General features: G+C 41.7%; 1 long non-coding RNA gene across 1 annotated transcript; it reads right to left on the bottom strand.

The window, feature by feature from the left end:
- Nucleotides 1-36,427: 36,427 nt before the first annotated feature.
- LOC140700858 (uncharacterized) lies at nt 36,428-44,680 on the bottom strand. The gene is made up of 3 exons (XR_012079572.1): nt 44,597-44,680; nt 44,358-44,428; nt 36,428-36,650 (listed from the first exon to the last, which is right to left on the bottom strand). It is a non-coding gene; the product is annotated as an uncharacterized lncRNA (long non-coding RNA).
- Between the last annotated feature and the right edge of the window lie 27,409 nt (nt 44,681-72,089).

Genomic DNA, 72,089 nt, shown 5'->3' with positions numbered 1-72,089 from the left:
ATAATGAAGTTATTTCAATTCCACCTAGAAGCTTTTAGATGTGCATTTTAAATGTCATACTCTCTTCAGTTCACCAGAGTTTTTAAAAAAGCACTGGATCACCATTTGCTTCTCCTTTTGTTCAACTAAATATGGTATCCATCGGAAAAGACCTTGGAAAATTCTAATTTAAGTACTGACATTTATAAGGTATGTATACATTTAGTTATTTACGTAGCAAAATGGAATTACCTGTATTAAGAGAAGTTTCTGGTTTCTCCAATTTATCTTTACAAAAATTGCTTCTAAATGTTATGGGTAACTTACTTAAATATGTCAGTAGATCCATCTCAACACTAAATCTTCAAGTACATACTGAGTGTTTCTTGGACTCTATTAATACAGAGAAATAGAATAATTGTTATATTCCCTGTTCAAGTTTGACGGCCCCTGGAAACACTGAAGATTTTTGCCTTAGCCATTGAAACACTTTAATACATAAACACAAGGACTAAGAAGAAATTTGTAAGGCAAGAGTCTCTGTAACTTAAACTCCTTCCCTTTCCCCAAAAATGGAGACATTAATTCCTTGGTAGTTATGTATTTAAGTTTTGACTCTTCAAGACTTATTCTGAAGGTCCATAAAGTGGTTTTTTATTGTTGTTTTTCTGGTTTTTTGTTTGTTTGTTTGTTCGTTTTGCTCATGTCTACCATAAGGTTGGTATGTTGGAAGAATGACTTAGCTAGTGAGTGAGTCTACCCAACTGCTTTGAATCTTTATCTTAACCTAGCTTTCTTTTCTAGTCACATTGATGTACCCAGTAATAATATGTTTGCTTCCAGTGAAAAATATCCCTTAAAATAAAAGTAACTCATATTGAAAGTGACACAGACTAAAAACTAATAATTATTAGTCATAAAACTGAGCAGTATAACATAGTGTCTTTGGAATTATACTGCTTGGATTCAAATCCCAGATTCATTCATTTTTCTATTCATGTGACTCTGGGAACATTATTATTATTATTATTATTCTAAAGCTCCACTTCTTCATCTGAAAGAAGAGGGTAAAAACAGTAACAATGCTTCCTCCTACAGTTTCTGTAAGAACTAAGTGAGTTTTAGCACTTTCCAGACAGTCTGACTCACGCTAGGGAGTCAGGGACCTACTGACATTATTACTAGCATTACCATCACCCTCACTGTTGTCATCATCATCATCCAGGGGAAAGAGGAGTGGCCCCAGATAAGTCCCACCAATGCAACCCAAGATTTTACAGCCCCCACCCTCTGTGTCAAATAGTTGTTACTCCATCTCCTTTTTTTTAAACTTCCTTTTGATCTTTTTATACTCACTCTCAGATAACCCCTTCCAAGCACAACAACCTGCCCTTCTCAGATGAAACCAAGGGTTTCATGTCTACCTACTAGTCAACAACAGGAATGGGACAAGACTTAGATAAGGATTTTGATATCATACTTACCAAATTGGTCTCTGACACATTGTTAGCAGTAATCACTAACATGCTGGATGACAGAATCAAAATTACAAAGGACCTGATAGATGAAAAGGACAGGTGGAAACTAACAAGGTGGTCAGATCAGATCACATTTGGATTATTGGGTTTAGTTCTGGGCAAGAGCAAACTAAATTGCATCTTAAGAAACAATCAGAATGATAAGAAGACATAAAAACCCTAACAACTGAGGAAAGGCTAAAATATCTATGACCATTTTTCCCAGATGAGGACTGAGGAGTCAAGAGTACAATTTTCTAAATATCTGAAAGGTTATGATTTGGAACAGTGATTGTTCTTATTCTGCATATTTCTATAAAGTTTAACCACAGCCAGTGGATATAAACTGTGGGTGGACTTTGAAGATTTTCCAAACAATTAGAAATTTCCAAAAGAGAGATGATTACCCACATGAAGTATTAAGTTTCCAGTTTTCTCACCCTGATCTCTAGGTTTTATTTTTATTTTTATTGGGCAACACGTATGTGCCTCCCACATGCCTTACCTGCTGACCTCTCTCCTGAACTCTAGATCCAAGCGTTCCCTGGATTTCCCATCAGTGCCTCAAAGCATTTTACGACCTGAACATTCCACATTGCTTCTATCCTGGGCTGCCCAGCTCCCTTCTTAGTCACCTGAAACAGAAACTTGAAAGGTCTAATTTCCCCCCATTCTTCTTGATGGTGGTGGTGGGGACGATGATGACAGTGATGGCAGCCACTGTCCATTGAGTTTGCACCATCTGAAGTCGATGTGCTCAGCTTTATGTACCTTACTTTATATAATCTTTACAGTGTTCTTTTAATGTGTATTATTATTAATCTCATTTTATGAGGGACGCTGAGGCTGAACAGGGCAAGCAGCAGAGCCTGGATTGTAGTCAAGGGTACCTGACTCTGAAGTCTGTGTGATCGTCCGCTCTCCTCTACACCTTTCCAATCATTTATTTTTTCTCCCTTAGAATGTTTCTTCCTGCAGGCCTTTTCACTTTCCCCCTCTGCAAGCGAGGGAACTCTGGCTTTTCACATGGCTGTGTGTTTCTCTCAGCCTTCATGTGACAAATTATACATGTCATCCTCACTGAGAAGACCCCTTGCCCTTACTCTCACGGTACCCTGACCATAGTGCTCATCAATAGGTTTTCCTTTGTGTTTACTTACTGGTTTCTTGCCCAGTGCTCTTAAACAAATTGAGATTCCATTGGGAGAACATGCTAGCTTGGCCTTCTCTGGATCTCCAGCACCGAGCTGGCGCACAGTCAGTGTTTGCTGATGGATCGGTTGATGGGATACAGATTTTACCCCATCCCCTCATGTGTAGTCTTTCCACAATCTGATATGGTTCAAGTTTTTATTGTCTCACTTGGGCAAGGATAGTAGCCATCTTGTCTCCGGTCTCTTCTAACTTGAAAACAGATACAGAAAGAATCGTGTCCCCTGCTCAAAACCCTTCAATGGCTAATCTCTGACTGCAGGACAAGATAGGGCTCCTTAACATGACGTTGAAGATTTGATACAAACACTACATCTCTTGCCTTCTAGATTCCAGCTATACCTCACTACCAGTGTTGTCTGAGCAAGTTGTGTAATTTCATGTCCTCGTGTCTCTTTAATCTTGCTTTGTCCCAGAAATCCTTTTTTCTGAAAATAAAATTCACTCCTTAGAAATTACGTCTTCTACAAAGATTTGTCTGGTTCTATCCTCCAGAGAAAACTTAAACATTTCCCTCACCTGCATATATTTCCATTGCACTCTATGAAATTAGATTACAATTATACACTTTTCTTAAATTAAATCAACTAGATTTAATATTACAGAAGTAGCGTATAATAGTTGCTTAATAAACAACTAAATTTTAAATAAAGGAGGAAGTTGAACTAGATGATATCTCACATCCTTTCATATTTAATATTTTATATACCTTTAATGATCCTATTATTTTTAAAATGGACATAGTAGCCCATGTCAAATTATTTTAATTTTGATCCATGCCTACTTATTAAAAGCAGTTAACATTAAAATATATATATATATATAGTGCCAAAAGCACGGAGGGGATCCAGATAAAGAAATTCTTAATTTCTTTAGTGTTGACACCCATTCAACAGCTACTTTTTTCATTTAGATGAAAAATCTCCTCATACATTTCTGGTGGAAATTTCAACAGACAAATCTATTTGGAGGACAAGCTCGCGCCATGTATAAAGAGTTGCATAATTCTTTACGGTCTTTGACCCAGCTTTTGACATTGAGGAAATAATAAACTAGGAAGAATGAAGATAGAGTTGTACCGTTGAAGACTCAATTGTATCATCAGTTTGTTACTGCATTATGTATTATTTTTATATTAAACAGCCAAGTAAAATCGGAATTAAAAGTTCAGTAACAACAAGATGAAGAATATTTAAATAGAGTATCTTCATACAGTTAGAATACAGTTTTGAATAATCAGTGACACAAAAAACTAGTCATAACAATGTGAAAAGGTAGCAAAAAGCATTAACCATATAATCTCAAATATATGCATGTATGTCCACACATACACACATACACATACACAAATGTTTGCAGGCGTGTGTGTCTGTGTGAGAGAGAGAGGGAAGGTGGACATTAATGTGCGTCTCCAGGTGATGAGACTATGCACACTTATGATTTTCTTTTTTATTATTTTTAATTTATTTTTCTTCTCTCTATACTTTCCAACCCAACAAAAATGAATATATATCCCTTACACATCCGATTTTAAATATTGTTTTTAAAACTTTTACACCCACTGTGATTGACATCAGGACAATCTAAACTACCTTTAACTACCTAGACTCCTCCCTTTATTGACGCCTAGTAGGATGTTAGCAACCACACACTATAAACTCTGTTTAAAACAAAATCACCCTTCACACAAAACAGCTTCCGTCCTGCCTAAGTTATGTCTTATGAAATGTCTTATGAAAAATTAACACGTTTTAACCAAAGAGCACAGTATAAAGTGGTGTAAAGAAGAGGGTAATCCAAGAAAGAGAGAGCATACATAATTTTCGGATAAAGTTGATATGTGACAGTGATGAACAGTTCACATAATGTGCCAAGGAGAGAGATGTGTGTGGGAGACATACCCTGATATAACATGTGTACATATTCATATCTAAGTAGAACATGCAAAATATGTCCCATCTGTTTTCAGTCTCTTTTTCTCCTCTTCAGTTCCTCAAACAGCTGGTTACACAGCAGTGTACTTTCTTGGCGATCTCTCGTTAGAGGAGGAGAATGGCTGCCATTATCACCTTGATAAACCAGAGTTGGCTGAGGGGCCAGCCCAAGATTAAGCACGTATTTCCTGACATAATGAGTGGTCCTGGGTTGTTAATTTGGTCTTTAGTTTATTGCTCCTACCAGGCACATTTTATCTACCTTTAGTTATAAAATATTAAAGTGTCAGGACACTTGCAACAAATTCTTGTCTCAAATAAAGTGGTAGAAGGCAAGAGACTTGCACAGATTAATCTCATTGCCATTATAACGTCAAACACGCTGTGTGAGTCACTTGATGCTATTAAGTACCATCACCCAAAGTATCTGCAAGATTGAACCATAACAGCAAATAGAACTTTCTGAATATTTCTATTTCTTTCATATAAATAACATGTTCTTTCTGACTCGAGTCCCACGGCCATCATCCCAGCACTCCCAGGACGCCCCTGGGTAACGACTTTACGCTTGTGGGGAGGCGGGATATCTCTCCCACAGCAACATTCAAAGGTAATGTGTAGCGATGAGAAGAACATGGTAGGAACATTAATATCTGTATTTGGGGTTTGCCTCGACTTCTTATCAATAGCATGATCTAGGATAGGTCATTAAGTCTACTCACTTCCAAATTTAGTATCTGCAAGAACTATAAAGGGATGGAACCCTGGAAGTCTACACTCCCACCTCAGAGGTTCTTAACCAGGCATGATTTTGTGGCCCCATCCGTCCACCCAAAGGACATTTGGCAATCTTGGAAGAACTTTTTGGTTGTCACAACTTGGATGAAAGAGCTACTGGCATCTACCGAAGCTGGGGATGCTGCTAAACACCTACAAGGCCTAGGGCAGCTCCCACAGCAAGGAATTATCTGGCCCCAAATGGCAACAGCACAACATTGAGAAATCCTGCCCTTACTCTCTAGTTGCTTGCACCACATCATAGAAGAGAAATTTCAAATGACTGACAGATGAGATCTTTAGAAAACTTCCTTTTTCAGTTTATTGGAGTTTGAACACTTATAGTTGGGTTCTAGACTTGTTTAGGTGATGGTTGATGAATTTCATCTTCTAAAAAAATGGAAAAAATTTAGAAAAGCCAGAAACATCACCATTTATTTAAACTGTCACAATTGCTTAATTTAATGTATTTATGTAAAATTAGTCTTCTACACCTTAAGCACCAGCGGCATTTTCTCTTATCTCAGTAAGGGCAGTTAAAAAAATCTGTTTTCATGTCACCAAAATTCTTAGCATTATAAATGTGACACAATTTGGAAATCAATGTGGGCTTATCCATCAGTTTATTTAAATAATTGACCATTTACTGGGCTATTTTCCCTAAGCCTGAGCTTGCTTATTTCTTGGCTATTTTTTCTAATACTAAGCTTGTAAATGACCTCAGTAATATAAGGATTAGATGATAACGTATTCTTTGTGGAATTTCATTCCTAAAAGGGACAGAGAATCCTAGTATAAATGATCATTAATTAAATGTGAAGATTAGGAAAAGTCCACAGTTAAGAGTTCTCTTTAAAAATTATTTTAAAAGCCAGAGTTTTATGAGATTTAAAAAGTCATATATAAAAATCACATTTGTTAATTTGTTTTCCTTTCTTTAACAGATCAGTGAAAAGTCTGTTAGTTACACTAACATAGACTTTAGCTCGACGTGTTCTTTGAAAAAGAGATGGAGTTAAAAAATCTGCCTTGCTTTTTTCTTAATTGTAACAGTTTTGAGATAATTCTGTCACCATGGATTCTCAAGAAGTATAGATTCGTAATGGAAGTTTCTACCACTTGCCTTGAAGGTTTCAGCAGAGGTGCTGTCAGCTTCAATGGTCCTGTTGTCCATTGGTCTCTGACGTTGCCACATCCTGTCAGTATTGTGAAAGGAGGGAAAACGTGCCTCAGATGAGAAAGTTCCAAGACAGAGTTGCAAATACACATCTCAACAAGAGGCTTAGCTAAATAGGCTCTTCAATAAACACAAAATGAGTTTTTCTCATTGATCAAGTTAGGCCCATATGAGTCCCTGAGTGTGAGAACCATAGAAAGTTACAGAAAAACCAGATGAACTTGTGTATTGTAGGAATCAGAGAATTGTTGGACAAACATATAGGTATCTGACCACCCTACCATTCAATCTTTATGCCATAGACTTTCCTTTGAAATTCTGCAGATACTTCCATTTCTCTCACTTATAGTTTATGCAATTTTAGCAAGCTCTAAAAGCTTTGTGCTAACAGTCAATCAACCCTTAAAGTGCCTCGTCATTCTTGTCAAATCAGCCTTAATGTTTCTTGGCAGAAAATCCAATTGTTTCTGTAATGGTGGACTTAAAGAAACCCCAAGTTAAGGCTGAGGAGAATTCTCCATTTTCTAAAAGAAAAACTGGGACAAATGCTTTAACTTGATTTGAGTGCTCAACCTTTAGAGGTTGACAGTATAAATTTTCCTATGCCAGTCTGACATCAGAGACAGAGTACTAGACTGGAGGATCAGAAGATCTTCCTTAGAATCACAGCTCCACCAGTTAAAGGTGGTGGGTCTCTGGGTGTATAACTGTATGTAGATCACTGAGTTTCAGTTACCATTATGGGAAAATAACACCTAACTTACAGGGTTACGGTTGGCATTAAATGAGAAAATACTTTTCTATTCTTTCATACTTTCCATCAAGTGAAAATACTGTGAATATTGCAAATCACTATACAGCTGTTAGTTATATTATAATTTCTGCTTTTACACTGAGTAAACTGATCCAAGGGTAGATGTGACAGAATACACACCATCATGACCCTGTGTATTGACAGCATAACAGCACAGCCTTTCCTGGATTACAAACAACCCATTTCATAAACTGTGGAAGAAGAACCAGCTCATAATTTCCTAGAAGGTTAATGTCCTTTTTCCCCTTAGTATAAAATGTGTAGCAAGAGGATGACCTCAGGAGCTTCTATTTTTATGCAAATGTAGAAGGGAAAAGAGTTGAAAAGCTAAGGCTTCACAGTAAGAAGGGACACTTGCCAGGAGAGATATCACTGCTGAGGAAAGTGGTTCCCAGTATCCAGAAGTGGGGCTTAGATACATATTTTTGTAGAAATAATGTTCGATGTAATAGATGTAGTCGAAATAAGACTTGCCATCACTGTTATACTACTGGTGTCCAATAACCAGCAGGCATGTGAGGCCTTTCTGCACTGCCTCTGAACCCAGCCATCACGTGTGTCATTCTTTCTACAGGAAAACGTGTATGACATACAAACAAATAAGTTCAAATAAACACTTAGGGTTCAACCTTGCTCACAGCTAGGAATTGCTTGTATAATCAATCAAATATAAATTGTATATTCAAATTCTATCAGGATTAGATTTCCTGAGGATGGAATCAAGGACTTACCTGCTGGTGAATTCATAATGGCAAACCACTGCCCCAAGGTGATCTACTGAGAATCCTGGGAGTGGAATTCATGGAAATGGTCCCAGTCTGCTTGGTACAGACTATCCTTATTTGACTGTTTTCCTATTAGCTTATATTGTGCTTGTCTGGCAAGCTGGTGTTTCAGCACAACAGTCCACTTGCCTGAACAGGAGGAAGAGGTCAATGAAACTGACATTGTTCCTCGTCAGTTGCCAGGGACTCCACTGTTAAACCTCGGTGTTCTTCATAAGCTGATGTGAATATGACCAAACAAATCGCTTTCAGAATTACTAATAAATTAACGACCATAGTCCCAATAATCCTATCATCTCAGCTGTTTCTATCATTGCCAATTAATAGCTGTGACTGAATCAGTGGTATGGGGATGTAAAATGACCATATGGGTACAAATATTATTGTGCCATATTAGAGTCTGCTTATTTTAGTGCTATAAACCCAATCTAATTCTGTTTTTCTGGAAAATAAATCATAAATGCTGGCATTAATTTTAGCATATATCTAGCAATTTCCTAAATATGCAGAGTAATTTGCTAACCATGCCACTGTGCCTTTGCACATTCTGTTCCCTCTGCCCGGGACCCTTCCCTCCCTGCCTGTCAGCGGAACTTCCCCTCTTGCTCTCAGAGTTTGTTCAAACACAAGCTAATCTACACGGTCTTCCCTACTCCCTCCACTCCTCTCCCAGCCCAAACACAATCTCACTTGCTCCACGTCCTGCTATCTCCCAGCACTTTGCACTTACCTCCACTAGCACTGACATTACCACCTTCTACATACTTGTTGACACACTGTTTGCTGAAGGAAGGGAGTATGTTATTCATCTATTGAAACTACAGAACCAAGTGAATCAAGTAAAGAGATACTGAATCATTCTTTTCTGACTGTGTAAGTGATCCTGAGAGTCAAGCATCATGCTCAGGACGTTTCAGCTTCCTGACAGTTTCACGAGTCTCACAGAGTTTTCATTACTCTGATCCACTTCTTCATTCAGTGAATCATGTGAGAGGCAGTTGTGCTTTCTGTGTACCCACTGCGTGGACAGGAGACTAGGGACCCTGCAGTATCCATACCCGCCTATCTTATTTGGAACAGTGATGTCTTGAGTCTCTCACAGGAATCCTCAGGCCATTGATTCTACTCTGCTGGCTCCCAATAATAGGTCAGCAGCAGACATAAGGAGATTGGTTGGACTCTCGGCAACTCTAGTCACTATCTGTGTAAATATAAGGAAGTTACTTAACCTCTCAAGACCTGGTCTCACATCTGTAAAACAAGGATGATACCTATTTCACAGAATTGTTGTGACTGGGACAACATGTAAGATCCTAGAGGATGGCTGATGGCAGGAACCACTAAACGTTCGTTCTATCTGCCTGCTTTCCCGTGCCATTCCTGCCCTCCATCCACAGCTAAGTGTGAACCGTGCTGGAGATAACCCTCCTAATGGCCACTATAATTCTACCAAGGGAGAAAATAAAAAAACAAAGGTGGAAATTTCTAAAAACACTGATTAAGTCACTTAATTCAAAAAGGATCTGTAATTCCAAATACCTCATTTGTTCATTCATTAATTCACTTACTCATTCAAGAGTATGTACTGAATGTCTAACATGTGCCAGGAGTTTTATAGCTTTGGGTACATGGTAATTAATAGGACAGACAATATTCCTTACCCTCATAGGGCATTCAGTCCAGTGGCCTTCAAACTATGAAAAAAACAAATGCTTGAGATTTTGTAGAAAGCTGGGGAACAGTTTATATTGTCTAATTACGAAAGGTTTTATCGTTTCTTAACTGAGATAAAATGTTCATATTGGATTGTTTCCCAATAATGTATTTTTAAGGTTATCACAAAGTCTTGCACATAGTGGCTGCTCAAAAAGCATTGAATTAATGAAGTATTAGAAAGTTTTTATTTATTTTAGCTTTAAAATGCCTATGAAGATGTAACAAGTCCAAGAAGACCTTAGAAATAGTCACTGGATGCTGACTGAGGAGCAAAGAATGTGAATTTCGAGCATCATGCCAGCTCTCTTGCCTCCACTGGGAAAAACAGACAGGTTGGCTATTCAAATAAATAAAATTTTCTCACAGCTGGTGATTTTGGGTATTTAATTATGAGAAGGAACTGCTTTTCTTACCAGAGAGGAACATGATTTGGTCTTACCCACTGGAATGATTTAAAAAGCATATTATACAGAGACTAAGTTACACAAGAGAAAAAGGCGCAACATCCACCCACTGGTACATGAGCAAACCAAACACTCATTCCACTGAGCTTACTGTCAACTTCCTTCTTTCGCTTCTGTGAAGAGACTTTGGGAGCCCTCCTGTTCTGTTCTGTCGTAGCTAGGGTGGCTAACGGTGCTTCATGGAGTCTCTCTGCACCTGGGACATGTCTGTATTTCTGCAGGGAGAGGAGGCTCTCGCTGCATCCGATGGTGAAGAGTCCCCTCGTTCTAGTACCCACATGGCCTTGTGCAGTGCTCGGTGAGGCCACAACGACTTCATGCTCTGCACTGGAACAATGGCAAAATTGGGGAGCTGTACGTGTACTTAGGATTTCTTAGTTGTTTGATCACATCGATGAAGGGATATGCAATCAATCTCCCCCTAAGACAGTGAGTGGTATTGGCCATAACTCATTACTCCGTCAAGGATTTGGCATTTCAATCGATGGGAAATGATGTGTGATCATTCTAATTTATTATACATCATTTCCCATCAATCGACGAGCTGAAGCCTTGACATAATAAGTACTTACAGACACTGTCAATCATTCTTGGTCCACATACCTCCCAGTGCTGCCTTTTGGGATATCCTCAAACAGTCATGAAGATGGAATGTGCCCCCAACATCTCAGATGCAAGGATTTCATTCAGCAGAAGACTTTGAGATGACCTCTTGCTGGGTGGGATTCCATCAGTAAATACTTAAACGCTGGACCATCCACCAAGTTAAAGAGGATGAAATTGATGAATATTTTGATTAGCCATGATTTTCCTCCCAACCAGTCCAAGTGAGACTCAAAGTATGGTGGTGCTGCCAGAATCACAGGGGTAGGCATCTGTCTTTGAAAAATGTCAATCTTCTCCACCTACTTCATCTCAAAAAAAAAAATTTACTATTTCCTGGGTGCTTTTTGGAATAACGTCAGAGCGTGTTGACTTCCCTGCCTTTTGTCACTGTGGGGGATGACACCACAAGAGAGCAGATCACCGAATAGTATCAAGGCTCAAGAACATCCAGTCCTTTTAACACTGCAGTGGATGAGAACCGCCTGATTTGATTAGTTCTATTTGTTTGAAGTTGGATTCTCATGAAAATAAAATAAAATAAAATAAAATAAAGTAATTCTAAGGTACAGGGACTAAAGCAACAATGTCCAAAGTCATAATTGTGGACATTGCATGTTGCATATGGTTTTCATGGTGACTCCAGCAATCGCCTGCTGCTTCACATGAGCGTTATTGATAATTTTGAAAATATGTCATGACATTTTCAATCTACTTTGCGATGTTTTTCAGGAACAAAAACATATTCCCATGAGAATTTGCATGTATAGTAGGAAGAGAGTTTTTATTTTCACCAGAAGCAAAAGCAACATTTTCTGAAAGGAAGGCGATGTACTCTCTGTAACTGACACACAGAGCAACGCCTTTGTGAGGACAGAAGAGAAAGGAAAACACTGCATTTGAGCAGGACAAAGTTGCTTTGCCTATGAATATCTCCTTTTAAATATCGCAGAAAAAAGTCATGCTGCAGAGGACTTTTTATTCTTAATAAACTTTTTTAAAAGGGGAAAGGAAAGAAATAAACTCTACATGCATTTTTTTTTCCACCAGCAACATTTGTGGTTATCAGCTTTTTTTTTTTTTTTTTTTGTAAAGAATCCAGCTGTGGAAGTCCGATCGTTTCGGAGGAAGCCTAGCACAGTGCTTGGCATGTGCTGTGTGAGTGTGACCCGGAAGTCGGTTCAGAGAATCTAAATCTTCGCCAAGAGAGTTTGCTCCCATCCTGTTCCCCAAGAGATTAGAAATGACAAAGTGATACAATGGATTTTAATAGAATCTTTCTCAATTGATTTCAGAGCGTGCATTAGCTCATTCAACCCTCACAATCTGCTTCAGCCAATGACTTTCTCATCTTGGGGGGGATGTGCCCTCCACACTCTTCCCAGCACCAGCATTTCCTCTTTGCTTCCTTGTCAGCAATCAGTGAGTCTTGGCAGAGCCGGGCTTACTGGGGAGCCAGCTGGCTCCTTTAGCTCTTCATATGCTCTGGGGCACATCCAGGCTAATGGAGTCTCACAGTTCATTATGCACCTTCCTCCTCTACCCCCTGTGAGGAAGCGCCAGTGTATGTACCAGGTCTGGGGCAGGAGGCATCACTGCCACTGAAGCTGCCAAAAGGAGCTGCCAGTGTCCTATGGAGGAGTCAAGGCATAGCAATATTTGTAAGAAAATGTGCCCTGACCCCAGAAGAATGTTAGAAGAGAATCCACAGATGCAGCAGTAGTCTCAGCTACTCATTCTACCTTGCTCTGTGTTACACGGCACCAGCCACCAACCAGCTCTCAAGCTCTCGTTATGTGCTGAACACTGTGTCCAGCCCTTTGCACACATTAGCTTATTTGGAGCTTAAAACTCTAAGAAATTGGTACTATTATCGCCCTTGTCTCTTCACTGAAGAAACTGAAACAAGGGATTATACAGGCAAAATGACTTGCCTGGAATCCTGTGCCGTGTCTCAGAGCTGGTATCCCCACCTGGGTTTCATCTTACCTGCTGCATAGTGCAGGTGCCAAGGAAGGGGCTTTGCCAGTCAATTCAAAGACAAAGAAGAAAGCAAGTCAAGGAGGCTTTCTGATGCGAGGAAAGGGGAACAGGGTACAACAGAGGACAGAAAATAGCAACCATCCAAATGATCGGGATAAGTTTCCAAATACGGTACAGGCGAATAAAAGTGTAAACTAAAAATCATAAAGATGTCCTTATGATAATTAGGACATCTCTTTTCTTATAAATATTTATCTCTGGAGAAGAAAAGGGATAAGCATGCAAAAGCTCATTTTCAGAGAAAGAAATGATTACAAAAAAGAAAAACTTAAAAAAAAAAAATCAGATGCAGAATCACTCACGGTCCACGCCACCCCGTAAGAAATGAGGCCCCAGCTTCGGAACCTTCACTAACAAAAGAAGCAATGCCCAGAGTGAGTGTTCATGTGTGAGGTTTGAGTTTGATGCGATTTGAAAAGCTTGAGTAATAAACTCCTGAAAAATGGGGTTTGGTAATGAGCAAGCCTTTAACTATATAGACATGTTGCCAGGTACCACTTTAATAAACTGGTACGAATGATAGATGCAAAGGTGTTTCCAACAGCTGTTTATGCAATGTGGCTGGAAGAATTCTTCCATAAAGAAGCTGTTAGTGGGAAAATTGGCTAAGCACGGTTGTGATGTCAAGTCTATACATAACAAACTTTTTCCTGTCAATCAACAATTTTGCCATAAATTAATCCATTTATAACAAGGCTTTTTTTGAATTGACAGCTTCGATGCGAATAATAAAAAGGACTCTTTAAGGAAAGTGAACTCGGAAGGGCTTTTTGCAACTCTTTAACACATAGGGAGAAGTGGCAAGGACTTGTGACTTTTAACTTATATTGAAAAATTTTGGCAGCAGCTCCAAATACCAAGGTAGCCTTCCAAAGACAGCTGAATACGACAGAGCCAGGGTGACCTCTTGGGTCTGGCTCACAGAGGTTAAGCGGGATCTGCTCATATCCAGTGACGGAAACAAATGCCGGAGCATTTCCCTTGACTGCCCCGGACACAAAGATCAAATGCAGATGAGGCTGTTACGTAAACACGCTCTTGTTTGCATTCTGTCCAACTGTGTGTCGTCTTCCACCCCCTCCCCGCCCCACCAAGCCTCACGCAGCAGAGTGTGCCTCTGTGGTTACTAGCATCACGTCAGGTGCATCAGGCTGACCATTCAGCCCTACTTTTGGGTTCTGTTGTCCTGACTTTTGACTTTCACTCATGTTGTTTCTCAAAAAAGTTCAATTGACAAAAAGCACAGAATTGTAAAGAATGCCTACGTGACATCAAATGTGTGCTTCTGTGTCCCGGGTGAAACAGTACCCAAGGCAGGAGCCATCCTTACAGTCAGCTCGAGACGCGGTGCCATAATCCCTTCCGGGATGCCCAGTCCAACGCTTCTAACTGTTGATTTGTTTGGTACACATTTGTTTAGTCATATAGTACAATGGCCCCTCCTAGCATCACTAGAGGCAAAGAGAATTTGGCTGTTTTCACGTCTAAATTCAGCATCTTCTTCTGCCTAGATAACATGTATTTCTGGAGCCAGGGGTTTCTTCCTCCCAAACTCTTTCAGCATATGTAACATTCCTGCCCTCTTCAATCCTCTCTTCTTCCCTCTGCTTAGTCAATCTGATCAGAAGGTAGATATGAATAAATTACACTAAGCAGGCATGAAAGGCAAAACTTATTTAACATGCCAGTAAGTTTCTTGCAATGTATTAGGAGTTTGTTTGCTTTATATTTTGTTTTCCTGCACTGACTGAGAACCACTGCTCTAAATGACACAGAATTTATTCAGTTACGTTTGCCCTTGAAGAGGGAAGTCCCATCCGAGACCCTAGCCAATACATTCCTCTTCACAGATGTTCTGCTGCTCTATGTTAAAGACGGTCACGCTGGGATTCCTCTGTTCTTGCTCTGCCCATCAGCGTGCTTGCTGAATTGCCCCTTGGCCTGGTGGGTCCTTCCAGCCGCCTTCACACAGACACAGACAACCAGTGCCTAGGTCTCTCTATTTGTTTCCCAGGTGCCCAGTTTTTTCCCACTGATTTTCAGTGTCTTAACTTCCCCCCATGTCTCCATTTTGCCAAGGGTACATGGAATTCTACGTCTATTCTCTGAATGCAGACCCTCCACTAGGCCACACACGCACGTTCTCGCTTCCACCACCACAGTCCCTGAGGAAATGACTAAGTCTGATTGCAGCATGACCTCTAATAGACTGGATGGGCTCTGAGATGAGGCACAAAACACTGAATTTTGAAAGACAGTGAAAATCATTCTAAACACATTCTTCTCCCTTCAGTCTATCACAGTGTGTTTTATAGCGTGTATTTGCTCGTGTTTGTTCATGAGTGAATGAACGGACAAATAAATGAATAACTGGCCCAACAGAAACAGCCTCTCAGGGGCAGGGAGCCTGCATTTCCAACCCCACTCAGTGTAGATTTAAGTTTCAATTTACTCAGATTAAGTTTCAGTATAGTGTGGATAAATATTTCCATTTAAGTATCTCTACCTAGTGGGAATGCAGTTTGGTGCAGCCACTGTGGAAAACAGGATGGAGATTCCTCAAAAGACTAGGAACAGGCTTACCATGTGATCCAGGAATCCCGCTCCTGGGCATAGATCCAGAAGGAACCCTAATTCAAAAAGACACCTGCACCCCAATGTTCATAGCAGCACTATTTACAATAGCCAAGACATGGAAACAGCCTAAATGTCCATCGACAGATGACTGGATAAAGAAGAAGTGGTATATTTATACAATGGAATACTATTCAGCCATAAAACCCGACAACATAACACCATTTGCAGCAACATGGATGTTCCTGGAGAATGTCATTCTAAGAGAAGTAAGCCAGAAAGAGAAAGAAAAATACCGTATGAGATCGCTTATATGTGGGATCTAAAAAAAAGAAGAAGAAGAAGACAAATTAATTTAAATATAAAACAGAAACAAACTCATAGACAGAATACAAACTTGTGGTTGCCAAGGGGGTGGGATGGGTAGGGACAGACTGGGAGTTCGAGATTTGTAGATACTGACAGGTATATACAGGACAGATAAACAAGTGTTATATACAGGACAGATAAACAAGTTTATACTGTACAGCACAGGGAAATCATACAAGATCTTGTAGCAACTCACAGGGAAAAAGAATATGAAAATGAATATATATTCATGTATGACTGAAAAATTGTGCTGTAAGCCAGAAATTGACACAGCATTGTAAACCCACTATAACGCAAAAAATAAATTATTTAATAAAATAAAATAAAATAATAAAGGGGATCTTAGAGTTCATGTTAAATAAATAAATAATAAACAAACAAATAAATATCTATCTCTACCTACCCTTAGAAATTCTGTAAGGACCTTCTTCAATACGCTCAGCTGCTAACACAGCTACACCTAGCCCCGCGGTGCTATCACAGGCCAAAATGCTAGCATATTCAAAGAGACAGTTACAGCCCTACCATTCAAAGTTGACAAAGCAAAGCTGTACTTACTTTTAAGAAACGCGTTTGTCCAAAATGTGGGGAATGCTTTCCATATGAATGTTGAAGACGTAGTACCATGCCCATCCTCAGGATCTCAGTTATTTTTCTGCGGTGACTGCCCAAACCAGTAGGCTGGTGTCAACCTTCCTCTCCTTCCTCCTTCGTTCCCTTCATAATCACTGAGCTCTTGTCATGCACAGACACAAGGAGACCCTGTGGTCCTGCTCGCAGCCAGATGCTCCTAGCTACAGCGCTCCAGCCAGACCCCGGGGGCAGGACAAAGGTGACATAGCAGGTTACCAGCAAGATTTCTTTGGCATTTCTTCACAAACATTTATTGAGGACCAGGCATTGTGCTCAGTGTCAGGGTTGCATCAGGGTAAACGTGTAAAAACAGACAAAAGTCCCTACCATCATGGGGGCAAATCCCTCCAACTTCATTTCTACCTTTTATTTTACTGATTCTGAATTGATTCAAGTCATGGAAAAGGTGGCGAAAAGGACAAGGAAGCATGACCAAAAGAGAAATGGGGGACCTGGAGTCAGGGAGATGGCGTGAGTTTGGTTAAGATCAGCCGTTTCTGCAGAGCCTCCGACTTGCTGTCTTCTCTGCCGTCTTTTATTTGGGACGCTTTGTTGCCACCCAGCCACGAGCAGCTTCTCTGCAGGGAACCTAAGCATCTGAAACAGGCTAAGTTTACCACTTGTAGATATCTCAGACTTCCCTCCAAATCCCCGAAAAGATGGAGGGCTTGTTACCTAGATGGATAGATCAGTTGTTATCCTTAAAAATCCACGTGTAATGAGGAGTAACAACTGTAGCCCTGTGTGATTACATGGCCCCACTGTTCTCAGGTTCACCAGAGCTCTTCGATGGGGATGCTGGAAAAGAAAAAAGTTTCCTCTACCCTCGCAGGTTCTTCTGGCTGGCCTAATAATTAAATTTGAAATGAGACAGAGTAACAGGAGAAAAACCAAATTTAACTGCATGTGTATGGGGAATCAGAACATGAGAGATTCCAAAGAGAGTCCTCTAAAACAAGGCGCACATGTCACCCTGGACTAAGGGGACAGAGGTAGGGGTCTGGGACTTTAAAGGGAAGGAAGGCCATTCACTGGAAGATGCAAAAGAGCAACTGTTTGGTAAACAAGTATTTGCTGGACCAGGCAGAGACAATGGGCCACTGAGAGATTTTGGTCTCCAGGCCCCGCCGAGGCCTCTGCACCACAACTCGCCCAGATTCTCTGTAGATACCTCAGAGGGTAGTGGTCTTCCTGGACCAGGCCCTTTATCTAAATTCCTGCATGTATTTAAGGGGCAGTAGAAAGAAGGAATTCCTGCGTTCTCTGCTTCTTTAAAATAATCCTCATACCAAAAAGACATAGTTGGGGGTGGCAGATTTCGTTCCCCTACAAGCGCGAGGGTCTCCTTTCCTGTCTGCCTCGTTCCTTATTTCACCTCCCCAATTCAATTAAACAAGGATCGGTGCGCAGAATCTGACACCAAATTTCCTGAACTTATTATTTGAGAACAATGCTTTTCCCAAAAAAGACATTTAGAGAGAACTGATAAGAGCCACAAGCTTAGGTGAACATTTTCGCTTGGGCTCTATAGTTTTAAATTAGGAGCACTGCAAATGGAGATCTTAGGATAAAGTTACTGTAAATAAGACCTTTGTCTCTAAATGAGACTAGTTCCTCAAAACTCCTTTTTCTTTTTGACTTGAACGGTTCAGCCCCACTTTCAGTGAAATTCAATCACATTCATTAGCATTTCTAAAGATGTGAGCTACTCAAAACAGCTGCATTGTCTTTCCTTTTCAACTCAAATGCAGCTTTTCCTTCTAAAGGGAGAACTCTCCCTTTGGTTACCCGATTCCTTTCTGCTTGGCACCCATCATTTTCAATGGTGGAGCCAAGCCCCACGAAACAGGAAGTGCAGTCCCATTTGATCTCAGTTGAAAGAAATGGTAAATCCTTGGTAAAGACGGAAACAGTGGCTCAAAGAAAAATACAGAAAAATAACTGTGGAAGCAAAAAAAAAAAAAAGCAAGTGAGACAAAGTAATGATCATTTAAATGAACTAACTCTTTGTCCCTGGAACTGACATTCTCATTATCAAGGGTGTTTAATATATTCCCTATGGGAAGCAGGCTGCTGTTTGTCAGTCTTCCTTCTCTTTCATTGGCTATTCAGCAAGAGAGAAGGAAACACTTCATCTTTTTAATCTCTGAGGTCTATATAAATAACAATCCATATGCTTCAAATCGTGAAATTACCTGCTTTTTTCAAAGGTGAGTATGGATGGAAACATCGCAGGAGGGAGCCAAGGGTTTACAAGTTAATCTTTCTTCACTGACTTAGAAAACCATCTTTGTGATGCCCAGTTAAACGTGCTGCCTGTAATTCAGCTGCAAATCCAACTGTGTGCAGTTGAGCCTAGAGAATATGCTGTTATGCACACAGGAAGACGGCGCACTCGCCCGTCTTGAGAAGGGCAGGCCCTGGAGTGTTTCAGAGAGGTCTGCCCTGATCTATACAGACGTCCGGCTGTCCGCCTCGTGGCAGGGCCATCAGGCGAGGTTAGAGTGGCTTTGTGTGGCCATGGGCTGGAAGACCCCCTGTTCCAAGTCCTAACCCAGTGAGCCAGGCAGGTAGAGCTCATGAGGAAGGTGACGGCAACGCTGGAGATACGCTAAGAAGCCATTTATAATCACGTCTGAGCAAAACAAAAGACAATGCAAAATTGAATCAATCTTGTGTTTCCAGTAGATATCAAGTTGAATTAAAACACTCTAACGTATAAACAGCTGACCATGAGAACTTCTGAAAATGAAGCAGCTCATCAGTGGAACCTACTGACAGCAGCTGGGCCTGGTGCTACCGAGGGCAGGAGAGGAGACCGCCAGGGTTCTTGCTACAAATAGATGTTTAAAAAAAAAAAGTGTTTCACATGTGATTTGCTCAAATTACTGCACTTGTGAAATGAGTAAATCCCTAAACAGGTGTGTCAGAGCCACTGTCTGTGTTTAAACCTGGCAAACCAGTTCCCGTCATAGGAGCTGATGCCGACCGGGGCTGACCGAGTCTCTAACAAGAAAGAAAATCTGAATCTGAGGCCACAAACGATAATCAGACCTATTCTAAAACCTTGTGAAATGTAAATCCTTCCTCAAGGAACTTCCAGACCCACAGTGACGGGGCACAGCAAGCCAGAAACGCCGAACTCCAAGTGCAAGTCCTTGCAGAAGGGCTTCTTCAGAGACCGTCGTCCCCGCAAAGACAGGGCCGTTAACTTGCCAGCGTTCTTGGGAACTGTGGGTAGTTATTGCATGTTACAGGGAACTGACTGGACAATACCTGTAAAAGGAAGCACAAAGGACCCATGAGAGGGGCCGCCGCGAATGCACGTGCGGTCCCGTCAGGGCCTCTCCCGGCTGGGGAAGGACAGCGTTCCCCTGTGCTGTCAGCCCAAGGGGAACAAACGTCTGACACTGCATTTCTGGGAGGAACGTTTGGACTCCTGGTAGAAGCTTGCTCCAGCCATCTCTCCTGAGTTCTGGTCACAGTGGATGCAGAGAGCCAAGCAGAAAATGTGTGGTTCTAGAAGATTCCATCCCTTCTGTAGCAAACTTTGCCAGGTAAATCCTCCTCTTCAAGACTCTCTCATTTCAATCCTGTTCTCCTAACATGTCTGCCTACTAGGCGTGATTCCCTTACGCACTGTTGGTATAACAAAAAAAAAAGGCACTAGAGTTCAAGAGCATGATTGAAGTGGAAGGACATGTGTGCAGGTAGGTGCCTTCCTCCTGAAGATGCATTCACATAACAACAGCAATAATAGTACCAGCTGTTGTTTACTGAGCTCACACTTTGTGCCAGGGACGATACTAAGTACTTTAAATGCATCCGTGTCTAATTTCTACAACAACCCTATAAGAAAGGTATTACCATTAACCCATTTTACAGTTAAGAAAATTGAGTTGCAGAGAGACAGAATGGATGGAACCCTTGCTCTTGACATACAGCTGTCAAATGGCATAGTAGGGCTAATTTCCAAAGCTCTCCATCACCAATCCCATTCATGTAACTGGGACCTTACTCTTCCCTGCTGCAGTAATGGCTAAAATATCTCCATGTCCTAGCTGAGCGATTGCTCTGTGTGTCTTCATAAGACTGTAGTGAGGATCATCCAATCATTTGATCAATTTCTGCATGACTTTACAACTTACATGGCTCCGGCACCAGCAACTGCACTTACATTTAAACTCTGCAGAGCAGCACTAGTCCACAGAACTTCCAGCAATGTGAGAAGTGCTCTAGAAAGCTGCACTGCCCAGTGTGATAGCCGCCACTCACATGTGGCTACTGAGCATTTGACATAAAGCCAGTGCAAGAATGAAGAACTGAATTTGTAATTCAATTTTGTTTGAATTAATTCAAATTTAAATAATCACATATGGTTCTTCTTGAGAACGAGGGAAGGGAATAACAACCAGAGACCAGTGAGGTGACTGGTCCTGGCTGAAGGAAGGGCCACTTCCCCAGATGGGAGAAGGAGAGAGAAGCTGGTGTAAGTGAGGGGAATCCTGCACATTCGTCCACTTTATCCAGGTGAGGCAGCTGCCCTGGAGTCTACCTCAGCCCGGAGCTGTATTCAAAAAAGTCAGTCTAGTATTCAAACATAATTGAAAAGCAATTAAAAAAATTTTTTTGCAGTCTTTGGAGAAATCTCCAAATTAATAACACACAATTTAAAAAAAAAAAACTTCCTAAAACTTCTTCACTTTTCTCTCTGTCTCCTTTTCTCTCCAGCTCCCACACCTATCTCTTCCCATCATTCCAAAATCTCAAGAAAATCTCTTACTAAAAGCATAAATGGAGTGAGATGAAATGATGTCTAGTGCTAGCTCTAAAATTTTATGACTCTATAAATGATAGAACCTGATATTTCAAACTCCACCTTTTCATTTGTGAGAGGCTGGACAAGCTTGGAGGAGCTCTGAAGGTTATTAAACGTTTGTTTGTTTGTTTTAATAAAGTCACTAAGACGCCACATCATGCAGTATATAAAAATCTAACGTGGAAAATTCCAAAACTGCAAGGGAAGCAGTATCTTAAGGAAGAGAGGTTTTGGAGAAGGCTGGAGGAAGTGGAGGAGGAAGATGGGGAGGCGGAGGACCACAGAGAAGTCAGAGAATCTTGGCCAGTATTGCCAAGCCCTGAGGAGAAATTAGAGATGTGGATGGAGGCATAGCATCTGCTCTGCTGTTCCAAGCAGCTTTTGTTTCCAAATCCACCTCCTCTCCTTTCCTTCCCTAGCCAGGGCCTATCTCCCTTTTCTTTGAAATAATATAAATAGCGAAAAACTCACCAAACAGTGAAACCTCTCTTAGCTCACATCCCACATAAGATGGGTGCACCTGAGCACACAGGATGCATCATACAACCAGGGATTTCTAACTTTTTTTTTCCCCTTTAATCCAAGGGGATGCAAAGGGAGGAGGTAAAGTAACTTACCTCTTAAGCTGTTTGTTTGAAAATAATATGCAGAAAGGGGAAAGCAATCCTCAGCTAACAACTGCCTTCCTTGCCATCTGCTGAATCTAAACATTAGCATATCACGTATCTGGGTGAACTCAAACCGCGCTGGAGACGGAGTGTTCTGTTCTACTTTTTCAGACCCTTAATGGGAGAGTCAAGTGAGAATTCTCCATGGGATTTTATGGGCTTTATGGGCTTCCAACACATGCATTTGGGGCCACATTTTCAGTCCAGCCTTAACTCATCATGCTATGACTGGAGGCAAAATTGTGCCTGGCTTAATTAGCACAAGTACTAATCAAGTACTAATGAAATTTGCCCACAAGCAGTTCCTCAGACGAGGGCACGCGCAGTGCACACAATTTCCGTATGTATCACTTAGCACGTCAGCACAAAAGGAGGGAAGAAATGAACGATTCTTTCCTAAAATTCGCTTCCGGCCAACCACAGGCAAATGTCATCTCTCTCCCAAAGTAACACATTAGTTTCATCAACGTGAACTCCGTAAATCCTAAATCCACAAACTGCATCCCAATTTGCCGTATTAGGTTGCAAATTTATAAAAATATAGAGAATGTTATCAATGAAGACACTTCGTTCTCACAGATTTATGAGCTAGTTAAGGCCTGATTTTGGAAATGAGTGTGATCTGTAATCTACCTTAAAATATATAGGTGGTCTTTTGAGCTAAAACATGAGCTCTTAAGAGGTGGCAATAATGTTGGGAAACAGACCTATTTATTTAAACTCAAAATAATGCCAAAGAGGCCCGGTTTTCTCTCTTCCATCAGTGCTACATCCTTGGTCTTCTTACTGCGCTCTAAATCTGCTGTTAAGATCTGTCCAAGCACAAGAGCTTATTTACAACACAAATATTAATTACACTAAGGAAGACGCCTTCAATCCATCAGTTAAATCACACTAATCGGAGATGCAGCAAGCACTTTGAAGTCAGTATCTACATAATCAAGCTTCACACACAGGACACATTTTTGCTCTGGGTATCTCATGGTACCTCGCCAAAAATAAAATTCTGGGTCATCCCATTTTGGGGGACACGAGAGAAACAGTGATTAATTCTCAGGGCAAGGTCACGTTAAAAAGCCAGGCGGAAAATTAAGAGAAGACTCTAGGAAAACGGGAGACTGCCATCTCTTCTGCCCTGTGAACTACATTCGTTCCTCCAAGGGCTGTTCCGTCTCTCGGGGGAAAAGGTCTCACCTTTAAGAAGCTGAAACTTACCCACCTGAACAGGTGCAAGGGCCAGATAGCGGCTGTTCTCTTTATGGACTATCGACAAAGATCACTTTTAAAAAATCCTGATCGTTGGTGAGTAGTGAAAACCAGCCAATTCACACAGTGCTTTCATAGAATGAAATTCAGGAGAGTGGGAAGAAAACAGGCCAGAACTGGGGTAGCGCAGACACAGCCTGTCCCCTGCGGTCCCACGCAGCGAAAGCCTCCCTCGCAGCCTCCCTCACAGCCTCCGGTGTGAAGGCCGACAGGGTGATTTTGACACTGACTCTTGCCCTTTCAGAGATGCTGTGGTCTAGGTTTTGTGAGTCATGCTCCTTTTTCCATGTATAAGGAGATCTAACTTATCTCTACAGAGCAGCGGAAGGAGTGGGGAGGAATTTCTTGCCATTAGTGAGTTTTGTTTTCTGGATTAAATAAACGTTTGTGAACTCTAGAGAGTGTGCAAATCTAACGTGCTTTGTAAAAACAAGCACAAATCATGTGGGCCGCAGACACTGACGAAATCCAAGCCTGACATTGTTCACAGGAACCAAGGGCCCCATCTGCTGATGTTTAAATGTACTACAGTAGCAAACAGATTGAAAGGAGCCTAGGAAAAAAGAATTGCTTGAACTAAAATACAACTGGAGAGGCTGAAGCCGCATGTTGCTGAGAGCAGAGGGCACTTTAGAAGCCGATGTGTGGCCCTCTCCCCTCCTCCGTGTCGGGGCAGAACTGGAGGGAACTCATCCTGAGCAGAGAAGTCGTTGCTTTTGGTTTTGATTATCATGATGATGATTACTTTAGTCCTCAGGAAAGGAGCTCCAAGCACACAGCCTTCACTAGCCACCACTTCTCGACGGAGAGACCTCTGGGTGGAGTGAAGGCTCTCGTACCTCTAACTGGGCATTCTTGGTCTTGTCTTTGAACAATCTGGATCTTAATGGGCTTTGAAGCCGCCCCTTTTGATGATAAAGATGACGTTCCAGTCACTTCTCAGCCTTGTCTCCAACACGAGATCATTCCGGGCCTTTACTCTCAAGTTTACTTTGTTTATGACCATTGCAGCCACTAAGTGAGTAGGTAAAGCCTGCGAGAAAAACCCTAGACAGGTTAGAATTATGCAGTTTGGGAGTCTAGTCACAGGTGCGTCAAAGACTCACTGCTGGACCGTTCTCTACGTAATTTTACTCACCTTAGAAGTGAGGTGTCAGACGGTGTGAGTTCTAAATGCCTTACCTCCTAGCTCTAAGATCCATGGTGTTACCCAGAAGGGTAGAGAGAGTGTCATACAAATCTTTATATCAACATAGCACGTTGTTCCATAAAAATGTGTCAGGTAGACACATTTTCTGTCAAAAACTGTTTGTCCTGCCTTCTTTACCCAGCTCTGCCATTCTCAGTTTGCTTTCCCCCTTCTACATTTGGAACGTCGTAATACCTGTAGTGGACAATTATTTGGGGTAACCCAGACCCCTTGCCCCCTTTGTTTAGAAAACCGTGCTCTTGGGACCAGTTACCTGCCCTGCACTGTGAACGGTCCCGGCGGGGGCACCGTCGGGCTTTCTGCGCAGTCTTGGCTGAGCCGCGAGCTCGGGACCCAAGCCCAGCCGACTGTCTCTACCACGACTTCTGAGTGAACCGAGAAGATAAAAGCAAAGAGGGTGGTGGCTCATTCTGGAAGCATGCCCTGAAACAACACAACCGCTCCCTGTTACCTTGGCCCCCAGGCTCCAGGAGCTGACCTGGTTTCTGTCCTATTGCTGGGGTGGATCCGCCAGCCTTTCCTTCCGGAAGCTGAAACATCAGGCCGAGCTACTCACCAGGCTTCCCGGAACGCTTATTTTCTGCGTAGGCTGTGTGGTGGGCACGTGCTGGCCGCACGTCCCACACGCACTCCCGCTGCTTTCTGACTGACACGGCCCTGAACGTCCCAGCCACGCAGCTGGTGTGGGGTCGGCTCCATCTCGCTCTCCAGGGCTGGATCCTGATTGGCTCGAGCTAATTATCACATCCCCTCCCTTGGCCACAGCAAATCGTTCAAAAATGGACACTTACACTGAATTTGGGCCAACCAAAGACAAGACATGTTTATTGGGGACCCGGGGGAAGAGGTTACCTCTATTTTCTGTGGAAGTTATTTTAAAACTTGCTCTTTATCACTGGATGTGAAACATGGAAACTTAGTTACAATAGCATCAGTATCTACCTTATTATCACAAGAGGGAGGAACCAGCCTCAAAACGAGGCCAAACTTTGAAAACTACCATGAAAAGAAAGAACGAAACTACATCCTTGGAGATGATGGGAAAGACCTGAAACCTGAGCTTCTTAGTTATATGAGGCCGTATATTCCCTTTATCAAGCCATTTTGATTTGGATATTCGATTACTTATAACTGAAATCATCCTAAATAAGACCCAGTCTGTTTCTCTCGGTAAGAACCAAAGAACCTGAGCAGACACAGTCTTCGTTTAGGAGCCTAACTTCCTGGGAAGATGAGTCATTCTTGCCCTCATACTCTCTTTTTCCACGCAGATATTTCAATATGATGCTTGATGTGATATTTCAATACCATGCTTGCTTTTTCTTACATTGCAGAATCCTATTCAGTCTGAAGTCCACTGTGACCCATCTTTTTCTGCCATTCTCATCTAAAGCAAAGCAGTCATTTATCTTAGTCTACTGGTATTTTGTCTTTTTCTTTCTTTGTTTACTTACCTCAGTATTTCCCACTTACCTTGTTTTCCTCAGTAATTCTCAGGTGTATCAAAGTCACTTGCGGGCAGTAAGCAAATGTTGCCTTCTAAATTATTTAGCAGACTATTCCACACAGTAGGTATTTGTTTGAAGGATGAATAAAGTGTTTATGTCCCAAATTACCTTTCCTTGTTAGTTTAATGAGTACCCTCCTACTCCATCATTAGGGTCAAAAGAAATGAGTTTTACTGAAGGTCCATCCTGGTCTCAGCTCGGGAGCATGTGGTTCCCGGGACACCAGATGGTGTGGTCATTGATGATGGGGAGACAATCTGAAACCCCTTCTCAGATGAACCCGTGATGTTCCTCTTTTGCATTTGCCCCACTTATTCAACTTCCAGTTGTACCTTCTCGCAGAAATATGGAGAAAAGCTGGGTGGACCCCCCTCACTGATTAAAATGCCAGTTCTCTCTTTTCATCTGAGTCGTTTACTTATTTCGCATCTCGTTCCCAGGTACCTCCAACGTAACAGCTCCTTCTGTTTCAACTCTCTCCCAACACGCCTCCCCCAGAATTACTCTCTTTCATTTCTTACCCATCTCAACTGTGGCACCACCATCCACCAACGTGGTCAGATTGAAACACCAGCTTTTCCCCCTCCCTCATCCGCCACATCTTAGTGACTTAACAAGTAGAGTTGATTCTATTCAAGTAATGTTTTTTTTAAACATAGTACGTCCTCTCCATGCCTATCTGCATTTTCCAGTTGGGATTCTTTTAATCTCTTACCTGAACAATCCTTCTATTTAGCGTCTCTGCCTCCAGTCCTGCCATGTTCATGTACATCCTCCATCTGTCCCCAGGATGATGGACCTAAAACATAAATGTGACCTTGTCGTTCCCCTGCATAAGACAAGGGTTTCCCACCACCTTCACTCTGCGTTCTCACCTGGGTCCTGCCTGCTCTGTTCTCACCTCCCACCACTTCGGACTTGACTATTAAAGGTCTGGGAAGATTCAACCGCATGTGGTTGAGTCTCTGAAATACATTCCTCCCCACTCCTATTCCTTATTCACACTGTTTTCTCCGCCTAATATAGCTTCCCACCACTTCTTCCCTTGCTAACTTTGACTAAACCTACTTGGGGGTCACCTTTCCTATGGGGTGCACAATGACTACCCCCTAGACTTGGCCAAGTGACTCAATGCTATGAGCCTAGAGATTTCTGTGCCCCATCACATTCTAGCATTTTCAGGCCAAATTTGATGTAGACACATCAACACAGCGCCTATGCTATGCCTCTTTCTATACACTTTGATGAACTTTTAGACTTGATTTTACCACGTGACCTTATCCTCTTGTCACAGCTGATTGAATCAGGGCAGGTACAGGGTGTCAGAGGGCAGCCATGGTTGCTTTGAAAAACATCGGCTGGTACACCAGAAATTGACACAGCATTGTAAACTGACTATACTTCAATAAATAAATATATACATACACAAAAAAAACGATCTGGAACAATTCTATCGTGACCTAAGGAATGCAGAGGAAAAGTTCGAAGCAGGGGCAAATTCTGAAAACCCATCATGTAGAGAAAACTCACGACTGACCCCTCACAAGGAAAAGCTTTAAGTGAGCAGCCACCGCATGTGAGCAGAAGGCATGTGGTGGCGAAGTAAAGAGAGCCTGGCGAGGACTCAGGAGCCCTCCTCTGAAGCCCCCAGGGCCCCCTGCACCCGGAACGACCCTTCCAGAGTCGAGACTCAGCTTCCCCCGGTTGCTGCGTGATTATCTTCTTACAGTGATCTCTCTAACACATGAGGAGGTAGGAGCTGGGTCTTAGCTCTGTAAGTAAAGGGCTCTAATCAAAACAGCACTGACTTTCCCTCGGTCCTCTTTGGTCTTTACCACTAGATTGTAAGCTTCCTAAGGGCAAAGAGCAGACATAAATATCTGGAGCATAGTAAATACTAAATAGAACAGACACTGAAATCCACGCACGAGGAACAAACTAGAACGTTAAGTACAACGACATTTACATAAAACACGAAGAGCGTATACTTGTCTTATCAATTACTTAAAGATACTTTATTTTTAACTAATAATTATGCAAGGGACATTTTTCCACACTCCTCTCTATCTTGTAAAATATGGTACTCAAAAATTTTGATGCGATGTACAATTTTATAGGTTAATTAAAGAAGGACTTAATGATCCCCTACTATGGGCTGAGCACATTGCTACATGCTATGACAGATACAAAAATATATAAATATAAATTTCCTGTTCTTGAGAACCTCATTTTCAGCATCTGTTCTTTATGAAGCTTCATTTTTACCCTGTTCCCTGGTCTTCACCAAATATTTTGAAACTCATTTAATTATCCTATACTTTGCTCATAAAAGCTCTCTAAAAATGGAGTATTTTTTAAATGCCACATGTTCTAGCTTCCTGCCCCAGTTAATCTAGTAAAGGCACAGTGAAATATTATCAACAGTAGACTTCATTTTTTTGACTGCTTCAGCCACAATAAAGAGATTATGAAAATTCTAAATGCCTTGCAACTTAAAGCATATAAACTCTATTTTTCAAACTGTATGAATAGCTGGATGAAGCAGCTAAGAGTAAAGGCAAGCAGGGAATTGTAGAATAAAACTTTCATAAAGTCTCTGAGATGTCTAGTGAGGAAGTCTCAGGGCTGACTGTTAGGATGATTTAAAATCTTAAACACCATTTTGTTGACACATAATTCTTTTATATATTTTCAGTATATAAATTGTGAGCTCCTCTAAAGGAAACACAGTTCTTCACAGCAAAAACAAAGAAAAGAGCCTCTAACCCCTATTACGCTTTAAGCGCTAGGTAACTTTGTGAGTGAGTAACCGAGTTTAGGCAATCATGTAAGTCAGCACTCTGTGCGTCAGTGGCAGGAAGCGGACTTCCTATTGACACATTTGTGTCATATTAAATGTGACCGTTCTCACATCTAATATTTTTCCTTATGGTCGTCAACGTGCCTCAAAATATGCAAATGTGAAAAACCAATAGACTCTGTGGCTACGAATCCGAAAGTAACTAATGCAGACAGGGCTTGTTTTATTGTTGTTGTTGTTTTCTTTGGGGACCTTGAAAAGTTCTGAACAGTAAACAGTCAATGGGCTTTTCCTCCTTTGAGGGAAGTTTGTCTTCTTCAAGACACTATTTTTACTAAATACAATATCAGGATAGAGGTGGGGTGTTTTCCATTATTATATTGGGTGGAAAAAGTGTGTTCAACGTACATGTATTGAATGTTCACTGAATAAATAGATGAAAAATGAAGGAAGAAGTAGGGGATGGATAAGCATGTGTGATGGGAATTAAGTCTGAAAGCATTTTTTTTTCCCCTAAAATTTCAAGCCCCACCAGGGTTGGCTAGCATCATGGTATTTTATACCATGGAAAAAGAACAGTCTTTCCTAAGATCGGATAAGGTTGTTTTGAGAAATCAGGTGACCACGACCACCCATTAGTCCATTCACTCATTTATTCACCAGGTGTTCGTGGGGCTCCTACCACGTCCCGAGCACAGTTCTAGGTGCTGGCGACACAGCTGTGAAGGAAACACAGTTGCTGCCCTCAGGGGGCTTACACTTCAGTGAGGGAACAAGCAACAAACAAAGGAACAAAGATCTCCATGCCTTAATGCCTGTTACTCATAAATGCTATGAAGGAAAATGAAGCAGGAGAGGGGGACAGACAGTCATGAGAGCTGTAATTTTAGATAGAGTGAGCAGGAGACCAGAGATCAGAACGAAGTGAAAGAAGCAGCCATCAGGGCGACAAGTAGGAACAGCAAGTGCAACTCTGGCAGGGAGCAGGTGCAGTGTGCTCCAGGAGCAGCGACGGGGGAGGGCGGAAGCCAGAATACGCAGGGCCTGGAGGCTATGGGAATGCCTATGGATTCAGTGCTAAGTGTGGTGGGAAGCCATTGTAACAGATAATCAGACTTGTCCTTTTGTAGCTGGAATTTAAAAACTTGAGTATAAATAGTCCAGGTTCAAATGCATAAAACCTCAGGCTCACAACAATTTTTGATCAATTTTTCAAATGCAATTCCAAACCCTGTCGGGGGAAGACAGACATTTTTCTTTAACCATAGTAATCAATCGAAGGTTTATCAATGAGGAACCTTAAAAAAAACCTGACAGCTTCCCATCAATAATAAATGTTTTCAAGATCCAATTAAGAGTGAGCATCAGGAATATGCCACCAACCATCCAAGTTCATGGAAGTCCAAGAGCGGGCGAGGCTCTGCTGGGACTCGTCCTGCGCCAGCTCAACTCAGACTCAGAGGACTCGTGTAGACAGAACGTCTAACTTGGAATAATTTTCAGACCTAGTACAAGAAAGCACAAATCTGATGATAAATCGTTTTTTTTTGAAAATAGTATTTTATTGCTTTTGAATACATAATCCCAACATGAAATAAAGTATTTCCAAGTGAAAGTACTTCTTTAATGACTCATTAATAATGAAGAGCATTCATGTGTTTACCAACCATTGAAATTTGCTAAAAAGCCCTCAAAATAAGATGCTGGCACCTTTGAAATGATGATCAGTTCTCGTATTAGCCAAGGTAGGCTAACAGCTGTTTTTAAAAAATCCCAAATCTCAGAGGCCTAACACAGTACAATGTTGCATCTTGCCCTCATCACAGTCCAGGTTGGCGGTGAGGACTTTGGCTTCACGCCGTCATCCAGGGACCAGGCTCCTCACACCTCATTACTCTGCCCTCCTCTGGGTCCTTGGAGTCCTCTGCATCCAACCAGTGAGTGGGAAGGTGAAAACGTGTGTGCGATTTTCACTCCATTTGCATGTCAACGCCCCACCTCTTTGAGGTTCCTCCAACATGCCTGGTCATTCCTTCTTGGACTCTTTTGCTGATTTTTCTTCTTATTACTAATTTCTTAGTGTCAAGGGATGAGGGGAGAAGGAAGTTAGAAATCAGTCTGGGGGCTTCCTCTTTTCTCCATCTAGAGATGTCTGTCAGTAACACAGCCCTGTACCATGGCTGTAATGACACGTCAGTGCTGAAGCTCCCAGGTACACGTCCCTACTGGGACATCTCCCTCCCATCTCCAGATTTACACATCTCCTCGCCTGTGCAGCATCTCCTCTCAGACGTCTGATAGGTGTGTTAAGTTCAGCATGTCCAAACCTAACTCATGAGCTTCTCCCCAAATCTGCTCCACTTGCAGCCTTGGCTGCATCAGCCCATAACTCCTTCCTTCCAGTTGCTCAGGCATGCTTGCGGTCATCTTTGGTCCTCTGTTTAGCTAACACTCCTGCCGGCTCTACCTTCAAAAGACATCCAGAATCCTGTGATGTCTTGTCCCCTCCACTGCCACCACCTGGTCCTGGCCACCACCCTTGGCTGTGTTACTAAGTGGTCTTCAGCAGCTTTCTTTGATTCCAGCCTTGACTCTCTTCAGTCTTTCTTAACGCTTAACCAGAGTGATCCTTTGAAAAGTAGAATTTGCAGGTATGGGGAGGATATATCTCAGTGGTAGAGTATGTGCCTAGCATGCATGAGGTCCTGGGTTCAATCCCCAGTACCTCCATCAAATAAATAAGTAAATAAACCTAATTATCTGCCACCCAACCAAAACAATAAAACTTTTTGTAGCTTTTGGAAAGTCCCCAAGGATGGGCTTTTTTTTTTTTAATTTCACGGGGCTTGCATCAGATAACTACTAGCTACTGTCAGCTGCTGCTTTTAAATGGGTGTTCTTGTATATGCTGACCTGGTGGCCCACCCACAGTGCTCCTACCTCTTAGCACCGGCCCCCACAGTCTGCACCTGCCTCAAATTGTCACGCAGTGGACTAGGTCCAAGGATATTCAAGAACAGTTTGGTTTTCTAAGTATATTCCATGTATGTAAATAATAATAAATAATATAGTTTATGTTGAATTTAATTGAACTATTGAATTATGGGTAAAAATAAATTGTCAAATATTGTCGATTTTATATAGTTCAGCCCAATGTTCTCAGTTTGTTGGGAACACTCTTTCTCAATGTGGCCGGGCAGGTGTTAGCTGAGCCTAGTTCTTGCTGCAAGTTGAGACAGAGATAAAACTGGAGTCATGGAGAAATATCCCAGGACCTCAGACAATATGGAACATTCTGTCATTCCTTTCTGGGGCTTGAATTCTGACCTGTTTTCAAGATGTTTGTGCCCCCTTTTATCTTTTCCAAGTCCCCCCAATTTCTCCATAAGTACCTGGACTCCCCACTATGTTAGCCAGGGTTCTCCAGAGAAGCAGGACCAATGGAGATGTGTCTCTGTCTCCTCAGCTGTAAATATCTATATTCATATCTGTGTCTCTATTGAGAGACAGAGAGAAAGAATTTAATAAAATTGGCTCACACAATTGTGGGGCCTGACAAGCCTGAAACGCACCAGGCAAGACGCCAGTCTGGAAATTCAGGTAAGGGTTGGTGTTTCAGTCTTGGATCTGAATTCCACAGGGGAGGCCAGACAGGCTGGAAACTCAAGAAGGGTTTCCATGCTGCCGTCTTGATAGCAAACTGCTATGGGTTCAATTTTGCCCCCTAAGAACTGATACGAAGTCCTAAAACCTAGGAACTTTCAATGTGAACGTGTTTGGAAATAGTTACTGCAGATGTAATTAGCTAAGACGAGGTCACGGCGGAGTAGAGTGGGGCCCTACGTCAATGACGGGGGTCTTTATAAAACAAAGGATGTCATGTGAAAAGGAAGGCACGCACTCGAGGAGAACACCACGTGAAAACTGGAATTACACTGTCACAAGCCAGGTAAGGACCAGAAGCTGGGAGAGAGACCTGGAGAAGACCCTTCCTTCCCTAGAGCCTTCAGGGAGGCGTGGACACCACCCAACCTCGGGCTTCCGGCCTCCAGACTGTGAGAAAATGAGCTTCGATCACTGAAGTCTCTCAGTTTGTAGTACTTGGTTCCTGTGGCCCTTACAAAACAATGCACCCACCAACCCAGCACTGTCTTGGATTCCTCCCTCTCCTTCTCTTCTGTAATGAGCCACCATACCCTGTCTGCCCTAACATTCAAACATCTCCCATTTCTGGTCTCTTTCCTCCCTTTATTTTAGGTCCTAATCATCTCTCACGCTTACAGTGTAGCATCCTCCTGAGTGGGTCTCCCTGGTTTCAGCCTCTCCCTTCTCCAGCCCATTCTCCACACTGCTTCCAAAGACTCCACGGGAAATTCTTAAAATATAAACCTAACTGTGTCCCACATCTATCTGGAAACCTCCACTGACTCACCTTCACCAGATGCCAGTGCTTGATCCCTTAGCCTGGCACTCAGGTCTTTGTAATCTGGACATCTTTCTTTCCATCTCTGTCTGTCCACTTTGCTCCTTTATTCTGTAATTTGTAACCATGCCGAAGTCCTCATTTTAAAAAACTAGACTAGTATCTTTCACGCCGTTGACTGTGCTGACGGACCTCTTCACTCTGATAGAGCCCAGTTTCCCTCTCCTTTGATTTAATACCTTTTCCAAATGGCTGCACGGCCAGTGCCCAACACCATGCTTCTCTTCCCACCCCAAATTCCTATCAGCCTGGCTGCCAGGGACAGAGGAGAGGTTTAGTGTTATTGCATAATTCTAAAAATTAGGTGCATGGAGAGAGAAGGAGGTTTGGGGTCAGAGGAGGGTGGAAGGAAGCAAGTTTAAAAATAGAACTAGAGCTGGTGGAACAGAGCCGGCAGGAGCTCAAGGTCGATCTATCTTGTAGATCCAGCTTCCCAGGTTCTTAAGTCAACTCTGTTTTCCATCTAGTTTGGAATTTTGTGGCGATTGTACTTCAAGACCCCTTTGTACCGTTTGTGTTCAGGAAACCTGGAGAGGCTGCCATTTCACGTTGTGCATAAGGCTCAATTCCAACAGCCAGGATGCGCTGGCTTGTCTAAGTACAATAAGTACCTGAGGAAGGCAGTGCTATATGGAATAAGAGCTGTGGCAACGCAGTCTTTAGCTTCGCTGAGACTACGTGCTTGCCAAATTCTACTACCAGACGCTTAGGAAGAGAAAAAATTATAATTCCAACTGGTCAGTGGTCAGAGGTAATATTCAAAACATCCTACCACATGGATAAACAAGAAAATAATTAGAAATCAAATGTTAGAGAATTCTGCAGTGAGCATGAATGTAATCCACAGGATAAACAACACTTGGTTGACATTTGACTGAATAAATTAAAACCCAAAGTAATTTAAATAAAAATTCAAGACATGTATCAGAGAAGTTCAGGACAGGAGACAAAAGACGGTACTTGCTCTTGCCATTTGAGCTTTGCTGGAATTTATAGGCGGGCCTGGAAAAGAAGGTCAAAGGCCTTTTTCCCCTTGTAGTGCTAGCCTACGGCACTTCACCGCAGCAAAGCCACAACTTGACTCTCAAGAAATCCATTAAACTGAAATGCGTGCATTCAAGATAGTGTGTGGCTGAAATTACCACACTCACAGCAAATAAAAAGTCAGTCCAAACCATCACCCTTGTCTCATGTTTCCCTGAAAGAAGAGTAACAATAACAAATCAGAGACATTCTACTAGGTTTTCATTACTCTCCGTAAAAGAGCAACAATAACCAGCTACCCAGCTGAGGTGCCGGATGTCTGCCTGTCACATGTGTTGGCGGGCAGGCGCACGCGCATGAACACACACACACTACACACACTCACACACCCAGAGGACTTTTTTTTCAGAAAATAAGCATGTCATGAGGTATACAGAATTGGCTGTTTAGTGTATTTTATTATCCTACAGTGAATACTTTCTTCAATAGAAATGGTTCCATGAAATTTTCAGAGTTTGAACTGTAATTTAAGTTTACAGAAAAACGCTCATAGTCATCTGCAAATCTGCCTCTTCACATTGAAAATATGCTGTCTCTCTCTCTCTCTCTCTCACACACACACACACACACATGGATTTTTGCTTATCAGAGACTTAAAAAAATACCTGAATTGATGGTTATGTCACTACAGTGACCACAAGACCATGGGCTTCAGCTTTCCTGACTCGCCTCACTTCAGGCAGGCTGAAACCCTGAGCCTTGCGTCCCCTTAGTGATATACCAGGTGCTTCACTTGGCACTGAGAGGGAAAAAAACACAGACACTCAGAGTCCTGATTGGAGAGAAAACAGGATAAAAGGTTTGTTCTGGTGACCAGTGGGGGCGCAGCAACCCAATGGCTGTACGGAGTGAGCAAGGCCATTGCCTAATATACCAAATCCATCAAGAAAAATAATGACATCCATATCAATGATTGGTCTATTAGAAATAAAGGCCCAGTGGAAGGACACCATCCAAAGGTGACTGTCTAGTGCTTTAAAAATAAATGTCTTATCTCTGCCTTGGCATTTTCTGTGCCATCAAAAGGCCATTATCCCATGACAGTTCCATTCCACAGACATTAACATTAGATACCAATTCTTTCTAAAGGCTCTTTACAATGCTTTGTCTCATTTGGTGGGTTTGCCAAATGTTCCTCACATTTCATTAATAAATTGACCCACACCAGTCCCTTAGGACTCCAGGGGAAATTAAGTTTCATTCTTTTTTTTCTCTTCTACTCTAATTAATACTATTAAGAATGAGAAGATGCCATCAATAGATCAATCAAGTATAGTAAGTTAGGCAGCATGGTTTAAATGAAATAACGTTAAATGGAAAACTACATTAATAAATATAACTATATATAACAATTGTAAGCCCCCAGTTATGCTAAGCGCTCTACATGTGTTTTATTTATACACACAATAATCCGACAAGACAGGTGCTGTTTGTCCAGGTTACAGCTGAGGAAACTAAGGCCAGGGGAGTTACTAAGAGCTCAAGTCAGAATCCAGGTCCACTTGAATCCAGAGCCTGGGCTTGTACCTATTCTGTCTCGTGGCCCTTTTAGGCGGTATATTATAGGACTGTCTGAAACACTGACCTCCGGCAAATCATACAGGCACTCTGTGCCTCAGTTTCCTACCGGCGAAAGTGAGAGCAGAACTGATACAGCTCACAGTGCCCCCTCTGGATGACCTCAGCCTCCTGGCTGGCTGGCACAACTCAGGCTGTGATCACACGTGGTGGCAAAATACAAAATTATGACATAAGAAGGAAAAGTAATATTGCTAAACTTTTACTAGATTATGGTATTTCCAGCTTCTATCTTCTCAGTTGCTCCAGGTGAATGTCAACTTATCACTTATCACTTAAAAATACAGTACAGACCCTGATCCTCTATAAAGAGGCCTCGGGAGGTCTGGTCCAACAAAGCACGAGAGCTTGGCATGGAAACGACACTGCAAGCCTTCGTTCCCAAGTTCATCAAACATTCTTCTTGTTCATAACTTGATCCTCCACTTGATTTTCCTTTTTTCATAGGAAAATGCTGTTTAATCCCCTAGTGTTAACAGGCCTGCGATAACCAGCCCACTGTCTATGATAACCTCTGGACTGTTCAGATGAGAAAACATTCTAAGTAAGTAATTATGAATCCCAGAGGGCCTCCACGTAGGAACTGTTGTCAGTAGATCCCAGACAACAAGAAAATCAGCTGCTGGTTCATCTCTTCCCAGATCCAGGACCAGCTTTCCACAAGCACCATCAAGAGTCTGGGGATAAAGGAAAAATGGCCAGGAAGTTACCCTGGGTGGCAGAAAAACCTTTCCTTAAGACTTTACAGACCAATACAAGTCAGTTTCCCCAGTTTACAGATAGTAAAGACAGACTCAGCAGCACTTAGAGCTGGAAGGAACCATGAGGACCTATTCGGCCCAACTCACTGCCTTCTGGCAAGTGAGTGTCAAAACCTTCCAAGGCAAACGAGGGAATCTGATCTTTTAAAAATGTAATATTTTACAGAGTTGTTGTCCAACCATTAGGAAAGGGAAGAAAGAGAGAAAGCTTTACTGAGAAGCTCAGCGGCAGTCCAAGTTCCCTTTCTCCCTTCCCTGCTCCCCTCCAGGTAACAGCCAGAAACAGCAAAATGGACCTCCGCGGGCTGAGGCAGATGACCTCCGTGCCAACCTCCCATCTCCCACCGTGCTCCACCACCGCCCGCCTCACAGTCATAACCATAGCCTCGCGGGATGTTCAGTTCAGATATTTCAGCAATTTAGTTTAAATAAAGTCTAAAATATTATTCATTTTTTTCTTTTAAAATTTATATTAATTTTATTATTTTTAAATTTACTATTTTGGGCCCCAAATATATTTTTGCTGAAATACTTTGAATATATACTTTCCATCATGATGTCAACAGGAAATAATCTCTTGATCCCAAAGAACTGATTTGCAGGTGGCTCTAGGAATTCATTTGTTGCACAGTTTGGAAGAATCATACACAGCCCGTACACACAGGGTTTTGAATACAGTGGAATGATGGAACACAGGAGACAGGGAGTCATATTTAAACAAGATCACAAATGAGCCTCATTTCCCTCAGTGTGAATAGTTAATCCCAAATAAAAGCGAGTGATAAAAGCCTTAGACTGAATTATAAATCCTTCCATGGATAGGGGAAAAAGTAAAACGAAAAGAGAGAGGAAGTAAGGTGGGGAGAGAAGAAGGAGTAATTTATTTGATTACACTTTACTTCCAAGGGCCTTGTTCTAGTTACTTCTCCAGGTGAAGTTTTGTATGAACTATTTTTGGCACATGTCCATAAAACTTAAGTCAAAGAAAACTAAACTGTCAAATTGCATTAAAGCTCTGATCTGAGAGTTTAAGACAAAGATATTCAGAGTGAAGGTTACTTCTCAATCCTTTAATCATCTGTTGTGTCCTGACATTCTAGGGGTCTCAGAAGAGTGCATGACAAATAATGTTCCATATGTGCAGTTAAAACTATCCACAACAAGGGCAAGTGACAACTGAAGCGCCCTGGCTGTAAGTGATTAATATCAACACACTGGAGCCACCTCTTCAGTGACCTACGTGTGGGATAAAGTCACACGCAAAAAATCCACAAGCTGGTTTACTTCTGTGATCCAAAGATGCTGCACTGATCTCCCTCCTGGGGGACATGCTGGCAGTTCACTCACTACACAAGTCTATCTGGAGGTTTGTGCCCACAATTGTTAATTATGTGCCTGTGAATTTTCCAAACTGGAATCCAGCACACTTCGCTTCCCTCCCTCCCCTTCCTTACCAGGGTGCAATTACTGAACTAACATAAATTAACTATCATTTTTTTAAAAAAATTGAAGAGAAAAGTGAACTTCCCAAGGCACCTTACAGTATAGCTCCAAATCAGATACAAATGAGTTTTCTGTGGTTTTGGAATATCCGTGCCCTTCCGAAGAAGATGCTTCCGAGAGACACCTGGGAAGGGGTGCCGCACATGCACTTTGGCGTGGCTGTTGTTTTACGCCTGGTTTCCCGCACACGAGCTCTCAGATAAACATCGGTTCTATCAAGCCTGCTCCCACACATACAGCTGAGTGGTTAGGCAGGGTAACACACTGCGTGAGCCCTATGAACATTTTCGTATAAACAATAAAAGAAAAGTTGGAAGTTACCCATCACCGTACATGAAAATAAATGGACTTCAGTGCTTGTGAATGGATTTATATGCTCATAATCAGAGTAATTTATGGATGCTTTTGTGGTTAAAAACACCAACACTTTGCTCTGGCTGAAGACCTATAAGCATAATGTATACACAGTGTGCCTGTTCTGTTGAGTTTTGTTTTAAATATCAGGTCGTGAAAGGGTAAATTCTTTCCTAGATTCATACTGGGAATTTATGGGTGTACATGTCCTGCTGGAATTTCTACAATATTCTGAAGTGACATGATAAAAAATTTTAAGATTTAAATGCATCCCCAATCAGTAGAAGAAACTATTCCAAACAAGTTAAAATATATTCAAGTCCTTACGGGAGAAAAGAAAGTTGTGCTTTATTTAATGAGAGCAATGTTTTGCTACAAAGGGAGTCATTTTTATGCCTCAACAACCAAGTATTTTCTGTTACATGCACGTGTGATGTGAATGTACCATTTGGGGCAGTTATCCAGAGTCAAGTTCCTAATTCCCAGCATTGCTCTGTATCCTATCGCACTGCACCCTTTCCTAATCACACTATATGTAGTTGCTCATATAAATTCTGTAGCTGAAAAAGGGATGGAGGAAATCTAACAGAAAATTTTTTGCCAGATGGAGAAAATTGAAACATTCCCCTTGTTTCTTTGCCAGCACACATCCATTCTGACAAGCTGGAAATGATTTATGGGGGGAAAAAAACGTATTTACACTGGCAGAGATGTTATTAATTGCCACACAATGTTCACATTTTTGCATTGTTTTGTATATGATTACTTACAAGGCTAAATATACAGTCAAATATGCGGCTTTTTCTCTCACATACTGATTAGTATATGACAGATAAACTTACAATACACGATGTATGCTGTAAATTCCACTTAAACCTTCCCAGACAGACAACACTGCTGCAAAGACATGACAAAATAACAAACCCAGGAACAGCACTCAGAGAACACAGGTCATTATGTGTGTGCATTCACACACAGGCAGGCACACATGGATGCAAATGACTGAAAGGGTTAGGTACCGTACGGGGGAGCTGATGAATAACCTAACACTCTCAACGCATGAAAATATTACTTTTATGGCTTCTCGGGGTAACTGTTGCTACATGAAACTACTGCTAAAAAAATGGCCCCAAAATGTTTGAAAATGAAAATATTAAAGCCGTATATAATTTCTAAGCTAGACGATTTTGCAGTGCAAAAGACTACTAGATGTGCTAACGTCCATCACGGGAGTTTGGAAGAGTATTTTTTAGACGTTTTACTTCAAATGGTTTAAAAATAATATCTTTGGAGGAGAATTTTTCCTCATATACATATGTGGTTATAAGAAAAAGAAGAATTAGACTATTTAGTGAGAATAAAAATGTCTGCAACAACAATGCTCTGCACTTTCAGTGCTGACCATCAGCTGTCTACCTGTTTATTGCTCTTACAACACTGTCACTTTTTTGCACTAATATAGATGGATATATTTATTTCTACTTGCAATTCCAGATTTTAATCTCATATTAGAAAGATGGTCTCATATAACAGCTACTTTGTCCAGGAATCATTTACAATGTATCTGCGTCCACTGAGGACATTTTAAGATAGCCTTATTTCTAGTTGTGGAAATTAATTTTGAAGGTCTCAACTTCACGCAGTCATGTCAGCATTGTCTTAAGCATCCATACGTAGCTGTCCCTTAGGTTTCATGTTTTAGCAGCACAGTCTCTCTGCAATTAGTTTTATGCTCCTTAAATGTAAATCAGATGTAAGTCTCTATAAACACTCATTCTCTACAGTGTTTTGCAGACCGTTCCCATAGTCTTAGGTTACTCTAGGAGGCAAATAATTCTAAATATGAAACAAAACAGTGTGCATGTGCCAGAACTATAATTTAGCTGTTTATGATTTACCCGACTCCATTTTTGCTTGGGAAAATGGATTCAATATGTCTATTTGAAATTAGTTCATAAATACGAGCTTACTGTGAATGATTAATGAGTGTGGTCCTGCTTATATAAGATTAATTCTGTCCAAGGTCACTCTGTCCCACGGGGAACTTGGGCATTTGCCCAGTGACCCTTTGTGGGTGGTCTTCACTTTTCCAAATTGGGACACCCAACAGGAGGCAGAATCATCCAGCTGCCGAGCGTCACATTCAGGCTCCTTCTTTCATTTCATCCTGCCTGGCAACTCTTGTAAGTTTCAATCCCAAAGGCACTGAGAGGCCTGGCTTCCTAGGATTTATTAGCAGCATGCTTCTGCATATGCAGTCACTGGCTCAGAAAAGCTTTTACTGAGCATCTACTTTATATTCAGAACTCTGCTAAGCATCATGGGGTGGCAGGAATCATAATGCAGAACATCGCTGTTGTTGTTCTAATGAGGCCAACTGCTGATGGTAGAGCAAACTGGCATCTTCGTTTGGAGCATATATCAATTCAAAATTATAGATCTAAAATATAATTTTTAAATATGTGTTCTGGTTAGTAGATGAGTTAGGAAACAAGGAAATGAGGCTGAAAGGCTGACAGTGTTGGTTTTCTTTTTTCCACCATCAGAAAGAACAATTTTCAGATGGATGTCTTTAGAGGGACAGACAATGAAGCATCACAATTAGGATGGAGAGTGCTAGAGCCTGAAACTTAGCTCCACCACCTACTGGTGTGCGAGTTATTTAACACATTCCTTAATCTCTCCATGCTTCAGCTCTCCCATCTGTAAAATGGGGATAATGGTGATTACAACATCTCAAAAGGGTGTTGCAATGATTGTCAGTAAATAAATGCAAAGCATTTAGAACACTGTCTGACATAGAGCACTACTCACTAACATGATGCTACTTTTACCCAGGACACATTTGCTTCATGACAGAGTCCTTTTAACCAAGAGGGACTGGAGAGACAATAACAATGCTAAGTAAAGCTAAGTATATGCTTGTTTTCATAACTCAGCTGTGAGGTCCCTGACATTAGGACTTGCACTGATCCCTCTCTATCTCCCCAGTTACTAACAAAGTGCTGGCACTTGTAGGTGGTCTATAATTATTTGTTGAACTTAATTGAATTGGTTTAACTTTTGAAGCTGAGAGTAATCACTCAAATGTTCTCTTTCCAATCCCTGAGCCAAATGAGTCTTAAAACCTAACCATCTTAGGTTGATTGAATAAATGTATAATTCTCAAGAAGGAGAAACTTTCTTTCATTATAAAATGGCTTCTATAGCAGCATTAAGCGCAGTGGAACACACACAGGGCCTGGAGATGGGGTAGGGACACCGGCATGGTTATGTGAAGAGGGATGCTAAGGTAGAACAGCTATAGTCATTGAGAGGTAGGACATCTCAGCACCGGGGACCTTAGAAAGAGACTGGTACACGCATTCCAGGAGCGCACGGTCACGTGATGGGGAGACTGAAGTAGACGTTCGTCAAGTACATGCATTGGCCCACCCACCATGCAAAACCTTCCCATTTGACAGCAATTCCAAAAGAGGTGGGGATCAGGATAAAGGGAGACAAGTAATTTCTTCCCTCTTCTCCCAGACTCTGGGCTGTAGGTATGTGACCCAGGCTTGAGATGGAGATGGAGGGGCCAAGAGTGTTTATTGGTTGTGGTTGTGGGTGGATGGTCCAGAAATCTAGGGACAAGTAGCCACTGGCAGCAGCTTTAATGTAGCTTCCTAAGTTGACTTTTCTGTGGCATTTTCCATGGAATTTACAGTCAAGTATCCTTTGGCTCCTGCCTAATTTTTGAGCCTGGTTCTTAAGAACTTCCTGGTTATTCTAAGAAATCCCTGATATCCTTCCAACACATTCCTTTTCTGCTTCAGTTAGGGTTGGTTCCTCTTGTTTGCAATGAAGAACCCTGATTAGTACAAGAACAAGGTCAAATGCCTACGTGATTGTTACCCCAAATCCTGACTGTCCCAAGTCTGGCATCCTGTGACACCTACTGGCTCCATGACCTTGGGCATGCTGCCACTTATTCCCAGATCCCAGGACGAGGGACAGTGAATGTATTAGAAGGTTATAACAAGATTAAATCAGATAATGACTGTGAAGTACTTAGAAAAGTGTGCAGTGCTCAACATGGGCTGCCTATCTCATTGGCTGTTCCTAATGAGGCGAGGGTGACAAACGAGACCCAGAAACCTTGTGGCAGTAATGTTATCCTGCTTGAGAGAGGTGTCTCACTGCTGCATCTCTTCATCAATGGAAATTATTCAATCATATTTTAATAGCTTCTTTATAATTGTCTGATGTACCACATATAAAGGAAAGATTTTTAAGGAATACTTTTATAAACACATGCATCATTTTCCCCATGTTTGATGCCACACAACTTCACAGAAATGGAAATGGAAGTTGACTTTTGTTATCTGTCCTCTCGGGCTCTTATGTCTCTCATAATTAGATGGCAGACTTGAACGAGAGGAGAAACTAGTCTTATATCTCCTTTGTATCCTCACAATGTCGAGCACATAATAGGTGCTAAATATACACTCATTGATTGATAGCCCTGCATTTAATTTCATTACTAGAGCCATCTGGGCCACTAAGTGGTGTAGTTTGCACCCAACCATCTGGAACTCCCTCTGACCTCAGTCTGGTCCTGTTAGCTAGGACCAGGGACACAGAGCACAAAGTCACCCAGAGATGAAGTTGTGGCTCGTGTGTTGTGACCGGCCTGACTCGGGCGCAGAGGTCCGATTCTGCTTTCTCCTTTACGCCCCGCCCCTTCTGCTACCTTACACTATTAAATGAACCAGAACAAAACTGACTTGTCCAGGATGGAGCGAGCCAGGGCTCATCACGGCTTTTCGCAAGCAGGTTCCAGTCCAGCATCCCACTTCCCCAAATCACAGGCAGCGGGAGATTTGCTCTCATGAGTCACCTCAAGGAACACTGGAATGATGAGTTTCAGTATCATTTTTTCTCCTTCGGGAGAACACTGTCACTGATTCCTCTCAGCATACACTTTATTATCGTCCAAGTTTCCAAAGGCACTTGAGAATATGTGATTAAAGGAATTCCCTACTGTCACATATACAATAAATCTAACTGGCTTTATTATCTAGCAAGGTTTTTTTTTCCTCCTTCAACCTAATGTTTCCTGGCTGGAGAGAAAGCCACTCACCAACATCCCTCCCTGCCCAGACCTCACTTCTCTGATGTTGAATTGAGGGTATGCAGGTCAAGTGCCAAACTGCCAGCTCATTTCCTACATCCCACGATGCCCTAAAAATTCAAGGAGAGTCTTACATAGAGTCATTTGAAGATGGGCTTTCTTGTCCCAAATCTTCACTTCCCAAGTGCGATGGCTTTGGAGCAGTCATAACCTTTCTGAATTAGGGAAGCACCCCGCTCTGCCTGGTACAGTCCCAGCTTGGTGCCCCTTTCACTCCGAGGGCATCCCAGTTTGGACAAAAAAATTACATGGTCCCTCTATCTCTGAGTCTCAGCTCTTTATACATGAGAAGTAATGGTAAACAGGATTAATAACAGGGTTGTTTCCAGAACTAAAGAACACAACACAGCAGTCAATAAAAACACGATTACGACAAAAGCAAGGCATTACTTATGAATAGTACTGATATAGATAGATATCTTCGGGAAGAATGAGAGTTTGGAAGGTCAATTAAAACTCAATGACCCCCAAAAAGTTTTCCTCTCACCTGCCATAATTATAATAGTAACTACAGCTGTACGTTGAGCATTGAGCGCCTACTAGGTTCCAGGCACAAAAGCAAGCAGGTTAGCTGTAATGCCCCCTCCACTCACCCAGTGATGAACGTATATGAATGCCACTCACAGCAACCAGTTCAGTTCCTCTCCCAACTGGTTTCTGGCTTCTGCACAAAAAAAAAAAAAAAAAAAATCAAGAAATGTGGTTAGATATTTGTTTCAAAGCTACAAAAGATCATGTCGTGGCTAAGAAATGCCCCAACTGCTTTGGGGACAGTTAGAAAACAGGTGTATCTGGATGTCACATCACCAGAACAGGAAATTTTCTCACTCACCTCAGAAAAGATGCTCTCACAGACATTACCTCCTTCACCCACAGATCCTTGCATTGTCCCTGTTTTGCCGTTGAGGAAATGTGAGGCCTCGAAGAGTTACACGGCTTGCCCGAAGTCATGAAGTGACCAAACCGGAGAGCCAACACGAGACCTAACTCCAAAAAACTCAGACAACTCAAAGCTCTGCTCCTAAGTTCTCTTCTAAAGCCCCACCTTAAATTACTTTACTGAGAGATGACAAATGCGGTGACACTACAAAAAATTATTTTAAAATACCATTTTAAACCCGTTATCAGGGTCAGTAGATCAGACTGAAAGCTAACACAGTAGAGAGGGTTCAAGGTATAAGTCAGTAAATTTTAGAATGCTGGGGGAGGGTCAGGGAGACCAACAGACAGAGTATTTGGGTGGCGAGAACCAAGTGGAGGAAGAGGAGGGGGGTGTACAGAGCTGAGGCCGAGGCTGGAAAACAGTGGGCTAGGGTGGGAATCACATGGACACGAGGCCAAGAAAAGGAGGCCCAGGGCATGGGACCTCTCAAGTGGCCACCAGTTTAGAATAAGGTCTAAATATGAAAGGGAGGAGAGCCTCAAAAGTTGAATTTTTTCTTATGCTGACAGGGGCCAGCCCAGCTTCTCCATTTGCATCTGAAAAAGCTGTGTCTTAGGTCTCATCTATAAGCAGAAACACTAATGTCCCCCATTATGCATTGATGGGTACTTTATACTTGTTTTACTGTTGCTTAATAAATAAATTAGAACATAGCTGAACTTGCTCAGCAGCCAGTCATTAGGGCAGTTAGATCTACTGTCCAGAAAACTGAAGGGCTATTGACTCTGCTGAGTTTAATGAAGGAAAATGAGTCACAGGAGATCTGGGCAGGAATGAGTCACGGCTCCGGCAGCAGCCTTCTCTCCATTGTGAACGACTTTCCATCATTCGTAGTCAGCAAGAGGCTAAAAGAATGTTGATGTTTTCTTGAATGGCTCACTTCCTGAGTTCAGACAGACTGAAAGTGTGGACGACAAGACGTCAACGTTTCGACAGTAAGGGACGGATTGTATAAAAAGCTAGCAGGCAGGCAGATTTCTCGTTAGATTCTCAGAAATGAAGTGTGGTTACTGTCCTGAGAGGCGTTAGGAAACCATCCCACAGGAGAACTGCCTGATCACAAAGACACCTCTGGTCCAGAAAGGATCAGAAGGGAGGGTCCTCTCACAGCACCCAATGTGCACTGAATTGTTCTCTAGTGTACGTGACTACGAAGCTGTCAAGTAAGTTCTTGGCTTGTCGTGAGAGCAGTTCCTGTTTTCCGTGCCTCAGTCCTGGAGGAGATGTGCTGGTGACACACTTCTATATGTCATTAAAGTGGGACAATGAGAACATGTGTCTCTCTTCAGACAGAGAGGCAATGATCAGTTGTAGACATTGATGGGTGACCAGTGGTAGGAGTCTGCAAGCTAAAGCCACGGGAGGAGGTAGATTCTTATAAAGGATGGTGGCCACCAGAGGACAGGGTGATCTATAAATTATACACAATTCTTAGCTTAAGGAAACAAAAAACAAGTACGCTTGGAAAGACTCAGAGCCCAGATGGTTCTCAGAGTGTAGACATTCACAGGCTTGGGTGCGGAATGCAGGTAAGGCTCCTTGGGCAGCACCACATCCCTGTCACTCTTGCCTTCCCTCGACTTCAGTGTTACAGAGACCATCTTGAAAAATGTTTGGAACTCAGATTAGAATTTCATGTTCAAAGAATGATACACAACCAAATTGTAGATAAATGCAGAGAAACTATCTCAACTTTTTCGGAAGATTGAAGTTCCTCTCACATACCTTAAGCTTCAGAACTGTGGAGCTGCTGCGATGACGAGGAAACAGAGATGGCCCTTGTGCTCAGATGTGCAGGTGCAGCGGGTTCCCGGCAAGCAGACAGGGATTTATCATGCACTATGGTGACAATTATGATGGAAGCTGCACAAGACGCTGGGGGAAGAGCCCTTAACCCAGGCTTTAAGAGTCAGGTGAAGCTTCCAGCCTAAGTCAGGGCTCTTCAGAGAGCTGGAACCAACAAGATGTGTGTATATAACCTGAGTCTGTCGGGGCAGGGGTTGCTCTGGGAGAGAGAGGGGCAGACAGGGAGACAGAAGTTTTAAATAAATTGGCTAATGTAACTGCAGAGGCTTGGTGAACACAAAATCTGATGGGGAAGGCCGACAGACTGGAGACAGGCTTCTCCCTCAGGGTAGACCAGTCTTTGTTCTATCAAGGCCTTCAGTGACTGAATGAGAGTCATCCACACCATGGAGAGCAATTTACTTAAAGTTCACTAATTCAGATGTTAATTTCATTCACGAAAACAGCTTCAGATCAACATCCAGAATTATGTTTGACCAAATATCTGGACGTATGGCCCAGCCAGGTTGACACTAACATTATTTATACAACAGTCTGATTAGTAGCTATTAATACTCGTCTCTCTCCTAGATCCATTCAGCAGTCACTCCCCCGGCCCCTCCCCACAGCCCGTGGCAACCGCTCATCTGCTTTCTACCTCTAGATAGATACTTGTTCTGGATGTCTGTTCTGGATATTTCATATAAACGTAATCATACAAGACGTGACCTTCTATGCCTGGCTTCTTGCACTTAGCGCATTTTCAAGTTTATCTATGCTGAAGCCAGCATTAGTACTTCATTACTTTTCTGAATATTATTCCACTGGATGGATGTACCACATTTTGTCTGGCCATCCATCAGGCGATGGGCATTTGGATGGTCCCCCCCCCCTTTTAGCTGTTGTGAATAAGTCCTTATATTGACAGGTATGTGTGCAGGTATCATGAACAGGTACTTGAGAACTCATTTTCAACTCTTTTTGGTCCATATCTAAGAGTGGAATTGCTGGGTAATGTGGTAATTTTGTGTTTAACCTTTTGAGGACCCACCAAACAGCTGTACCATTTTACATCCTACCAGCACTGTATGAGCATTTCACTTCTTCCACATCCTCATCAACACATGTTATTTTCCATTTTAAAAAATTACAGCCATCCTAGTGGTTATGAAGTGTTCTCTCACTGGGTTTTGAGTTGCATTTCCCTAATGGCTAATGGAGCTGAGCATCCTTTCCGATGCTTGCTGGCCATTTTTACATCTTCTTTGGAGAAATGTCTATTCAATTATTTGGCTCATTTCTTAATTGGGTTGTTTGTCTTTTTGTTGTTGAGTTGTACCTGTTCTTTATATATTCTGAATGTTAGATCCTTATCAGATATGTGGTTGCAAACATTTTCTCCTATTCTGTCACATCTGGTTTTGCCCACAGTTCTATCTCCAGGACCCAGCACAATGCCTGGCAATAAATATGTGTTGAATAAATGAAGAGGACAGCCTGGAGATGCAGAGTCTGTAGAAGGTTTAATATAACAAACTCAAAGTTATTATCAAGTTCTTATCACAGCCTGACACTATTTATCTGAAAGTTACAATATAGGAACTGGGCTTAACAGACCACACAGAGGTCTAGTTTGTAAAAGTACTTTGTTTGACTTTAAGTGTTTTTATTAATAACCTTTTGATAATGAAGAATTGTAAATAGTGAGCTCTGAATGTTATTAAGAATGGAGCTTCAGGTAGAGTTGATAAGGACCAGCATGCCATAACAGTGCTTTTTTTTTTTGCTGGCATAACAGCAACGACATCACCTTGTGATTGCTCAAAGAAGGCTTTTTAACCTTCAAAGTGCTTCTCAATCACGAATTAATACTCATAATGCTATTCTTAGATCTCTTATTGCAGCCCTGCTCACACCCGCACAGAGTGGTTAAGGCAGGAACCACACACACACACACACACGGAATAGCTTCTTCTCCTTCTTCTCTGTAGCACTGGGATCCAAGAACATCTGATTTTATCACTAGTTAATATCTGTTTTTAACCTTTTCATTTCCTAAGAGCTGTTCCCTCTGGACTCATACTATTGAGGTCAATGAGGGAAATTGCAGAGGAACGTGAGAATGGGGCAGAGAACCAAGTGTTCTTCTCTGTGTTCTCTCTTTATCCAGATCCTGTTTTTGGAAGACACGTGCATTTAGGAGAAAGTCTTTAATAATATGAAGGGGGAAAGGCAATAAAGATCAGTATTTAAGGGGAAAGGAGCAACTTGAGAGATGAATCTACAAGAGAAAAAGACCTGTTTAAGACTCTAAGAGATACCCTTGTCTTCCTAGACATAAAGTCCCCACTTTTGTGGACTGAACTGCATTCCCTCAAATTCACATGTTGAAGTCCTAAGCCCCGTACCTCAGAATGTCTCCTCTTTGGAGACAGGGCCTTTGAAAAGGCAGCTAAGGTGAAGTGAGGGCATATGGGTGGGCCCTGATCCAATATGACTGATGCCCTTATCAGAAGAGGCGGCGGTCAGGACGCCAGCGCAGCAGGAAGACCGTGTGACGACACAGAGAAGACAGCCATCTACAAAGCAAGGAGGGAGGCCCTCAGAGCAAGCCAACCGTGCTGACAGCTTGGCTGTGGACTTTAGCCTCCAGAGCTGTGAGAAAACAGATTCCCGTTGTTGAAGTCCGCGGGGCTGTGCCGTGGCGGCCCTAGCACGCTGACACGCTCTCACACAGCGCCAGGCCTGCTGCACTGTCACGGAGCTCCTTCCTGGGGGCCGCCTAGCCATGTCTGTAGCAGGTCCTCTAAGTAAAAGCTCTTTCCAGGTTGGCTGATGTGATCAATCACTGAGTTATTTTTCTAAGTATAGTGAATCCTCAAATTCGATCCAAGCTAGGGTTTTCATTAAAAGAATAAATCAAGAATAGAATTCTTTTAAGCCCATTGGATTTTCAGGAATAATTTTAATACTCAAGTGTCTTAAAATAGTAAGTGTTTTTACCTTTCTTTGTTCCCATATATGAGAGGCCCCCGTCTACGTGAAGCAGAGGGTCACGGCCGTCTGCGGTGGGCATTTCTGCCCATTGTGTGCAAGGTGGACACTGTCTTACAGCTTATGAAGCGCTGATAATCCACTACCCTATTTGGTCTTCACAACAACACTGAGCTAAATCAAGGCAGATGGTACATCCTTTTTTCGCTTTTAACTGATGAGAAAACAAAAGCTAAGAGAGGACAAGTCAGCTCCCCGCAGCCACACGGCTGGTAGGATCACTGCAGAAGAGCCTCTGCTATGAGCTGAACAAGCCAATTCGTTTCACCTTCTAGGCCAGGAGTTGGCAAACTGCAGCTCACCAGCCAAATCCAGCCTGCAGCCGGTTTGGGTAAATACATCTTTATTGGAAAACGGCCACACCTATTCGTTTACATATCGTTAGCAACTGTTTTGTCCTACAATGGCAGGCTTGAGGAGTTGAAACAGAGCCGATAAGGCCCACAAGCCTGAAATGTTTCTCATCTGGCCTTTGTGGGGGCAAGTGTGCCGTCCCTGCCCTGCACACACAGCTAAGCTATGTTTCCCTAAAACGCCTCTCACATTCCGGGAGTCCTCTCTTCCCCCGGCTGGGGCTGAATGCAGAGGGTGTAACGGGGGGCTCCAGGGCATCAGGGAAAGGCAGAGCCACGACGGAAAAGAGGGCAGAGTGGCAGAGAGCACGTCCACACTGTGGTCCACCACGACCCAGGACCTGCGTGAGACGTGAGACGTGAGACACGTTTGTTTCTCACTTTTTGTACTAAGCCATTAAAGTTTGGAGGGTTTTACAGCAGTTAAGTTATCATGGCTAAGAGAAAAGAGGAACTTGGATTCACCCTAAACCCAGAACTGTTCCCCTTCTTGGACCAGCAGGGTGGCCAGAAATGAGAAGCACCAACAAGTGAGGAACGAGGTCCAGAGCCAGGGCGGCGTCACCCGGACTCCCGCGCACACTTGCCCTTCAGCACAGGTGGCCGATGGGTTTCATCCCGTGTGGGTAGTGGCTTACTGACAACAGCTCTGAGGCCACCTCCAGGCTCCAAAGAAGCAGCCGCATGCCAGTTAGCGATGCCTCTCGTGGACTCAGGAGTGGGAAGGGCCAAGACAGTCAGGGATTTTGCCGGGTGCCACTCTGACAGACACCTGAATGATGAGAAAGCATTTTCCACCTTTAAGGACATTAATGAGGGGTAGCTTTCAGGCTGAGCCACACAGTGAAATACGCTGCTACAAATTAACACAAGAAGAAGCACATCCCAAACACCAGTTTCAAATGACTTGCTATGGGGGCAGGAGGAGGGCAAGGGAGCTGCTCAGCTCAGAGAATTGGAAGACGAAAATGTACAAAGTAAGACCACGAAAACGGAATTTCACCACTTCAGGTATATAGGCTTCAGAACAGAAGTTTGACTGCATCTTTCTTTCATGAAAAATAGCAAAGTACATTTCAAGCCACACAGCTCATCCAAGCCACTTATTTGCTATGTAGGCGGAGACTGTCCTCAACCATCTTCCCTCATAAGCAGGAGGGACGATGATTATTATTCTTTTTATTTACCTTCCTAAGCTATTCAGCATTTAGGTGGCAGAGTCTTGGAAGGGAGGTTCTCATGAGGAAAAAAAAATCCATTTGCTCTGGAACAAGATACAATTAAGAAAAAGAAAAACAAATTATCTTTATGTCTCCTGCAACTTGAAGTCATTGCTCAAACAAACCAGGGATCTCAAAACTCTGCTTGCATCTTCTGTGGTTTCTCTAGCTTTGTCCCCCAAAGAATGCAAAAATCCTCAGAAATAGGGTCTGCTCTGAAGTTTCATTATGTATCCTTCATGAGTGTTTACTTTCAAGGCAATTATAGTAAATAGAAATGAGGCAGTGAAGGGCTCTTTCCACCCGACCCTCTTTTCCCTTATTTGACCACTGCAGGTCATTCTCCCCTTGCTGAAAAATTTCCCATCCTGTTTTTCAGCTTATCATTTGTATGTATTTCCAGGTTGCTCACAGGCACTGCGGCACCAGTGAGAGGTTTGTGAACCATTCGGTAAGTGGTTCCTGCTCGAATGAATTACCTAGCTTTCATGAACAGCCATGCGGAAGCAAAGCAGGTAGAAAAATAACGAATACATTTGTACCATGGCACGCTCCCCAGCCAAGAGCTTTGCACAACCGTACAATTTCCCCATGAGGAAAGACAAGGCTGCACTGTCATTAGAATAGGTAATCATTAGATTTATCTTTTATATAATTTGTAGCATCTTAAACTATTCTATGTAGCCTCATTACTGCCAGGAGTCCTCTTTAGCTGAGATGATAAGTAAATAAAGCAGAAATTACACACCAACAAGAGCCTGGAATATGTTGTTTTAGTGTATGTCTGAGAGCTCCCTTCAGCAAGCCTCATCTGCACAGCAGTTACCATTATTTCTACCTCAATGAGCATCTCCTAATTGCTGTGTTATTGCTTGTGAAGAAAATATATTATTAAAGTCCACAACTCATGACTTGTTGCATATCTACCCATGAAAAGACTTAAACTGCACCAGCTTTTCATCAGTTTCAAATGGGATGATAGGCAGAAGGGGTATTTTTTTCCCTTCTCGTGGATGTCTGTTCATCACCATTTCCTAATGTCCAGGCACCCTTTTAACAGTCAAGATGCATTCATAATTTATTCAGAGACCTGAAGATTGTATTAAACTAAATCTATTTAATTCTCCATGAATTGGCTCAAGATGATTTTGGTGGCTTTTGTAATGATCAACAATTAAAAGACTCAGAACCCCCTTTTAGTTGTTAATGTTTTATGCTCTGCTGTTGGTCTGCTGCCAGATAATGGTCCACAGAGCATTCAAATTTTGTATGACTCTCGTCTTTACAAATGCAGTATTGCTCACTGGAGGACAGGGTTTCCACAGGCTTCCTTCTGTGTGTGTTAGGCGGTTGTTGGAAATTTTAGGGGATCATTGAAGCTGACACATTGGGCTCTGGGTTAGGCAGTTAAGATCCCTGTTCTTCATTCCCTATTGGATACTCTAGAATAGGTCAGTCACACCAGCTGGCTTCAGTCAAGGTGAAATCAAAATAGCCTTATGGTCTCTGAATGAATTTGAGCAGAGTAATAAATTATAAAAAATAGACTGAATTTCATTATTCAATAACCAATTACATATTCTTTAATGATTCAAAACAATATGGATCAACGGCCACCTGTATCAGCAGTACGGGCAATAATGCATATTCCTGCAGGAGTGCAAGGGTAGTATTTCCTTGTTCACTTGAGGCAGGAATTGGGAAGAATTCTCTTCAACAGTCAGTCAATTTCTCCCAACATATATTCCAATAAGTATTTGATTTTTCCAGGCTCTTTGAGATGATGATATGGGTCAGAACTCAGATAAATTTAAAATTTTTACAGGAGTTGAAAAGCAGAGGTAAAAGTCTCTTTGATTAAACACTCTTCTTTGGGAGTGACACACGTGGGGTGGTGAAAGATTAGCTTGGCATTCATCCAGAGGAACATATTAGCTAAATCAACCAGTACAGCTATCCAAGCCATTGATCCAATCTTGTCCCAAAGGGCTCAAAAGGATGGATCCATCCTAACATCCTTAAGGTTCCAGGTCAGTCTGGTTTGAGAACGGGTGATGGCGAGCTCCCCTCACCACCACCACCCATAACACCCCCATGCCCATTAAGAGCCTGGCAAACCCTGTAGATACACATGTCAGACTGGCTTTATTCTAAAATGTAAGGCTCTTTAATAGTAACATGACCCTGCTGAGAAGAAGGAAAGGACAGAAAGCCAGGGAGGGAGATTCTGTAGCATTTCTTTCATTAATCTTTGCCTTCAGCTTTTGGCAAACGTTGCAACGTAAGTCCTCTGCCTCTAAATTGTCCACAAAGGATATTAGAGATATCATCTATGTTAGTAGAGCATATGGTTAAGAAAAGAAGATCTGAAGTCAGGTCACCCAGACTCAAATTCGGGCTCCACCATGTACCATCTAGACAAATGCCTTCTTGTAATATTTTGCTTCAGCTTTCTTGTCTGTAATGGACATAATCATGGTTCCTACCTCCTAGACTTCGTGGCGGAATCAAATGAATTAGTGCATGTGAAGCCCTTGCACAGCAAGTAAGACGCGCTCACTAAATGTTAGTTATGACTCACTCAGTGGACAAATACTTACTGAGCCCACATTGTATTTCAGACATTACATAGGCCCTGGAGATTTAGCAGTGAACAAGCTGATGAGAACTTCTGCTTTCTCGGGGTCCATTTCCGACAGAAGACCAATAAGTAAAATATAAAGTATTAAAATTATCTAATACCAAATGGTTTAAGTGCTTTAGGAAAAAAATTAAGACAGTGGGAACATTAAAAAACACGCTGAGTTATAATCTTGAATGTAGAGAGAGGAGGCCTCACTAAGGAGGTGACATCCTTCAGGTCTCTAAAGGAGATAAAGGAGTGGGCCAAAAAGACGTCTGGAGGAAGGGTGGTTTGTGCAGAGGAACAGCAGCACAAAAGCTCTGGTGCAGAGCACTTCTGATGCCTGCTGAGTTCTGGAAATAGCCCAGTCCATATCAGCTATTAGTATTTGGGTTATATTTGCATTCCTAAGCGCCTTTAAGAGTAGAGACCATATCTATTACTTCTGTTCATCTGTCACGAGGCTTGGTTCAGTGCTGAGTGACGAGGGGAGGGTGTTTCTTATAGCAAATCACTGACTCTGTATCAGAACGACAGCATTTGTTCAAAAAAAAGGAAAAAGAAAAAACCAGTGGCCATCTCAGATCCACAGATTCACTGAGGTCGGATCCCTGGAATCTGCACTCAGATTATTCTTGGTAAATCCATGCTGGTCTGATCGATTCCCTTTTATTTCTATTCAGATCCATGAGTTTGCACTACTCCAGTCCTGCCTTGCAGCCGCCCTATAGATGGATGAACTTGGAATCCACTTTGGAGAGAGATGCAGCGTTTGATAAAAGCCAGAAAGCATGCTGGCATACATTTACATTGGATGAAATAGCAACTCCATTTAGCTGCACTATGAAATGCTCCTTCTATTTGCATGGGAGATCAACCATATAAGGCATAATAACTTCTTTCAAAAGTTCATTGCGAGTCCCACACTGGCTTCTCCCAGCAGGGATGGCTGGCAGCTCCTCTTGCAGTAAGTGGAAAGCCATAGTCTGTCAAAGCATCAAGCGTTAATGAAATAAACAAAAACTTTCCTTACCTGAGGCAGGTGCCAAAGCCTGCTAGTCTAAGTGCCCCCACTGGACACAATTTAGACTTGCTTTCAAATGCTAAAAACAAATAGGTTCTCCTAAGTGCAATTAAAGCTAAGCCACACATTGAATCTATTGATACTGGTGGAGTTATTTTGATTCCAAGGCTCTTAAGAGTTGTTCCTGAGAATACCACGTAATTTGGTAATTATTGTTTTATGCTAATATATGACAGAGAACGCCAAAAACAGGCATGATCTTCCTAGTCTTTATTTTTAATAATCTTGAATCAATACCGAGTATTTCTCCAAAGAACAGAGTAGTTACTGCACCATTATAGCTCAGTATGATTTAATTTAAATGATTAAATATGCTGTTTTAATAAGATGTATTTCCATACTAAAACTACTTTGCATCCCCTCCTGGTCCGTAGCCCCCCCCCCCAACCCTGGAGTAAAACGCCTAATTCCCCACCCAGGCCAATTATTTTACTGTTTATTTTGACTTAAGGGTTTTATTGGAGAGGTTTTGTTCTTTTTTCTGTTATTCAAGCCAACCTGAAAAGGCTCCCTACCCCCAAATATCTCCAGTTATTACCATCAAAAAGTTACACTGTGGGCAAAGGAAACGTCCATGGCAGGAAGAAAGAGGGTTCTATTAAACAGTATGTCAGGACAACAGGCTTAACTCAGGACTGTCCCCAGCAAAGGAGGAGATACAGTCACCTACTCTAAAGGCATCCTTGTAGGTCTAAAGAAGCAAACATGAAAGTGTGTAGATTCAGGAATGCTTTTAACAACATGGCTTATAATATCTAGAAAAGACCAATTAATGCACATCCCAGGCCCACCCTAGGGCCCATGAGTACCCCCACATAACTTAGACTATTAGTAACCCAGCAGAGAGAACGAAAGGCCAGCCATCTTTGGTCAGGAGAGGAGACTAGAATGTGGGGCAGGACACCACCCACTAGGACAACACAGTAGAAGGAAACTGGCAACTGAAGAGCCTACAGTCACCAGACTCCTGAGTCTAAGGGAGGGTGCTGATGATGCTTGGAGACAACAGCCCATGAGGAAGCGAGAAGAGGATATCTCAGCAGGTGCTACTCGCTGTCTTCTTCCCCGAGTGGAAGAACTCGGCGTGCTCTATGCACTACTCCCGGCCTCAAGGCTGCCCCCACCCAGTCTCCTCAGCCCCCCTTAGGTTCCCAAACCCCGAGCAATTACAGCAGACACATCCTCCAAGCCCAGATCCGACAAACACCTTTGCTCCCAGGCCCAGGATAGACCTCTAAGCAGAATGTACTTTATCATCATTCTCAACACAGCCTCCAAGTAGCCACTAATAATTTATTACTGTTAACCAATGAGATGAAAGCTACTTATTGGTGATTTTCACCCTGACCCAAACTAGGGTCATGCCAGCTTCCCCTGTCCACACCCCCTGGTGGTAGAGATTGAAAATTACACTGTCATAGTAATGAATCATAATTTAGCTAACAAATTCTGTTAGACACCCTTCCAGTTTTCTTAACCTCATAAGCAACTTTGCAATAAGAAAGTTACTGAGATATAAAGAATATGAATCGCATAAGATGTTAGATGAGCGTGTTCTGCTTACCTAGCACAAAGCCTGGCACTTAATAGGTGGTTACTAAGGATTTGATGATTGACTAACTGATAGAGGGAAAGACCATCAAGAAACACTGCAGTCCAACATTATGAATGTACAGGAGCACAGACAAGGGAAAATTAACTTTACTTATAAGGAATTAGAAAAAGATACAGAGAAGAACTAACATTTGAGCTGGACCTTAAAGGATAATTAGAAATTTAATAGAACAAGAAAATGTGGAGGCAAACATTTCAGACAGAAAGAACAGTAGGAAGTAAGAATTAAGATATAGAAGTCCATTGGCTTTTGGCAAAAAAAAGTGTGAGTCAGCGTAGTGTACATTTTGGGGTAATGATGTAATTCTGGAAGAGTAAGAGTCTAAGGTTAGCTTTTGAAAGATCTTATAGAAATGCTAATCTTACAAGAAAGGGAGCTAGGCAGAGGAGGAGGGTCTCTTAGACACAGCTATTATACATTTAAACATGTATTTTTAATATTAAACAGACAAGTGTGTAAAGATATTTGTTTAGGAATGTTTATCCCAAAATTTATTACAGCATTTAAAAGTCTAAGTAACATAAATGACCATTAAAAGGATTTGAAAGTTAAATGAATGATGGTCCAACCATAAAATGTAACCGCTAAAAATGATGCTGAAGATCATTATTTATTGGTGTGGAAACATATCCACACTGTATTAAGGGAAAAAGGAGACTACAAAATATGCAGAGCATGGTCTTGTTTTTATTTTGTTCTGTTTTGTTTTAGGTGATATATGCATAGAAAAGAATCTGGAAGGCTATATACCAAAATGTGAGCAAAGGCTATTTCTGCACAGTGTGATTATGGAAAAATTTTACTTCTTTGTTATCTATTTATCTGTACTGTCTATTTTTTATAATGTACATGTATTATTTTCATAATCAGAAAGAGCAAAATTTTTTTAAGAAGTTACTCTTGCTGGTAAGGTTACTTACCAAATAAAATTTATGTCATCTTTCTCTTTGTTTCTGTGTCTCTGACTCTCTCTGTTAGGTCATAAATATCTAAGTCTATCTTTCATGGTCATCTTCACCCTGGCTAGGAACACTTGAGGTCAATTTACTTAATTGCTCCTAAATGCCCGAATAGTGTTGCAAGAAGTTTAGCCAGAAAACAGTACTCAGTGTGCAGAACGCTAATCACGATTTGGGAATTGCAGGTCCAACTGAAACCTGGTAAGAGATCTGAATTAAGAAAAGCAGCCACTAATGGTATTGGCATTGTAAAGACTCAGGAAGGAGAGCAAAAGACAGTCCAAAGGAAGACATAATCAAACTGAACGACCATGCTGGGAAAGAGACCTTCACAACCCAACAGCAGTTGTATAAAACTGCGATAATTGTAGACCACAGTTGGAAAATGAGATCAGAGTTAACATCAATTCTTTGGGGACCAAGTAGAGTCTACAAAGGCAAAAGTAAATTCAAGCCTTAAACTGGGTGTACCCCGGCTCTCTTAGAGCTCACACACGCAGGAGAAGACCCACCAGCTCTGACGGCATAGCTGAAATATAAATAGTACATAGAGACATCATAAAAATATGTATTTCTCAAATGTAAAAAATAGGAATGATAAACTGGAAAGATGAATGTATATAATTCTCACTCAGAAAGAAACAAGAAATAAAGCAAAATATTTAAGAAATTTCTGTTATTTTCATTATATTAAAATGTAGTAAGTACATATAGCACTTGTTTTATTTTTTTTTATGCAATAAGAAGTCCCTTGTACTTTACTACTATATCCTTAATGACTAGAATAGTGTTAGGGACACAGTAGGTGCTCAGTAAATGTTTAGATTATGAAATTTTTATTAATGGCTTCCAGAAGGAAATATACAATTGGTTTAATTTTGTCCAAATCATAAATCAAATCAGAGAACTCAAAAATAATGATTCTGGTGAAATACATTAAACTCTTGGACAATAAAGACATGAAGTGTGAATAACTGAAATGTCACTTATGTTCGATGCTGAACGGTAATGACCCTGAAGGACCCTGCCACTATTAAGCAGTCTATGATGCTGGCAGAATGGAGTTAGAAAGTTTAGAACTGAAATCAAGTGTTTGAATGCTGAGTCGACACTTGAATTAGTGAATTGTTTACCCTTCCTACTGAGAATTGCAGTTACCTCATCTTTAAAAGAAGGAGAGTAATCAAATCTGCCCTACTCATGTGACTTCTTTGATATTCAGGCTAGCTCACATGTATTTATACTGTAATGTTAAAATTCTAAATAAGAGCTATTTTGGTATAGAAAGGGATTCGGGGGGCAACTTTGCCTCCATTACATTTGGGTTAATAAAGACCTTGAAGATTGAGTGGTGAAAAAAAAAAATCAAGTGGTTTCTTTCTGTGAGGCACATGATAAACATTATCTCTTTGCTCCAAAGTATAAAGGGTCCTCATTTGAGGGGTGAAGAATGGATGCGCAGAGAGGGGCAGTGACTTGCCCAGCTACACTACCCATAACCGGGAAAGCGGTCGGATCAGGACCAGCCTGTACTCTGGATGGTGTGCTCGCTTCCTAAGGCTGCTGTAACAGATTCCACAAACAGAGTTGCTTAGAAAAGAAATTCATCCCCTCACAGTTCTGGAGGCTGGAAGTCTGAGAACAAAGTGTCAGCAGGGTTCGCTCCCACTGAAGACTCTGGGGAGAATCTGCGCCACGCGCGTCTCCCAGCTTCTGGCGCTGCCAGCAGCCCCTGCTGTCCTTGACTTACACCTTCGTTGCTCCGGTCTCTGCCTCTGTTTTCACACGGCGTTCTCCCCGTGTGCTCACATCATCTTTTTATAAAGACACGAGTCATGTCGGATTAAAGGCCCTCCCTGCTCCAGTACGGCCTCATCTCAACTAATTACACCTGCAACCATCCTGTGTGCGGTCACATCCTGAGGGGACTTGACTACACCTTTTTTAGGCGGGATTGGGGGGGAGACACAATTCAGCTCATAACAAATGAGTCTCCTCAAAAGTTCAGGTTATTAAAAATGAGCCAAATGAACCACATGTTATAAAATGAGTAATTTTGTAAGTAGGGTCATAAGAAGCAAATTACGTAGAGATACAAACTTCTGTCACTAGCCATCGTTCAGCTGAAGTAAATATTTAAAATCCAACAGAGGCAAAGTTAAGAAGGAAATTAAGATTTTAAAAAGCACCCAAAACAGCTCCTAATTATATTCATTCTATATAAAAAGCATCTTAAAAAAAAAAAAAAAAAACCACTGTAACGGTCACTAGGCCTCAATGCTAAATTCAAATAAGCAGTTTAATTACCGTATGAGCTAAGGATCCAACCCCATACATCTACCCACATACAAATCACCCTTAAGATTGCTTTCCGGAGAAGCGAAATCTGGAGGAGGGAAGCGCCCTCGTTCTGTCATCGACGTCTCCTGAGTTCGGGACGCATGACGGCCCCCAGCCCGGGCGGGTCAGTGACAGGAGGAGGCGGCGTGTCACTCCCAGCAGCACAGACCGCCACGGCGGCTGACCTCGGGCTCCGCGTGGTCAGCCAGCTCCGCGCTGAGGACCCGGGGGGGGCCCATCAGAGGCGAAAACGCTCCCGGTAAAGGTGCGGAGGAGTCGGTGGTCACGCCGGCGCAGGGATTTATGACATCGTAGTAAGTTAATTACCTGCTGCACTCACGGCTTCCTAAAGGATGAGAACGGCGTGTAAAAGCACGTGCTCACCAGGAAAGCGATCCCGAGGCGCCTAATGCTCGTTAGGGGGCGTGGCTTCGGATGAATTAAAATACAGTTTTGTGAGTCTAGCCTAGCATTAGTCAGAAGCACTAGAGAATCACAAGCTGACGGTGCCGTAAAGATCTGCGTGGGGTACGTTGGCGGGCATGTGCTGAAATCGCCAGTTCAGAAATACCACGGCAGAGCTAATGGGAATAGTTAGCTTCCTTCCAAAATAACCAGTACACCCGAATATTTGGCAAGATTCTGAAACTAGTCAATGTTAACAAATGAAGAGAAAAGTCCTGATGCATTGTTTTGCTTTATGTAAACTAAAATGTATCAAAATTAGCACAGTGGGTTAAAAATTAAAATAAACTGAAAAGGTTGTTCTGAAAGCCACATCCGAGCCCCTAGAAAAGGAACTCAGCGTCATGATAGATTTACTAGTAAATTCCTTCAGATCCCTTCAGACGGTCAAGAAACAGATCTTTGCCACATTCTATAAGCTATTTCAGAGCCTAGAAAAAGATTTAAAGTATTCCAGATCATTTTAAGAAACATACCCTAACTTTTACATTTCTAACAAATTCCAGAAAAAAAAATATAGCTGAACGTCTTTTAATAAAGATATTTTTTAAACTTAAATAAAACGCTAGCAACTAGAGTAATATAGGAAAAGTTAATCTTTCAGTTTTAGCCAAATATCATTTTTTATAGGAATCCATGAATATTCTAAAATTAGAAAACCTGTTCCTATACAGTATTAATAGATTTAAATTCAAATCAAATGAATTTTAAATGATAATCATCTCAATAGTATATCTTCTTAATATATCTTTAAGATGTCCAATTCAAGCCACCAGCCAACATTTGACAGTGATACAATAAAATAACTTTCATTAGAATATGATTAAATACAGATATATAAAATTACCATTATTATTTAATATTACTAATAATATCATCTGACACTTGATGAGTTCTTATAATATACCAGGCACTGGCTAAAGAAGACACATAAATGTTATTTATTTAACACCATTTCAAAAGTCCTTAAGATATAAAACACAAACAAAACTATAAACTAGGAGAGACAAAATTGATTATTCACAGGTGACGATTTTAGAACATAAAAGTAGAAAGAAATCAAATGAAAAGCCATTAGAATTAAAATAAAGGTTGGCATAACAGCCAGACAAGGTGTAAATATTCTTGTACACCAAATAACAATGTCATAGAAAAAAATACACCAAAAAATCCCGTTTATAATCACAAAGCAAAATCTAAATTGACAGGACATAATGTGTTATGTGACAATGGGCACAATGTTTTATGGAGAGATATTAAGGACCAAAAGACTGAATAAAAGAAGAGGCCTAACACAGTTTTAAATAGGAAGACTAACTTTTACAAAACAAAAGTTTTTATTAGAATTTTTAGTGCATTTCTTAAAACTCTAATTCAAAACTCAGTGGAATTTTTCTGGAATTTGACCAAATAATTCTGAAACTGATTTGAAAGCATAAACAGAAGAGTAATAACTGTTTTCAAGAGGGAGCAATCTCTTTTAACAAAATATTAAAACATAAAGTTAAACTTATTAGAACTTAATGGCAAGTATTTAAAAAAGGCCGATGACTAGAACAGAACAGACCACTCAAAACACACCCCACTTCCCACACGTACTCAGGATTTGAGCAGAACTGTGTAACGCATCAGAAGAGAGATAAGATTTCAATCCATATCATCATGACTTATCTATAAAAGGCATATATAATTTAATCTGTTGTAAGCCTCTAGAGAGAGAAGGCATTCCTAAACTGAAAGTCACTTGGAAGAAACAAAAGGAACACGAAGGAGAGGGAAAGGGGATGGAAAACATTTATAAATTTAAAAAATGATAAAAAGAAGAAAAGAAATAAAATGAAACCTATAGCAAAGTAAAAGACTGGGCTACATAAAAAGTAAAAACTGTACCAGAAAAAGTAAAAGCAGGACTGAAAGATAAAAAGTAAGTCAGGAGAGAATATTTGTAGGGAAGGTACCAATTCAAAGGGATAACGTCTTTATTTTACATGAAGTCCATACAAACTGATTCACATCTCCTAGGCTAGAGAGGGGCCACACTGCTAAGGCTGAACTCAAAGGCTGGAAGGGCCCAGACGAGTCGTGGAGACAGGTGAGGGGGGCAGGCAGCCAGGAAGAGCACAGGAGCACAGAATGGGAGGTGCCAGCTCAGGTCGGGGTTGCGGGGGGGAACATTCTAGGAGAGTGTTCTCATGCTGCAACGGAATGTGGCCCCCGTGTCACCAGATCGGCTTTTTCAGGAGAAAGCAAGAATCCAGATCATTTTTAACGCTGGCCAAATTTTTCAGCGATACGCTGAGAAAACAAAGCATGCACAGTGAGTCCCATGCCATATAATCCACCAGTTTACAGCCACTAACTGGCATGAACAGGTAGCTAACGAGGAAACAGTTAGTAAAAATACATGAAAACCGTGTTGAGGATCCACTGCTCATCTTGATGTGAGTTAGTCAGATAGCGCTCACCTACATAGGGACTCTTCAGAATAGCAGAAACTTCCAAGAAGCAGGAAGCAGTTACGGCAGCATCTTGCTGTCTATTTCTAACACTCACTGGCTCAGCTTCTTACCGCGGGGCCCTCCCTGTGCTGGGCCGTGAACATCCCTGCGCTGTCGCCACCCTGGATTATGTGCAGTTCCCCAAACGTGCACATTCTTTTGTTCCTGCTGTTGCTTCTTCCTGAAATTTCTCTATTCTTGATAAAGAAAATCTTATTTGCACTTTAAAGCTTAGTTCAAACATTACTCCACTGCAAAAGCCAAGGCAGAATTAAGCATAAAATCAACACATCTGTTGAGTACCTGCTCGGAGCCAGACGGTGGGAACTACAGCAGTGAGCAAGATGGAACCGTTTGTCTGCATGGAGCTTACACTCTGCTCTCCCACAGCGCCTAGCTCCTGTGGTGCGGCCCTTGGCGCGTTCATGTTTATAATTATTAGAGTAACTGGAGGTCGTTTACTTGCCCCGCCAGACTGCGAACTCCCTGAGAGAATGAATGTGTCTCCCCATGAAGCCAGCCTCTCCACCAGTCATATCTTTTTACCCCCTACAGCTTCAGGGACTGTTAAGTTGTTTGGGAACACAGCAGACATTCGGTACATGCTTGTCAAATGTGAGAGGGGAGCTCTCCACTCAGCAAAGACCACACGACCATGAAGTCTTAAACTTCCAGTGGGAAGGTAACTCAGACTAGTGTAAATTTTTTAAAGTGATTTAGAAGTCAAAACCATCCATCACAATTCGCCAGGACTGAGCGCTATGTCGCTACAGTCTGCTTTCCCTGAGCAAGTGACAAAAACACTGGAACATTCATCAGTGCAGATATCTGCTAATCACTCCTACAGCTAAGCTGAGCACCAGAGACAGGAATCCGTGTTCTTAAGTTAGCCCTGCAGAGGCGTGTTAGCATGGAAGCACAATGCAAACCCACTATGACATCTGGAGTTCTGTGCAGAAACTTCACCTGAAACACAGATATACTGGGCATGTCCTCTGAAAGCAAAAGCAAAATCATTTCTTCTTGGAATCAAGCCGCAAAAGACTCCTGTCACAGGATTATTCTGAGTCACCACGGCTAAGGTCCACACTTTCGGCTAAAGAAAATTAAAAACATGACTGTCAAGATCGGAAGTGAGAGGCAGAGTTTAGAATTACATTCAGTGATGCTCCGGCTGTGAGTTCCCAGAGTGCTTAGTCGGGGGTGCTATGTGACTCCCCCTCGGCCTGTCTTCCTCTGTGGACTGAACATTCTTGGAAAGTGACACGGAACATGTATGTTTAAATGCCCCCGACACTGACTTGCATTTGGTAGGGGTGCGGTGAAGGTTTCTTCACTATTTGAATGTGTATTATACTTTCATCATATAACATGGAATATGAACACTTTGCATTTAAGACTTTGTCATGCCAACGTTACCGTGTTTCCAGTGTTTGACTTTTAAATCATCTGCATCTGATTTATAACCTCCAATATGAAACACAGAGGATGAGCAGAAGCGAGAAGTCAGAGGACATAACCAAACAGTGAGAAAGCCAGTGAACGGGTTCCTCCCTTTGGCTGGAGTCTATTTACACATCACCATTGAAAGATTAAAACTGACATGCCACAAGACATCTCATAGTGAATACCACAAGCACCCAGGACCACAAAAATATCTACGTTATTTACGCTAAGATGTTGACTGAATGCAAAAAGTCATTATTAAATACAATCAAATACAGGAACTGGCTCATGGCTGGGAGCGATATTCACTCATATTAGATGTCATCCAATCACTCATTTACAAAATGTTTTTTGAGAGTTGATGGTGTGAAAAGATGAAGAGTCATCACTAGGAACATACTTAAGACGTTGTCATTGTCCCCAGAAGCCCATAGACTGAAGGAAGAGAAAAGACAGGCGTTAACTGGAGTTTCGGCTCCTCTCCTTAGCAGAGTGAACAGAACGTGGCTGACTCGGAGGCATTTACAAGGTACTAGCCACATTTGTTTCTCTCCTTCTCTGTGTCATAAGGTCATGTCAGAGAAACAGCCAACACTTCATACAGCCACGAAGTGCTACAGTTTGAAGAATCCACAGAAATCATCTGGTTCCTCTTTTTTACATGCTAAAAAAAAAAAAAGAAATTCCATAAAAGTTAAGTGCATTGTTGAAGATTACACAGAACACAGGAACAAATCTGAGACAAGAACACAAGCTTTCAGCCCCTATATTTTTTCTGCTAACACCACGCTGAGAGATATTTAAGAGAAATTCACTATTACCCACATCTATACAGCAAATACAGATTGCTTCTAATATTAACCTGCCCAACTATGTATGCTGTTGTCTTTCAATTGACTTTTAGCATTCTAGCTCAGCTACGGTCTAGTGACTACCCCCCCCACAACAAAATGCACATCTCTTTATACATATTTTATAATTTGTTTTAAGTTGTGCCTTACAAGGCGTCTAAGTTTTTCTCTGGTATCCTGATTTTAGTTAATAGCAGAAAACAACAAGAGCAAAAACATAAAATAACAGTCCTTGATCTAGACCTGCTTGGTGCACCAAAGGGGAAAAAATGCATCAGGGCTGCAGGCACATGAAAACATGTCAATCAGATGTAATTGCTCTCCAAGAGAAACGCTTTCCAGGCAACTAAAAAAGAACTCATCCTGAACACAAGGCTTTGTAGCAGCAACTAATCTACTAATGACAGGCTCAGTTTGTTATTCTCAAGCTCGTTGTTCAGGACTGAACATCTGAGTCATGACAGAAAAGGACACCCTGGCCAAGTCACAGCTCTCAAACAATTATAAAAGTGGTATGTGCAGGCATTTATAGATTATATACTTATACATCACATGGAAAGATTCTTTGTGCACATACATCTATATTATAATGATATTTCATTATATATCACTAGTAGTTGCTGAGAATCAAAGTAGCTTTTGAATATTCCATGGTTACTTATACCAGAGCTGATAAATACCAGAATTCCAGCACTTTTTTAAAAAAAGCTTCTGCTTTTCTGCACAATAACTCTTAAGGACACTCAATAGGCCGGACTCTGCCTGAAGACAGGAAAGCTCACATCCCAGGGGGTGGTATCTGAAGGCTATATTCGGCCCAATGCATATAAAAACACCTTTAAAATTCATTCAGTACCTCTTCCCTTTATTGCAGCGTCTACTTAAATGGAAGCTTAATAACCCCGCAACAAAGGACCACTGCTCACTCCGAAACGGCGGCTGTGGCCTCTATTTTTGCTGCTTGCATTTATTACCCAAAAAACTGAGATGTCATTTTTTTTAGCACCAGAGCTGGGATATTCACTAACTAAAGGACATAGAAGTTTTTTTTTTTTTAAAAAAGGAAAACAGCAACAACTCCTTGAGTAAACCTCAACCAAGAAGTCCACTGTAACCTCCGTCTAGAATCGGATGCCGCCCATTAAGACACTGTCGTTCTCTGGACACCATATTCAGAAGAGCCCATGAACCACTTGTGCACAATTGATAGGGGACTTTCCTCTCTCTGCCCGTCACATGCCTCAGTTCACAGGAGAAAGCACTTGAAGCTGAAAACCTGTGGCTATTCTGCTTACTCCCCACGTCTCCCCCACAGGGAGCAAGAGTGACGGATCACACCAGGCACTACTTGGGGTACAGACCAGCCACGTTTCACTAGTGGTCGTGGTTGTGGCATGATTTAAAGATAGGGCCAGGCTCCACCCCTCTCTCTTCCTCCTCCTGCACTCAGGCAGTGGGATGTCTCCGCATGTCACTTCTAGGTTGCAAGTGCAGCCTCGTCTAAGAGACAGAGCAGCAGCTTTGTCCGTAGGGACTGCTGGTAAGTGTTTGGTTGGTTTGGTGGACACTGTGATGCACAGCCCGGATGCTCCTTCAAAGAAGAAGTTGTTACACCAACTTCTGGGATCACTGTCAGCTCCTCTGGGGATTGCCTTAGTCAGAGAGTCTTACCCCCTCCCCAAGGTCCCTCATCTTCCCAGGGCAGCCCACATCGAATAGCTTTATTATTACTAGAGTAACGTGAAAGCCTGGCCATCTCCACCCACTTCAGGGAAACTCTGAGGTTTCTTCCTAATTCTAGAACTCCCAAGCAGTCAGCCTAGACTGTCCCTGCATCTGACAGCTTCTTCCGCTCTCTGCACCTGCCTCCTTGCACACCCTCCCCCACGTGTGGATCCACGGGCAGTCATTAGTGAACATTCTGCACACTAAACTTCGACTTAGAGGCTACTTCCTGGGGAACCCGATCTGAGACAGTAGCGTTTCTAGCTCCATCCTTAACATTCTAGACTCTATACAGTGGGAATCTCTGTTTGGGTTTCTAGGTCTAAGACTCCTGCCGCAGCTCCAGCTACCTGGGGAGCTCTGTATTTGGATGTAATGAGCACATTCTAGCTATTAATAAAAAGTGTACTTCATTTCCCTTCCGGATGTTGCCATCATGTCATAACCCACATGTCACAGGGGCACAGTAGGAGTCGGTGACAAAATCTAAGCATCAGAATCCCACTCTGCACCCTTAGTGAGGCTGACTCCAGAAGTCAGCTGGAAAGAAGCAGGGTGAGACCACAGGGATGCCCAGCCTTCTTCAGATCATTTAAATTTGCCCTCTTGAGAGCCCTCATCCCTGTGACAACGACAAGGGGGAGAGGTTACTGAATAGTCTGCAAAATGCAGAAAAGCTGGGCAGAATTTAACGAATGCAATTGGCTAAATTACATTAAGGCAAACTTTTCTTTATTGCTCAATAAATGGAAAGAATACGGATCTGAAAGAATATCTTTCCTACCCATTCTCACCAAAAGAAGCAATAGATGCCCTGTTTTTAAAGGACCAATCCTCAGGGAAATCTTCACGTGACTACTTGGAGCATCATGAGAACGTTCACATTTCATTGCGTACCACCTGGCCAGCATGTGTCAGCAGAGGAGAACGATACAAAATTAATGCACACTTCATGTGCATACTACCCTGGTCTGATACTTATTTAAGGAGACTTATTACCTTTGTGCTACTGAAGAAGGCTTAACACTTGGATTTCTGAATTCTACCTACGTGAAAATAAAAGATTATGTTCCCTTTACTAATGTTCTCATATCATCAATCTGCAGACCCTCTATGCACAAAATATGAAAGGAAAAAGTGTGTTGCAAACCCACAGGGGTAGCAGGTCGGAATCCCTTATATTTTGATCTAGACACCTCATCACCTGGACGTTTTCTCCCATCAAATTATACAAATATCGTGTCTTTGTAAAGTGGGTCAGCAATGTTAGCCAATTTTACAGAGGAAGGAACCAAAATTAAATTTAAATTACTTACCCAAAAGACAGCTGCTATAGACTGAATTTGTGAGTCCTCCCAAAATCCACGTGTTGAAAGCTAATCCCCATTGTCATAGTATTAGGAGGTAGTGCCTTTGAGAGGAAGTGCCTTTAGAGGCAGAACCCTCATGAATGGGATTGGTGTCTTTATCAAAGAGACCCCAGAGAGTTCCCTTGTCCCTTCTGCCATGTGAGGACATGGTGAGAAGGCAGCCGTCTATGAACCAGACACCCAACTTGTCAGCGCATTGATCTTGGACTTCCCAGACTCTAAAACTGTGAGACATAAATGTTTATTGTCCAAGCCACCCAGAATATGATATTTTTCTCAGAGCAGCCCAAACTAAGACAAGAACCAACGAGATTATCTAGTCTTTGAATCCCAAATTTTCCATTTCCAGTTTAAGGGGCAACTTGGCTTTTCCACCTTCTGGAGTTAAATTTGATGACATCTTTGGCATCAAAGGTACTGGTCCAGTTCAAAATCCAGCAAACGTTTTTTAAAATAACTTGACAACTGACATTTCTGTTTCTTAAAAAAAAGAACTGATGTTTTAGGAAAATACCAGAGAGATATTTCAATTGTTCCCGGCGTCTCCACCCTGGTTTCTGGCAACCGCCACCTCATGTGAGCCGTCAAGCGAGTGTGGCTCCCTTTCCAGTCTCAGCTCTCACCCACGTCAGTGCTCCCCTGGCTGAACTGGCCCAGAACAATCTGTGCTTTCCTGTGGCTTTGCTTTTGCCCGCCCTGTTGTCCTTCCTTATAAAACATACTAGCTTACATTTCAATAGCAATTTACACGGCCGTTTTACAGACACTGCATTCTACAAACACTGCATTGAGTTCACCCCTCTGCTGATGTGAAGTCTTCAACAAAAGGAAGCATGTATATATTTCTTATACGTGCTGTAAACTTTTATTAAACAAGTACATTTTTATTATGACATATGTATTCACAAGTAAGTCAGTAAGTACCTTGAGGGTCAGAATGCCATATACTTGATTTTATATCCTGAGTTTAAAATAATTTCTTATAGGAATTAAAATCTTAAAATATAGCTGCTATTTTGATCCGGGTTGATATGAAATTCTAATAGCTAGCATTTTTATGTTTTTATGAAATATAAATTAAAATGCTTCTTTGTATAAAAATTGACATTCTTGTTAAAACCAAAAACTGAAAGTGTTTTGCTGAACAAACTTAAATACAAAAGACTTGCATTGCTGTTAAATTATTTTGAACTTCTTTTAGGTCATTTATACAGCTTCTTTTAGTTTATAATACTAGCATCAAAGAAGAAAAAAATGTCTTCAAATTACAAAGATTCCCTGAATGCATACAAGAAAACAAATTCTGAGGGAAATCTTTTCAGCTTTAAATTTTATAACCTATCATCAAATTTGAAAGAAGAGTAAAGACATTTCTGATATATAAGCATTCAGAAATTTTCTCTCTCATGTGTGCTCTTTTTCAAGAAAGCTACTTAAGGATATAGCTGAGAAAAATGAAGGAATATGTGAAGAAAACAGGAAATCCAGAAGCAGAGGTCCAACCAAAGAAAGCAGTCGAAAAAGTCTGAGGATGATGGCTGCACGTTAACTCATCCAGCACACACACAAACACACATACACACACAAAAAAAGACAGAAGACTCTAGAAAGTATCTTAGAAAAAGAAGGCAGTTTGAGTAGAAGAGAAAGGGTAATTTAAAGAGGCAAGGGGGAAGAAAAATCAAATAAATTAAGAATGAAAAGAAAGGTAATTTAAGAATTCAGGATATGTACCACCTAGTAATCTTCAAAGTAAAGTAACAATTGAAAACAAAGTAAGGTAAGAATTGAAACCATTAATGGTAGTCAAGAAAAAAGATTCAATTTGTAATTAATGCAAGGAAGGGTTTTTTCTTGGGGCCCAGGTACCTCTTCTTGTGTCCGCTTGGTACCTTGGTGAAGGAAATTTAGCATCCTAGTTGAACCAATATTTAACAATGGCTATAATCATGCTAACTCTGTTGACTAGTTTTCGGCTTTTATATTCATTCCACAGAGAATGCAATACTTGATTGTGAGTGTAAGACAGAATATGTCATCAACAGTTTTAATAATGTAAAAATAAAAGTAAAGTAGACAGAGATGGTATGTGAAAGGAGGAAGAGAGGGAAAAGAAAGGACAGGAACAGTAATACTTTCTTCTTAGAAAATCTGGGAGTCAAGAAACAACAGAGGAAATTGATGAAGCAAGAAATAGTGTTTGGGGATATTTAAAGTTATAAAGATAAACAATAAAAGAACTAAAAATTATATAAATGGCATATATTTGGAAAAGGAGAGGTAGTATAAATGAACCAGAGCCTCATCTTTCATTTCAAAGACCTAATAGACACAGCCAAACACATATGTGTCCTGAAATGGAAGCAGAAATACGTTCTCTAGTCTTTTGAAAGGAAGCAATAAAAGGAAAGGCAAGCAGTTAAACAACATTGACTCTTGGGATTGGGACTTAGGAAGAGAACTGATGGGAGACTGATGACAGAACTGATGGTATCATTTGCTGCCACATGTATGTATCTGATACCAATCATTTTAAAAAATTTAAATGAACGTAAGTGTTACCAGAGAAAGAGAGGCATGTATTTTGAAGAGCAGGACCCCCACTCTGCCCCTGGTAGCTCATCTCTGTTCCCACCTTTTCCGCGCTCACCACATACACCTTCTAGCTCCCCAGCTCTTCAATGACTGCTCTCAATTCTTTCTCCTTTGACTCAGAAATTACTTCTAACTGGGAAAAACTTGTGATGCCCCTGTGACTTCCTGACTTTTTCTAACATTCTGAACCTCCTCCTTTTACACTGCACAGAGAGCATATGAATGTGACAGAAGACACACGCAGCTTTTAAAGAGGCAAAATATCTTGGTGCTTTAAGCGGTGACGGAATATTCTCTCACTAGCGTATATCAATCTGAACTCTTTTGATTTCAAGGAACTTTATCCCCCTCACTGAAGACTAGAGACCCCCACATGGTGACAAACATGGAGCATGCAGGACAGCAGGCAGCACTCAGCCCTCACAGCACCCAACTTTCCCACCTGACAGGGACTTCCTCAGGTCAAGGTTTTAAACTGCTAGGGAAGAACTCAAACTGGCCCACCTTCGGTCAGGTGCCCAACTCTGGACGAGTTAGCTATGATCAGGAAAGACTATAATTGGCAGGTTGGGGTGTGTGCCATGTTCCCTCACGTTGTCAGGGGCACAGGGCCATGTAAGAGCAAGGCAGCTCTTGCTAGAACCATGTGGCTAGAATAGGAGGAAAGAAACTCTTAAAAGAAGAGAGACGACAATCCAGGGAGTGGGATTGGATGATAGATGTACTAGACAGATAGAATAATAAGTGTGTGTTATATAGGAAATAAAACTATTTCAAAGAAATTACCTAGTGCCTAATAATTGTGAAAAAAATTAGTTTTCACAGCACTGGGGCTTTGTTCTTAAAAAATAACACTTAAAGTATTAATTTACCTTCATCTTTCAAAACAGCCCATAAATGAGAAGAATGATTACTGATAGCCTTAAGATTATCTAACTTTTGCTCACACCTCCCTAAAATAATTTCATCTCAATCTCCTAAAGCTGGCAAAATTGTGTCCTTTGGATGTTTATGCAGTTTTAAAACAACTAAAACTCGATTAGATATAAGTGTGACAATAAATAAGGCAATCAGGCTAAACATTTTGATATCAAAACATTTTAGTTTAAAAAAGTAAAATAAAGAAATGGCTGTAAATAATACAACCAGTTTTCCTATGTGACTCTAAAGTTAATCCCAAAGAAGGATTACACAAATTACATTTGGAGCAAGAGATGTGTTTTTCAAACACGTGTGTAGCCATCTACATTGAGTTCTTTGAAACAGTCATTTAGACGCAGGTGTCTACCAGCAGCCTTGCTTCTCTATGCTGGGGGTTAAGAACTTTTTCTGTAAAGAGACAGATAAATAGTTTAGGTTACGATCTCTGTAGGGACTGCTCCACCCTGATGATGCTGCT

The sequence above is a fragment of the Vicugna pacos genome, chromosome 13 (genome assembly GCF_048564905.1).
Source record: "Vicugna pacos chromosome 13, VicPac4, whole genome shotgun sequence".
Lineage (NCBI taxonomy): Eukaryota > Metazoa > Chordata > Mammalia > Artiodactyla > Camelidae > Vicugna > Vicugna pacos.
The sequence above is the reverse complement of the archived record's forward strand: the minus strand, read 5'-3'. Positions and strand labels throughout refer to the sequence as shown.